General features: G+C 42.1%; 1 protein-coding gene across 7 annotated transcripts; it reads right to left on the bottom strand.

Annotated features, from left to right (window-relative positions):
- Positions 1 to 31,000: 31,000 nt before the first annotated feature.
- Positions 31,001 to 57,961, bottom strand: CSNK1B (casein kinase I beta). Of its 7 annotated transcripts, none has more exons than XM_010821916.4 (6): positions 57,904 to 57,961; positions 45,715 to 45,961; positions 35,776 to 35,901; positions 33,219 to 33,339; positions 32,481 to 33,049; positions 31,001 to 32,251 (listed from the first exon to the last, which is right to left on the bottom strand). In XM_010821916.4, exon 6 carries the CDS (start codon positions 32,248 to 32,250, stop codon positions 31,240 to 31,242), a length of 1,011 nt encoding a protein of 336 aa, XP_010820218.2. In that variant the 5' UTR covers position 32,251; positions 32,481 to 33,049; positions 33,219 to 33,339; positions 35,776 to 35,901; positions 45,715 to 45,961; positions 57,904 to 57,961; the 3' UTR covers positions 31,001 to 31,239. The 7 variants fall into 7 exon arrangements, with proteins under 7 accessions (XP_010820218.2, XP_010820216.1, XP_059739561.1 ...); XM_010821914.4 differs by having other exon boundaries at positions 33,219 to 34,538; XM_059883578.1 differs by having other exon boundaries at positions 33,219 to 35,307.
- Between the last annotated feature and the right edge of the window lie 11,747 nt (positions 57,962 to 69,708).

Consider the following 69,708-nt stretch of genomic DNA (forward strand, 5'->3'; position numbering starts at 1 on the left):
CAGTCAGAGTTCCAGAGCATTCCTGATCTGCTACCTCTGCAAGTGACAGCAGTGGCTGCCCTCATCGAATTTAGATGCCATTCCAGGTATGAGCTGGCTCCATCCCTCACAACTATGTACTCCTCTCTGCACTGGCAGCCCTCACCTTAGTGCAGAGCTACACCATGGAGCTGACATGCCAACAAAGGTCTGTCTAGTCAGAGCTATGGTTTTTCCAGTAGTCATGTATGGATGTGAGAGTTGGACTATAAAGAAAGCTGAGCGCCGAAGAACTGATGCTTTTGAACTGTGGTGTTGGAGAAGACTCTTGAGAGTCCCTTGGAGTTCAAGGAGATCCAACCAGTCCATCCTAAAAGGAATCAGTCCTGAATATTCACTGGAAGGACTGATGTTGAGGCTGAAACTCCAATACTTTGGCCACCTGATGGGAAGAACTGACTCATTGGAAAAGACCCTGATGCTGGAAAAGATTGAAGGCAGGAGGAGAGGGGGATGACAGAGGACGAGATGGTTGGATGGCATCACCAACTCGATGGACGTGAACTTGAGCAAGCTATGGGAGTTGGTGATGGACAGGGAAGCCTGGTGTGCTGCAGTCCATGGGGTCACAAAGAGTCAGACATGACTGAGTGACTGAACTGAACTGAACACCATGGAGCAAGTGGGGCCAGAGCAGATGCTCGGTTTAGGCTGGGTCATGTGCGGGGTTGGTCACAGGAGACAGGCAAGAGTCTTGGGTGGTTTCAATATGCTTCCTCCATCTTGTTCCTGAGAGTAAGCAAGCATGTGCACACTCTTCACAAATGGAGTGTAGGTTTCTTACAGTCCTTCTGTTTCCTCCCACTGGTTTTCAAACCAACTCCAGGGTTCTGTCTTCCCTGTGGTAGACCCCAAGGTTAAGGTGCCTAATATGTGATGTGGGTTGAACTTCTCACTCCCCTGGGAGGATCTCTGAGTCTGTGCATCCCACTTCCTCTTCTGTGCCCTCTCCCAGAGGTGCAGGTCCTAACCTGATTACTTCTGTTCCCTTTCTAGTTGATTCTGTGTGGCTCATTCTTACAGCCTTGGTTGTGAAAGAATCTTCTTGACAGTCTCCAGTTTGTTTTCAGTGAGAATTGCTCCATATGTAGATATATATATATATATATATATATATATATATATATTTTGTTTTGTTTTGTTTTTTAGATTTTTTTTTTAGATATATTTTTGATGTGCTTATGGGGGTATGTGAGCTCTGCATCCTCTTACTCTGCCATCTTGATCTCCTCTTTTCTCCTCACTTCCTCTTTCTGCAATCTCCTCTTCTCCTGAACTTTGAAAAACTTTTAGGATTAAAAAACAGCTCTCAAAAAACTTCTTAAAGCTGCAGGTTTTCTACTCCTCAGTCTTCTTAAAATCCTCCTCTAGTCAACTGATTTTTTAATAAAATGCAAAGTCATTTCAACAGAGAAAGGATTATCTTTTAAATAAATGATTCTGGAGCAACTGAATATACATATTTTAAAAACTCCAAAATAACCCCAAAACCAAGATGAACCTCAACCTACATTTCACATCTTATACAAAAATTAATTCAAACAGATGACAGACAGGAAAATAAAAAATTATAAAACTTTTAGAAGAAAATATGAGAAAATCTTTGTGGCCTTAGGTTAAGCAAAGAGTTTTAGATATGATTCATGAAAGAAAATTAGCATGATTCATAAAAGAAAACATTCCTATACAGGACTTATAAAACCAAAGTTTTAAGTACAGAAATAGTTTTCAGAGAAAGGTTGAAGTATCTGCTCCTTGGCTCACTCATGTTCCTCCTCCATCCCACCTGGAAGGCCATTCTAGTGTTTGTCTCTAAGGATGCTCAGAAAGCAGTTAACATCTAGTGTATCTGGGAGGTCAGAAGTGAACAAAGAAATCAAGAATCATCAACAACTGTTGTAGGAGCACTGGGCTGGGAGTCATTCGCACTTCAGTGCTGGCTGAACTGTCTAGTAGAGGAGAGAAACTTGTAACCCACACAGTGACACAAAGTGAATGACAGAGGTATTGTGGGAAAACTGTAAAAGAAGGAACAAGGGGTTTGAGGAAGGCTTCCTCATGGACCAGGCATCTATGATTAGCCTTGAAAGATAAGCAGAATGTTGACAAGTACAAACAGGCAAATGCAAAACAGACAAGAACAGGCAGCTCTCCTGTATCCTTTATAATTCCAAGGTTAAAATAAAAGGAATACCACTCACTATTTTAAGTATTCCCAAAAATGCATTCAAAAGAGAAGCAGGTCAGTCAGTTGGAAAGAAAGCAGAGGGAATGTCCCAGATGGTGATGCCAAAGCTAAGTCTTGAAGGGTGAGCAGGAATTAGTAAAAGAGAAGGACAAGCCTGAGGAAAGGATTGGATTGTGGAAGCCCATGCTGGATTATCAATCTAGGATGTTCTGAGTGTTTGACTCCTGGAGAGCCTTGAAGAGGATTCATCTGTCACAGGAAAGTGGGATACTGTCATAGAGAACTTTGATGGGCCCATCACAGAGTGAAGAACTGATTCTGAACACCCTGGGAATACATGGAAGATTCGCAAGGAGAATGGTGACGTATTTTTTCATCTGTGGCCCTTTGGGAAGACAATTCTGGTGACAAAATGGACTGGCCGGCCACATCTCAGAGGCAAGAGTTCATTATAATGTAAAATAAAGGAAACTTGAACTAGGGCTGTAGAATTGGCAATGAAAGAAAGCAGCAGTAGAGATAGGAGATATTGGAGAAGTAGGTCTGTAGTCAGAGGTGAAGAAGAGCAAAAAGCTGTCCAAGATTCTTTGAGTGGGTCACAGTAATGAAAAATAATTCAAAGAGAAGTTAAAACATTAGCTTGGACAACACAAGTAGTGCTTATAAACATTCAAGGCCATAAAGAGGTAACACTTTCTTTAGAGCTCTCAGACTGCTTCTGAGTTCAGCTTGAATTATTCACCTCTTGCCCCAGTCCCTCAATTGGATTTGATGTAAACTAGATTTAATTAGGGATGGTCATTAGCGGCTAGGCTTGAATCAGGAAAATAGCTTCTTAACAGCAAAATCTTAACATTTTCTGAACTTTGTTTTTTTTCGTTGATGATTTGTTAAATATAACTCTAGCGTGTGTGCGGCCAACCCCGTGGTGAGCCCAGGAAGGGGATGCCGGGTCCCAGCTCCCCAGTCCCGCAGCCATGAGGAGGCTGTCATGCCTGCCCTCGCCCAGAGCCGCAGCCGGTGGCGGTGTGCTGGCATGGGGTGGGCTGCCTCGCTCGAGAGTTTGTCCCCAGGACGTGAGCCTTGAGTTTGGACTAGATGAAAATGGATCTTTCGAGGACGGGCGGATGAGATGGGTGGCGGGGCCGGGTCGCGGGAGGCTCTGGGGTGGCTGGGGCCAACTGGCATCTTAGGCAAAGCGGGACCGCCCTCGTGTGTGTGGCGGTGGGACAACGCGCTTGTTGTCCTGGTGGCCAGGCCGTGTCTCAGTTTTTCTGTTTCCTGGACGGCGCCCGCGCCCCTGTCCCAAGGCCCTCGTTGTGCGTGCATGCCGCCCCTCCAGGTCGCTGCTGGCCCTCCGCCATCCTCCCTCGAAGGAGGGCCGCCCGTGACTCCTTCCCCTGTCTGGGACCAAACTGGCCTCGCCTCAGGTGGGTGTCATCCCCCGGCCTCCGTGGCCAGTGGCGTCCCCGGCCAGAGTAGTGCCCTCGGTCCCCGAGGTGGGTAAGCTGGGCATGGCGGGTTGCGCGCGACGGGCGTGGGGGCACCAGTACATGGCGGGACAGCGTTCTCCCGGGCCGGTCTTGGCTCTGGGTGTTGGCGCCGGTGGTCGCGAGCCTCACGGGGGTTTCCCCGGGGGCCCAGGAGGCCAGTCAGCGTCCTGGGTGCTGCGGGACTGCCCCTGTACGGGAGGCCTCTGGCGGCTGCCCCGGCGGCCGACTCGCATCCGGGTGGTTTCCAATGGTCCTGGGGCCCCTTGCGGTGGCGCTCGGCCGCCCCACCTCCACCACGGCTTCTGCACCGCCTCTGCGTCGTTGCGACGCCTGCCTACCTGGCCGCACCCCATCGGTCCTTCTCTTCGTCCGTCTGTTCGTCTCTTCCATCCCGTCTCGCTTCCCCGGGCCTGCCGCGGCCCAGCTCCTTTGCCCATCGCCGCAGTCTGTCCGCCGACGTCGTTGCGTGCTAGGCGAGGGGGAGAGCTGTGCCCCGCCGCGCCCTGCTCTGGCTCGCTCGCCCGAACGCGGGTCGGGTCCCCGCCCAGCCGTCGTGGACTCGAGGCCTTGCCCGCGCCGCACGCCCCCGTGCGGGCGGACGCGAGAGCGCGTTGGCCGGCCCCAAGGCGACCGGCCAGTATTCCCGGCCCCGCTCCCCGGCCGTCTGGATGGGTGCCTGCGACGGGGGACTACCCCTCGTTCCTCCACGCCGCCGTGGTGGCGCGCTGTGCCCCTCGTGGACCGAGCGTGCGCAGTTGGCCGTCCTCAACGCGGGCGGGATGGGTCAGTCAGGCCCCGGGTGATCGCTTCCCTTCTTCCTCGCTTCGTGAGATTGCAGGTGCCGCGTGTCGCCCCACGCCCCACGCTCTGCACGCCTGGTTCCTTGAGCTCACTTGGGCTTCCCTGGTAGCTCAATTGGTAAAGAAACCACCTGCAGTGCAGGAGACCCCCGTTTGATTCCTTGGTTGGGAAGATCCCCTGGAAAAGGGCATGGCAACCTCCTCTAGTATTCTTGCTTGGAGAATCCACATGGACAGAGGAGCCTGGCTGGCTACAGTCCGTGGGGTTGCAAAGAGTCGGACACGACTGAGTGACTAAGCACACAACAACTCTAGTGTAAATTACAGCATTTATTTGCTTTTATCTTGAAGGGATAATATGGAGTCAGATTTGTTGTTCAGTCTCCCAGTCGATGTAAACTGGGCACTGGGCTACAAGTAGTGAACAAAACCAACATTGTCCTTGCCTTCATTTCTAGTTGAGGAAGACAGGCATGACAAAACAGTTGTGAGGGGTTTAAACAATGCCTCTATTTACTTCTTAATTTCAAGGTTAAAATAAAAGAAATAAACTTGCTATATAATTATGTCCATAAATTCATTCAGAAGAAAGGCTGGTCATTCAAATGGAAAGGAAGCAGAGAGAGCTTCCCAGACATTAATGCCAAAACTGAGTCCTGAAAGGTGAGCAGTGTGATTGCAATCTTACACAATGAGATTTTTTTTCTATTTTACTTTTGTTCTAATATTTTTTTTAATATTCATTTTGTTAGCAGAGAGTCTGAAGACCCTTCCTCCTGTGTGCCTCAGTTCTTGGTAAGGATGCAGAGAAGTATCTTGTAACTTACCCATTGCAAGAAAGTTTAAGAACAGGGAAAGAAAGTGCAGGTAGCAAAGAGTGGGACATGACTGAGTGAGAGCACACATCAAGAATGAACAGAGAGAACACCTCAACAGGGAGGTGAGCCATGCCAAGGGAGGCAAATGGCCCTGGAGGGCTGGGGTACAGAGTTTTTAAGGCAAGGTCGTTTGAATAATCCAGGGGGGTCTTTGATTGACAGCCTTGATTGACATCCACAGGTTGTATATTAATAACAAGGTGCTCCACTGTGCATGTCCTTGCAATATAATTCAGCCTGTTATAATTAGATGGAATTCATGGAATATTTATGAGCAGTTAATAAGTCCAATGGCTGCCAATGGTTACTGTAGTACAGGGTAGTGTGAGGTGTGCGCAAGTGCTAGAGTAGGGAAAGTCCCACCAGTGGGCAGGTTGAGGGTTTTATGGCCCCTGACTATTTTGGGAGTACCGGTGGGGGTGTATCAAAGGCCTGGGTGGTAAATTGCTTGATGGAATTAGGTAGTTATTGGACCTTTAGCTGAACCGGCTGCCTCTAGTTGCTCTCAGCTAAATTCTTGCCTATCAATTTTATGTCTTTTTAATCATGTATAAGATTGGAAGTTTTACACAATCATGGTAAATCAAATCATTATGGAATGACCCTTTCAACCCCAATTAATACTTTTTGTCTTAGTATTTTTAGTCTGATATTAATACAATTGACCTTGTTTTATTTTGATTAACATGTGCCTGGCAAATTTTCTTCCATCCCTTTATTTCAAATGTTTCTGTATCCTTATGATTTGCTAGGTTTGCCATATACAGTGTATGACTGAATTTGTTAGTCTTCATCCAAATGACAATCATTAACTAAAGAGTTTACCCTAGTAACAATTTGTATACTGTTTATGTAATGAAATATAAAATTTAAATATAACTTACTATCTTCTTACATTTTGCTTTCTATTTTTCTTGCCCTTTCTATCAATCTTTTTTTTTTCTTTTTTTTTTTTGTATGGAAAAATCTATCAATCTTTTTCTATTTTCTCGACTTCTAAAAGTTGACTTATGTGTTTTTTGTTTTTCTCATTGTCTACCTCATGATTAAAATAAGAGCAGATAGTAAAATAGTAATAATATGAAATTATTCCAAATAATTGGAAATGATAAGGGGTCTGTTTTCCCACCACATACAATAATGCAATTATCAATCACTGAAATATGTGAAACAGTGAGGTGCTGGCATCAGAAGACACAGGTACATCTGTTGAGGTCTGTGGCAGTGCTCTGCAGAATGGTGTACCTGTAGCTATATAGTTTCTCTGTAACCATGTGCTTTTAACTTTTGGCCGTACAGCATCTATGCAGGGCATCTGGAGCAAGTGCAAAGTCAGTATGTTCAAGAAGGGGCGGGGCTAAGGTCGGTTTCAGAGCCGGAAGTAGCTCTACTAGCCTTTCCCCATCACCTGCAACGTGGCGCTCCTCGGTATAACGCCTGTTCGGGTCTAAGGTACATGCGAGGGCTTTGTGATTGGAAGGGGTGATGTGGGATCATCGAAGGGGGTTTGGGGGTTAATAATGGCAATCTTTGGAGTAAGTATGAAGACATGTTCGAATTGGAGTTGAGAGCTCAGTTCATTAATTTCTGTCTTTTTTATATTGTCAACTTTGGATTTCATCTAAGACCACAGTTGGGTATGTATTGTTTTCATTTTTGTTAAGTTCTAAGTATTTTCTAATTTCAGTTATTTTTCTTTTAATCAAGAGTTGAGAAATGCCTTTTCAAATTTCAAAAGTTAAGGCTTTTGCTTCTAACACAACATGTCTGTGCCCCATGTGATGCTTATTCATTGGAAAGTGTTTAGACTTCCTTTAAAACTAAATTCAGGGTCATTTTTTAATTAATATTGCATCTCTAGATTGAAACTAGTATGTGTTCTCTTGTTGATAATTGTCTTAAAACGTGTATATTCTTTCTCTGTGCTTGCTCTTTTAATCTTTGAGAGTAATGATTTGCGTGTGTGTGCATATGCACACGAACATTTAAAAATATTTGTATATTTATATATTTTATTAGGTGTTACTGGGTTCAGGTAGATTTTCAGAATAAAGATTGTCAAATTATTTTAGGTGAGTGAATCAGGGCAGACAGGGCATAGCGTGGCATGTGCAAGTGTTGGGGGCAGGGCTTGGCATGGCTCTGCACATAGGAGGTAAGGCAGAACAGAGTATGGTGTAGAAAGCAGGATGGGCATGTGAGGCTGAGAGTCTGGGAAGGGGGAAAGGCCTAGCTCAGGGCAGGGTTGGGTATGCTCTGGTGCAGAGAATGGGACCCATAGGGCTGGGAGCCTTAATGTGAGACAGAGTATATCCAAGAGGGTGGAGTCTGCATGTGGAGCCTGGACAGACTAGGCAGACTGGGTGGGGCAGAAAGGTCGGCAGAGCTTGTCTGAGGGGCTAGGCCATGAGTGTTTGGGCGGGCTGGGCAGAAGTGGTTATCTGGGTCCATGGTGTAGGGCAAGCAGGGTAGCAGCTGTGTCCTCGAGGGTGGGCAAGGCAGGCTGAGCTCTGCAAGTGTAAGCAGGTGGTATCTAGCTTTTCTGGGCAGATATGCAGGACCTTAAGCATTCAAGTGGTCAAGGTGGAGCCAGATGGACCAGACAAATGTGTCTGGATAAGGTGGGCAAGAAGGGCCAGGTGGTGCCAGTCATTCCCAGGCAGCCAAGACCTAGTGGGTCCTAGCCATAGAGGCCAGAGGGTGAGTTAGGAGTGTTGGGGCAAGGTGAACCCATCCCCACCCACTTAATGCTGATCCATAACCCTCCTCCTATTATCACAGGAACTCTATTTGTAATTCCTGGTCTCTGGTGAATCCAGGATGCAGGATGGATGGGGGAGTGGAGTTGGTGTGAGGGTCTGCCCCTCAGCTCTTACCTGTGATACTCTTGGAGAATTTGCCATGGTCCCCCTGGCAACTGCCAACTCGGTCACATCTGCCTCAATTGCAGAAGTCTGAGCTGTCTCAGAAGTACTAGGCGGTGGTGATGCCACTGGCAGTAAAGGAGGTACTGCAGACAACAGCCATACACCAACCGTTGTCTGAAAACGACCTGCCTCAGTACTAAAACTTATACCAGGACTTTTACATGGGAGACTTCACAAGCAAAGCCTGATGAGTGTATGACAGGACCCCTTAGTGGAAGGAGGGAGACAATGAAAGCAGGGAGAGTCAGCAAGGAGGAAAAGGAGGAAGGGAGTGTCCAGAGACCATTTAAGGAACAAGCTGGGGAGACCTTTCAGCATTTTCCTGGCAATGAGTGACACTGAGGAGTTTCTGTTCCTAGATTCTGCACTGCTGAAGCAGGCAGTGGATATGAAGAAAATGAAGAATTTGAAGAAAAAAGTGGAGTGGACGGTGACAGAAATTATGGAAAGGGGGCCATGGAGACAGAGGTTGGGGGCTGAATGCAGGACAGGAGTACAGGGTTAGGGGGTTGACAGTGCTTTCCCTTCCCCTACCTTGACCACTCTGGTCCCACAGGAGGAGAACCAGAAGCAGAAGCTCATGGAAAAGTCAAAAGATCCAGATCAGCCAGATGTCAAGGACTGAGCCTTGCTGCAGCAGTGCCTGGGACCTGGCAGTGTGCATCCCACCCAGCCAGGCTCCAAGTACTGCTCAGACAGATGTGGCATGAAGCTGGCAGCTGAGTGAGTACATCTGGAGGTTAAGCAACAGGGTGTGGAATAGGGCATGATCTATGCCATCTGTAAGTCCATCCACCCTCCTACCTATGTATCCTAGCACAATTTGTCCACTTACTTGCCTATCCATCCACCCTTACATACACCCACCCATCCACACTCCACCCACCAACCCACACAGTTACCCTTACAGTCACCCACCCAACTAGCTACCCATCCACCCAACCATCCACCACCCAATCACCCATTCAACAACATTCACTCCTCTGCCATTCATTATCTTAAACATTCACTGTTAAGCCACTCATCTGTTTCTTCTTTTGATGTTCCAAAATACCCATTCAATTTCTTGCTGTCTCTCCTTCCAGCGACATCCATGAGATCCTGCCCCAGAGCATTCAGCAGTGGCAGAAGAGCCCCTGCATTGCTGAGGAGAATGGCAAGAAAATGCTTGAGTGCATCCACCATGAACAGCAGGACACTCATGCCCGCCTGAAGGACATGGAATGCTATTTCCATGAACTTGAGGCCATCATTCTGTGTGGCTGTGTACCAAGATAAAGAGGTGAGTGGGAATGGATGTTATTGTTCAGTCTCTAAGTCAGGTCCAACTCTTTGCAACCCATGAACTATAGCACACCAGGCTTCCCTGTCCTTCACTGTCTCCCCGAGTTTGCTCAAATTCATGTCCATTGAGTTGGTTATACCATCCAACCATCTCATCTTTTGTTGAGCCGTCAATCTTTCCCAGCATCAGGGACTTTTCCAATGAGGTGGCCCTTTGCATCAGATGGAGAAAGTATTGGAACTTCAGCTTCAGCATCAGCCCTTCCAATGAATATTCAGGGTTGATTTCCTTTAGGATTGACTGATTTCATCTCCTTGCTGTCCAAGGGACTCTCAAGAGTCTTCAGTACCACAGTTCGAAAGCATCAATTCTTCAGCGATCAGTCCTCTTTATGGTCCAACTTTCACATCCATACATGACTACTGGAAAAACCATAGCTTTGACTAGATGGACCTTTTTCAGGAAAGTGATTTCTCTGCTTTTTAATAACGTTGTCTAGATTTGTCATAGTTTTTCTTCCAAGGAGCAAGCGTTTTTTAATTTCATAGCTGCAGTCATCACCTGCAGTGATCTTGGAGCCCAAGAAAGTAAAGTCTCTCACTGTTTCCATTGTTTCCCCATCTATTTGCCATGAAGTGATGGGACTGGATGCCATAATCTCCATTTTTTGAATCTTGAGTTTTAAGCTAGCTTTTCCAGTCTTCCAATGTCCTCTTTCACCTTCATCAAGAGGCTCTATAGTTCCTCTTCACTTTCTGCCATTAGGCTGGTATCATCTGCATATCTGAGGTTATTGAAATTTCTCCTGGAAATCTTGATTCCAGCTTGTGCTTCATCCAGCCTGGCATTTCGTATGATGTACTCGTCATATAAGAATAAGCAGGGTGACAGAATGCAGCTTTGACATACTCCTTTCCCAATTTGGAACCAGTCTGTTGTTCCATCTCTAGTTCTAACTGTTGCTTCCTGACCTGCATACAGGTTTCTCAGGCAGCAAGTAAGGTGGTCTGGTATTCACATCTCTTGAAGAATTTTCCAGTTTGTTGTGATCCACACAGTCAAAGGCTTTAGCATAGCCAATGAAGCAGAAGTAGATGTTTTTCTGGAATTCCTTGCTTTTTCTATGATCCAACGGATGTTGGCAATTTGTTCTCTGGTTCCTCTGCCTTTTCTAAATCCAGCTTTTATATCTGAAAGTTCTCGGTTCACATACTATTTGAAGCCTAGCTTGAAGGATTTTGAGTGTGACCTTACTAGCATGTGAGATGAGTGCAATTGTGCAGTAGTTTGAACATTATTTGGTGTTTTCCTTTCTTTGGGATTGGAATGACAACTGACCTTTTCCAGTCCTGTGGCCACTGCTGAGTTTTCCAAATTTGCTGGCATATTGAGTGCAGCACTTTAACAGCATCATCTTTTAAAGTTTGAGATAGCTCAGCTGGAATTCCATCAGCTCCACTAGCTTTCTTCGTGGCAATGCTTCCCAAGGCCTACTTGACTTCATACTCTGGATTTCTGACTGTAGGTGAGCGATCACACCATCATGGTTATCCGGGTCATTAAGACCTTTTTTGTACAGTTTTGTGTATTCTTGCCACCTCTTCTTAATCTATTCTGCTTGTTAGGTCCATACTGTTTCTGTCCTTTATTGTGCCCATCTTTCCATGAAATGTTCCCTTGGTATCTCTAATTTTCTTGAAGAGATCTCTAGTCTTTCCCATTTGATTGTTTTCCTCTATTTCTTTGCATTGTTCACTTAAGAAGGTTTTTTTTTTTTTTAAATTTCTCCTTGCTATTCTTTGGAACTCTGCATTCAGGTGGGTATATCTTTCCCTTTCTCCTTTGCCCTTCCCTCCTCTTCTTTTCTCAGCTATTTGTAAAGCCTCCTCAGACAAGCAGTTTGCCTTTTTGCATTTATTTTTCTTGGGAATGGTTTTTGTTACCACCTCCTGTACAGTGTTACAAACCTCTGTCCATAGTTCTCTAGGCACTCTGTCTATCAGATCTAACCCCATGAATCTATTTGTCACTTCCACTGTGTAATTATAAGGGATTTGACCTGAACTGCCTAGTGGTTTTCCCTACTTTCTTCAATTTAAGCCTGAATTTGGCAATAAGGAGTTCACGATCTGAGCCACAGTCAGGTCCTGGTCTTGTTTTTGCTGACTGTATAGAGCTTCTCCATCTTTGGCTGCAAAAAATATAATCAACCTGATTTCGGTATTGACCATCTGGTGATGTCTGTGTATTGAGTCTTCTCTTGTGTTGTTGGAAGAGGGTGTTTGCTATGAACTGTGTGTTCTCTTGGCAAAACTCAGTTAGCCTTTGCCCTGCTTCATTTTTTACTCCAAGGCCAAACTTGCCCATTACTCCAGGTATCTCTTGACTTCCTACTTTTGCATTCCAATCCCCTATGATGAAAAGGATATCTCTTTGTGGTGTTAGTTCTAGAAGGTCTTGTAAGTGTTCATAGAACTGTTTGACTTCAGCTTCTTTGGTGTTAGTGATTGGAGTATAGACTTGGATTACTGTAAAGTTGTATGGTTTGCCTTGGAAATGAACAGAGATCATTCTGTCGTTTTTGAGACTGCACCCAAGTACTGCATTTCAGAGTCTTTTGTTGACTATGGGAGCTACTGCATTTCTTCTAAGGGATTCTTGCCCACGGTAGTAGATATAATGGTCATCTGAATTCAGTTTGCCCATTCCTGTCCATTTTAGTTCACTGATTCCTAAACTGTTGATGTTCACTCTTGTCATCTCGTGTTTGACCACATTCAATTTACTTTGATTCATGGACCTAACATTCCAGATTCCTATGCAATATTGTTCTTTACAGCATCAGAATTTACTTTTACCACCAGACACAGTCACAACTTGGTGTCATTTTCACTTTGGCTCAGCCTCTTCTTTCTTCCTGGAGCCATTTCTCCTCTCTTCCTCAGTAGCATATTGGACACCTACCAACCTGGAGGGCTCATCATCCAGTGTCATATCTTTTTGCCTTCTCATACTGTTCATGGGGTTCTCAAGGCAAGAATACTGAAGTGGTTTGCCATTCCTTTCTCCAGTTGACCATGCTTTGTCAGAACTCTCCACCATGACCTGTTTGTCTTAGGTGACCCTGCATGGCATGGCTCATAGTTTCACTGAGTTACACAAAGTTGTGATCCATGTGATCAGTTTGATTAGTTTCCTGTGATTGTGGTTTTCATTGCAGAGGCCCTAGGATTGTAGTTCTTGCTTCTTCTGTCTGCTCACTGATGGATGAGGATAAAGAGGCTTGTGGAAGCTTCCTGATGGAAGGGACTGTGGTCTTGCTGTGGTGGGCAGGGCCTGCTCAGTAAATCTTTAATCCAATTTTCTGCAGATGCTGGGGCTGTGCTCCCTCCCTGATTATTTGCTTGGCCTGATGTGGCCTAGTCCTGGAGCCTGCAGTCTCTATGGTAGGGCTACAGGCTCTATGGTAAGGGTAAAGGCAACCTCTTCCAAGAGAACTTATGCCAACACACTGTGCCTCCCAGGACTGCTGCTGCCAGCACCCCTAACCCCACAGCAGGCCACTGTAGACCCACTCCTCTGCAGTAGATCCCCAAACACTCACAGGCAAATCTGGCTCAATCTTTTGTGGGGTCACTGCTCCTTTCTCCTGGGTTCTAGTACACACAAGATTTTGTTTGTGCTCTCCAAGAGTCTCTGTTTCCCCCAGTCCTGTGGAAGTTCTATTAATCAAATCCTGATGACCTTCAAAATCAGATTCCCTGGGGATTCCCAGTCCCTTTGCTGGATTGCCAGGTTGGGAAGTCTGATGAAGGGCCTATAACCTTTGGAACAGCTCAAGAACTTCTTTGGTATAATTGTTCTCCAGTTTTGGGGTTGCCCATGCAGCAGCTCTATCGTAGGGCTACAGGCTCTGTGACCGGGCTAATAGTAGATTCCAACATCCTCCTGTCAATGGTTGTTCAGCAACTAGTTGTGATTTTGGTGTTCTCTCAGGAGAAGATGAGCCCATGTCCTTTTACTCTGCTGTCATGAGTCCAAGCTATGGGAATGGGTGGGGTGGAACAGAAAGGTGCCTGCTACTGTGGCCTGCCATCCCCACTCTGAACTGTTTCAGCGGACCCTCTACTGTCCTATGCAGAACAACAAACATGGTGGTAACAGCGTCGACCTGCAGATCTTCTGTGTCTCCTGTGGGAAACCCATCAATGTGCGTATTGCCCTGTGCCACATGGAGTGCTGCTTCGCCAGGGTTAGATCTTTGACTTGGGGCAGATGGGGCAAGAGTATGTTTGGTTGGGTGGGGTCCGTGGGGAAGGGGAGCAGGTTTGGTGCTGGGGTATTAGTTGTAGAAGAGAATACAACACTTATCCATGGCTATACCCATTTATGCTTATTTTCCATCACCAGTATAAGGGCCAAGATTTGGGCATCAACCACTGGTGGCGAGAGGGACATTGACCATGCTTATAGGCACATGGGGTCAACAAGGGACAAAAGTGTTTTTGGGGCTTTGTCATGTGAGTGTATGCAGTGTATGTCCATAGTTCCTTCCATTTGTACTCTTTTTTTCCCCCAGTATCAACACAAATCATCCATCAGGTCCATGTACCCGACTTGCATTGAGGGGTGAGTGTGGGTGCTACTCAGGGTCAAAGGCATCATGTGGACAGGATCAGGAGCAGGGTGGGCAAGATGAAGATCAGGATATGGGTGGGCTCGGAGGCAGAGTTGGGTGAATTAAGGGCAGAATTTCGGTGGGGAGCCACCAGGGAAGCCCACTTGGGTTAGCTGGGCATCGACAAAGAGTGGGCATCGATCAGGGTGGGACCACCCTGATCTTTAGCACCTCACTTTCAATTTCTCCCCAGAGCCACAAGGCTCTTCTGTGATGTTTACAACCCACAGAGTGAGAGGTACTGCAAGCAACTCCAGGTGTTAGGCCCCGAGCAGTGCTCGGGGTGAGACTTCTCTTTCTCGTGACCCTCCATTCCTCCCCTTCTCCCTACCTGACCACCTTCTTCTTCTGGTTCTCCGTGCTTGAAATGTCTGTTATTCCTTCTTCCTGACTGCCTTCATACCTCCTGACCAACCTCTGTGGGTCCCCTCCTCTCTTCCTGACCTTCCCTACACTCCCCCCCCACTTCTTACTGCTCAGTCATATACTTGTCTCACTTTTTTCTCTGCCTGGCTGCTGTTTCTTTATTGATAAGCTCCTTGCCTGACCACAACCCCACAACATTTCTCTCTCTTATTGCCTGTCTAACCTCCATTCCTCTGCTCCTCACTGTGTAACCATTCCCTGTTCCTCCTGTCTCCTTGATTGCCCATCTACTCTTTTACCCAGCCCCTGCCTGACATTGTGCCCCCAACCATCCCTGAAAGGCCACCCTCAATTCCTCTTTTGAATTTCTGACTTCCCTTCATTCTTATTCTCCCTGCCTGACTTCCCCAGTCACCTTTGCCCTGCTTCCAAAGTCTCTTCTTCCTTGTTTGATCAGCTCTTATCCCCGCCCCCACACTCTTGACCCCATTCCTCACCTCCTCCATGTATTATCAACCTCCATTCATCTACTTCTCCCTGTCAGACCTCCCCTCCATCCTTCCTTTCCTTCCTGTTTGATCTCTTTCTACTCTTCCATCCTTCCTACCTGATCACCCCCTTTGCTACCTCCCAGCTTAACTTCTTCCTCCATCCTCCATGCTTGATCATACCCCCTTTGACCCCTTCTTCTTTACCTGCTGCTGCTAAGTCACTTCAGTCGTGTCCGACTCTGTGCAACCCCATAGACGGCAGCCCACCAGGCTCCCCTGTCCCTGGGATTGTCCAGGCAAGAACACTGGAGTGGGTTGCCATTTCCTTCTCCAATGCATGGAAATGAAAAGTGAAAGGAAAGTCGCTCAGTCGTGTCCGACTCTTAGCGACCCCATGGACTGCAGCCCACCAGGCTCCTCCATCCATGGGATTTTCCAGGCAAGAGTACTGGAGTGGGGTGCCATTGCCTTCTCTGTCTTCTTTACCTAGTAATCACTGAATTCCTCTCTTCCTTTCTGCTAGGTCACTTCCCATCCCTCTCCTTCTGCCTGACTGCCCTCTAATCCCCCTCTTCCTCTCATTTTACCTGCCTGATCCCCCTCCATAGCCACCCCGCTCCGTACCTCATCATCATCATTTCTGCCCACAGGTTCCAGATGATAAGCTGTGCAGTTGTCCACTAGTGCACAATGTCTTTGAGGTCACTAATGATTTCTGTCATCTCCCCAAACGCTTCTGCAACCTCCACTATTGCTGGGAAAAGCTGAGGCGTGCTGAGGTGGACCTAGAGTGTGTTCATGCAGTAGGTTACAAGGCTGAGTGTGGCTGAGGGGCAGCATGGGATCCTAGAAGCCCCTTCTCACAATTAGCCCTCACAGTTGTACAAGTTGGAATAGCTGGTTGAGCAGGAACACAAGGTGCACACAGCCATGATGAATCAGACAGGGATAATGGCCCTGATGCTTCACCAGACAATCCAGCATGATCACTCACCACTGACCTACACTCCAGAGTAGACAGCTGAGTTCTGCTCAACTGAGGTCCTGTGCCTGACACGTGGTACAAGGGGCCATTCTATGAACTTCTCACACACCTGTTCCTCTTTCTCAGGGCATATCAAAGTTTTTCTGTGCTTCTCTGTTCCCCGTTTAGTATCCTGTCTCTACACCTCCTTAAGGTGGACTGGTCTTTAAAATTTCCCCATTTCTGTCCTTTCTTTTATCCCCCTGTCTCTCTCTTTCCTGAACCTGGGCAGGGCCAGAGCATCTGCCCTACCCTCATCTCCCACTATCCAGAGTTTTGTTTAGAAACTTTAGAATAACAAGAGATTTTAATATCTCCTGGTAGTTCATAAGCAGTCTCTGTGTCCACAAACCCAATTTCAAACGTCCGATGGTGGTGGGTGACAATGCAGCTTTACTTGGGGGTCAGCTACGGTAGCCATTTGGAGTTGGCTGTGAAATAATGCACACTGTGCTCCGTGGGTCCTCCTCTCTCAAGGGAGATATGACCTTATGAAAGGGGTGCCAGCGACCCTGAGTCCCCCATCCAAGGCCATCAGGTATATTGTTGTCACTTGCTTAGTACACTTTGAACAACTTCTGTATCATTACTGGTATTCTCCAGGCCAGAGGTGCTGCAAAAATGTTGCAATGGGGGAAATAGATGATGTTTCCACTTTGGGACACTGAGGAGAGTTCAAGCTGTCATGGCGATTATGCCCTTGCCCTTGCCCATCTTATTCCACCTCTTACCATACCATGAGGTCCCAGCCCTTTCTGTCAGCCTTGGCTCCTGTCAGTGCATTCCTGGTCTATGTCTCCCCACAACCCCCTCCCCAGACCTCCATCCTGTCTCGTTTCCCTCCTCCCACTACCCTGCTCTGGGTATACCCTTTCCACCTGGCTCTGCCCACTGAACACCTGTAGGGTTGCCAGAAGAGGATTGAGACCTCTGCCATATCTGCCTTTGCCAGCTCTGGCCAGGCTAGTGGAGGTGTGTCCAGTAAGGCTGCCTGTGGGGAATGGTATGCCTCAAATGAGAGAATTGAACTACTCTTCCTGTTCTTTTTATATTCACTAGTCCCTTAGAGTTTTGTTTTGTTTTAGTGTTTTTCACTATTTTTTCCCTGGGGACTCACACATTTCACCTAAATGTTTCAGGATGTGCTCTAGACTTACACCTCGTATTCCACCATAACTAGTATATTAGTTATCTAATGCACTACCTATCTGGTGCCATATCTCCTTTTTTATTCCTAGTATTGTTTTTTTTTTTTTAACTTGATCATATTTCCAGGAGCTAATCCCTATAAATAATTATAAGATTAGCTTTTAGTTTTATTTATACTCCCTAAGTTTATATTTATGTAAACTTTCATTTTATTAATTACCACCGTGATTTCTTTGTTTTCTGTTTCATTTTCTTTGTGTTTGCTTCATTTTGTTCTTTTTCTGACTTCTTGAATTCCTAACTTGATTATTTTTTGGTTTTCCAGTCTTTTGTAATAGTAATGGAATTGAAACTATACACTTTTTTCTAATGTAGCTGTATCTCATAAATCTAGTCTGAAAAGTGCAAGTTCAAATTGATTTCTCACTCTGATTCTAGCTATTAAGGAATGTTTCTTAGTTTCTAATTGGTTACAGTAGTTTTGGCTAGCTTTCCTTTCTACTTTTATAATTATGGTTTTACTGTGATCAGAGAATGTAGCTTGTTGAATCTGAACTCAAAATATTACTCAAGATTTTCTTTGTGGCCCAGATTACTCAAGTGAGTTTTGTAAAACTTTCATGGATGTGAGAAAATATATTTTCTGTTAGGTACAGATTACTCATTAGGACTTTTCAGTCTAGTTTGATGATTACTTCTTTGCTCTGACTTTTTGTCTTTTTGTCTGCTCCAGCTGTTATGTTATCAAAAGACAGAATAAATGTTATAATACTTTCAACAAATCTGTCTTTGTAGCTCTCTTTTTGCCTGGCAGAGGTGGGAAACCCTAAAGCACGTATCTTAAACCATTTGGCACAATGCCACTATGTGTTTCTGTTTGTTTTGCTTGTCGAGTCCTTTTGACTTTGAATTTACTTTGCCAAGTACATCATCACTGCTTCTTTTATTTTGTAGCCACTAACCTTATGTGTGGGCTTCCCAGGTGACTCAGTGGTAAAGAATCCACCAGCAATACAAGAGAGATGGGTTCGATCCCTGGGTAGGGAAGATCCCCTGGAGCAGGAAATGGCACTCCACTCCAGTATTCTTGCCTGAAAAATTCCATGGACAGAGGAGCCAGGTGGACTACCATCCATGGACTCTCAAAGAGTCAGACACGACTGAGCAACTGAGGATGCACAACCTTGTGTATCCTTGCCTAAACCTTATTTTGTATTTTTTTCTTTGTTTAAGATATACTTCTTTTAACTATGTATAAGTATATATTTTTTGCTTTAATCTCACACTGTGTCTTGAGATTCAGTCCATTTAAATTTGTATAAGTATGATAATCTTTTGTATTCTATTCTCCTTATCAAATTTACTGTTTCCTAAATGCAACATTTTTTCTTTTCTTCTTCCTAATAACTTAATGATGTTTCTGTTCATTTTTGTCCCTCCCCCTTACCTCACTAATACTTTTTATGTTTACTAATTGTGCAATTACATATTTTGTTATTTCTAATAGGTGTTATTTATGTTTTCTCTATTATTTGATCAGAATATAACTAACCTTACTTTGTAGAGAAGGATACTCTGTCTTCCATATTTGTATCAGGAAGATGAACAGTATTAATTTTGGGATTTCTCTAGAAACATTTAAACTGCTATTTCAAGATTGTATTTTTCTTAGGTTAAGTCAATTCTGCTTTAAGAAAACTTACTTAGTATTTGTATTCAAAGTTCCCAGTCACTTTATCATAATTTGACTCTAGCTATATGAATGTGCACTTGAGGGTGTGTGTTTTACCACAACAGTTATTGCTAACCATTGTTTCACTTTCTTGAGATTTATCTTCTGATTCAGTATTCATTTATTTAGAATACTTCTTTTAGTGTTTTCATCAAATAGAATAAATTGGTGGAATAGTCTTCAAATTATTTAATGTCTGAACTTGTTCTTTTGCTCTAAGGAATGTTGTCTTGGAAGGAGGTATAGGATCTCTGCATTAGAGTCCTTCTTTTTAATTACACTTTTTATTTTGTATTGGAGTATAGCAGATTAACAATCAGAGAAGGCAATGGCAACCCACTCCAGTACTCTTGCCTGGAAAATCCCATGAGCAGAGGAGCCTGGTAGGCTGCAGTCCATGGGGTCACTAAGAGTCAGACACGACTGAGTGACTTCACTTTCACTTTTCACTTTCATGCACTGGAGAAGGAAATGGCAACCCACTCCAGTGTTCTTGCCTGGAGAATCCCAGGGACGGGGGAGCCTGGTGGGCTGCCGTCTATGGTGTCGCACAGAGTCGGACACGACTGAAGCGACTTAGCAGCAGCAGCAGCAGATTAACAATGTTGTGATAGTTTCAGGTGGAAAACAAATGGACTCAGCCATACATATATATGTATCCAAGAGTCCTTTATTGATGGCCTATGAGAAGTGGCTTCTAAGATGGCTCCCAATGATCCCAGACTCCTGGTATTCAAGGCTTTGTGTAATTCCTTCCATTTGTGTAACTCACTTCTAAGTAGTAGCATACCTTTAACATTGAGGAGATGCCACCTTCATGATTAGCTGACAAGAGATTGTAGGTTCTGTCTTGCTAACAGGCTCTCTTCCTTGTGGACTTAGTGAACCAACTTGCCATGTTGGGGAGGCCTATATAGCAGGGAACTCAGGATTGCCTTTGACAAATAGTATGAAACTGAGGCTCTCAGTCTAACAGCCCAAATGAACTGGATCCTGCAAACAACCACATAAATGAGCTTGGAAGAACATCCTTCCCCAGGTGAGCCCTCAGATGAGGCCCCAAGCCTAGCTGAGACCTTGATTGCAGCCACATGAGAGACCCTGAAACAGAGGATCAAGCTATGCTGTGCCTAGGATTTTGACCCACATAAACTATGAGATAATCAGTGCGTGTTGTTTTAGACAACTAAGTTTATGGGAATTTGGAGACAGACAGATAGGGACTGGAGGGTCAGTGATTTTGTGAAAGATACTAGGTTGGTTTCTGAAATGAAAACCATAGCATCCATCAGGAAAGTTCAGTGTTTGGCTGATCCAGGAGTCAGTTTTATAAACTATGTGGGTCATTAATTGGCAGTCTGGGAAGATGGACAATTGGAAACCTGCATGGGATGTGGCACTGCTGTACTTGTGTTGGTTATTATTATTCAATGTTGTAATAGTCATCACTGTGGATTAATAATATGAGGAGCCTGGCCATTCAAGTGATTAGGGGACTTTGAAGTGTCCTCTGGCAGTCCCTGTAGTCCATCCATGGATGGATTCTGCTGGTCAGTGATTGATTGGCAGTGAGAGGAATCAGGAGCATAGTTGCCAGGGATGTGAGGTGTGCAGAGACCAATTTTTTTTGAGTTGGTCAGTCACTGGGGGACTTGGTGCACACCCGGATTCCAGTGTCTAAGAAAGGAGAGAGGATGAGTTTGAGTTTTCGCCTCTGTCAGAAGAGGGAAATTTAGGCAGATTGCTGTGGATGTGCACTGAAATATGCAGAAGCTCAGTTTATGCCCACAAGATGTCCTCCTTCAGCCTGAGCATTTTGAGGACAATGGATAATAAGAATATTGTTTATTGGGAGCTGACCCAGTAAGGGGTTCAGAATCACAGACTGACTTTGAAGTCAGCTGATCTTGGCTTTAGTATTTCCTGGCCTTTCTACTTGCTAGTAGTGTGACCTTAGGATAACTGACTTAGCCTCACTGTGCTTCAGCAGCTTCTGCTGTCAAATGGTGCTAATGATAATCATTGTCACATAGCTGGCAAGGTTACAGTGAAAATTAAATGAGGTACCTGATATTGATCAGTAGGGCCTCAGGGCAGAGAAAGTGTGTCACAGGAGGGGCAGATTCCAGCCTTGTTGCCCCTGAAATAAATCACCATTCCGCTGTTGAGCGTGAGTACCACCTGGCTGGTGTCCCACATCCAGAGCCCTGCCTATTTCAGTGAAAAATGTGATGTAGTTGATGGAGGAACAGTGAGATGAAGGGTGAGCCCCATAGCCTGGGAGAGGGCGAGGTCCAGGGTGTCTGCAGGCAGCAATGTCCAGGTAGGGGTGACCACCAGCCCTAGCCTGGGAGACATTGCCCTCCCTGATGTCCAGCACTCCCCACTGGCTCTTTGCAAATGCTCAGCTCATCACCACCAGATCTTCCATTTTCCTGATCCTTGGGGATTTGCTAATTTCCCCTCTACGCTGATCTAGGGCAGAAAATCCACCCCCCCCCCTTTTTTTGGAACTTAGAGGATGGCTAGGTAGTAGGGTGAGCACAGTCTCTAGGGCCCTTCTAGTTCTTCATCCTCTTCTCAAAAATGAATAAAGTGGCCTGAGAAGGTACATGAGTTGGCCACGTTCCTGGGGTTGTGACAGTAATGGACTGGAGCCAGGTCTCCTGACTGTGTCCTCCACCCTCCCCACACTCCAGCCAAGACCAGCTTTCCCACTAAAAGTTCCCCTTGAAATTGTGCAAACAGAGGAGGATGAGGGAGTCAGACCCTGCCCCACAGCTCCCTTCTTCTGACAGTCCTGAGTCTGCTGTCAACCCGGAGACAGGCTGGTTGTCACAGAGTCTCAGTCAGACAGTATATATTATAAAACTGCACTACTTAATTTTGTTTATTATATGGATATGAAATAGTTAAATGTATTTTATCATATAAATTCATATATGTATATAAAAATGTAAAAATGTATATTTATATATATGGTTATATAAAAATAGTTTTATTTTTGTAACAGGAAGTCATACGCTCTAAGTAGAAAGAAGAAAATTAAAGTGACCTCTAAGTCTATTATCACCTAACTATCAATTCTATTAACATTTTGATGTTTATGGTTTCAAACTATTTTTCCTGGTATGTGCACGTGTGTCTGTTAATGAGTATTTAATATATTATTAATATATGCACACTTGGTTTATACGAAAACTAGAATTGTTTGTTTACCTTCAATTTTTGCTCTTTAGACTAACTTAAACATTTCTCCATGTTGGCAAATATTTTTGTATACAATTTTAACAGTTGTATAATATTGAGTTTTCGCATGTATCATCATTTTTATAACCAATATACTGTTAATATAGGCATCATTTTAGGAATCAGTGAACTAAAATAGACTGGAATGGGTGAATTTAACTCAGATGATCATTATATCTAACATAGTGGGCAAGAATCCCTTAGAAGAAATGGAGTAGCCCTCACAGTCAATAAAAAGAGTCTAATGTGCAGTACGTGGATGCAATCTCAAAAATGACAGAATAATCTGTTTGTTTCAAGGCATACAGTCAGTATCACAGTAATCTAAGTCTATGCCCCAACCAGCAATGCTGAAGAAGCTGAAGTTGAACAGTTCTATGAAGACCTACAAGACCTTCTAGAACTAACACCCAAGAAAGATGTCCTTTTCATTATAGGGGACTGGAATGCAAAAGCAGGAAGTCAAGAGATACCTGGAATAACAGGCTAATTTGGCCTTGAAGGGCAAAACAAAGCAGGGCAAAGGCTGACAGAGTTTTGCCAAGAAAATACACTGCTCAGAGAAAACACCCTCTTCCAACAACACAAGAGAAGACTCTACACATGGACATCACCAGCTGGTCAATACCAAAATCAGATTGATTATATTCTTTGCAGCCAAAGATGGAGAAGCTCTATACAGTCAGCAAAAACAAGACCGGGAGGTGACTGTGGCTCAGATCATGAACTCCTTATTGCCAAATTCAGACTTATATGGAAGAAAGTAGGGAAAACCACTAGACCATTCAGGTATGACCTAAATCAAATCCCTTAGGATTATAGAGTAGAAGTGACATATAGAGTCAAGGGATTAGACCTGATAGACAGAGTGCCTGAAGAACTATGGACAGAGGTTCGTGACATTGTACAGGAGGCACTGATCAAGACCATCCCCAAGTAAAAGAAATGCAAAAAGGCAAAATGGTAGTCTGAGGAGGCCTTACAAATAGCTGAGAAAAGAAAAGCTAAAGGCAAAGGAGAAAAGGAAAGATATACCCACTTGAATGCAGAGTTCCAAAGAATAGCAAGGAGAGATAAGAAAGCCTTCCTCAGTGATCAATGCAAAGAAATAGAGGAAAACAATAGAATGGGAAAGACTTGAGATCTCGTCAAGAAAATTAGAGATACCAAGAGAACATTTCATGCAAAGATGGGCACAATAAAGGACAGAAATGGTATGGACCTAACAGAAGCAGAAGATATTAAAAAGAGGTGGCAAGAATACAAAGAACTATACAAAAAAGATCTTCATGAACCAGATAACCATGGTGGTATGATCACTCACCTAGAGCCAGACATCCTGGAGTGTGAAGTCAAGTGGACCTTAGGAAGCATCACTACGAACAAAGCTAGTGGAGGTGATGGAGTTCCAGTTGAGCTATTTCAAATCCTAAAAGATGATGCTGTGAAAGTGCTGCACTCAAACCCCAGCAAATTTGGAAAACTCAGTAGTGGCCACAGGACTGGAAAAGGTCAGTTTTCATTCAAATCCAAAAGAAAAGCAATGCCAAAGAATGTTCAAACCACTGCACAATTGCACTCATCTCCCACGTTAGCAAAGTTACACTCGAAAATTCTCCAAGTCAGGCTTCAACTGTACATGAACCGTGAACTTCCAGATGTTCCAGCTGGATTTAGAAAAGGCAAGACAAACCAGAGATCAAATTGCAACATCCGTCAGATCATAGAAAAGGCAAGAGAGTTCCAGAAAAACATCTACTTCTGCTTTATTGACTGTGCTAAAGCCTTTGACTGTGCGGATCACAGCTAACTGGAAAATTCTTCAAGAGATGGGAATAGCAGACCACCTGACCTGCTTTCTGAGAAATCTGTACGCAGGTCGAGAAGCAACAGTTAGAACTGGACATGGAACAACAGACTGGTTCCAAATAGGAAAAGGAGTACGTCAAGGCTGTATATTGTCACACTGCTTATTTAACTTCTATGCAGAGTACATCATGGGAAATGCCTGGCTGAATGAAGCACAAACTAGAATCAAGATTGCCAGGAGAAATATCAATAACTTCAGATGCGCAAATCACACCACCCTTAAGGCAGAAACCAAAGAGAAACTAAAGAGCCTCTTGATGAAAGTGGAAAAGGAGAGTGAAAAAGCTGGCTTAAAACTCAACATCCAAAAAATGAAGTTCATGGCATCCTGTCCCATCACTTCATGGCAAATAGATGGGCAAACAGTGGAAACAGCAAGAGACTTTCTTTTCTTGGGCTCCAAAATCACAGCAGATGGTGACTGAAGCCATAAAATTAAAAAACGTTTGCTCCTTGGAAGAAAAGCTATGGCAATCCAAGAGAGCATATTAAAAATCAGAGACATTATTTTGCCTACAAAGGTCTGGTCTAGTCAAAGCTATGGTTTTTCCAGTAGTCAGTCATGTATGGATATGAGTTGGACCAGAAAGAGAGCTGAGGGGCAGAGAATTGATGCTTTTGAACTGTGGTGTTGGAGAAGACTCTTGAGAGTCCCTTGGACTGCCAGGAGATCCAACCAGTCAATCCTAAAGGAAATGAGTCCTGAATATTCATTGGAAGGACTGATGCTGCAGCTGAAACTCCAATACTTTGACCGCCTGATGTGAATAACTGACTCATTAGAAAAGACCCTGTTGCTGGGAAAGATTGAAGGCTGTAGGAGAAGGGGACAACAGAGGATGAGATGGTTGGATGGCATGACCAACTCGATGGACATGAGTTGGAGCAAGCCCCAGGAGTGGGTGATGGACAGGGAAGCCTGGTGTGCTGTAGTCCATGGGCTCGCAAAAGTCGGACATGACTAGCAAATGAACTGTACTGATACTGTTAGTAAACATGTATGAAGGATAGTCTTGGTTTTGACAATTAGTAACACTGTAGTTACATTTCTGCATTTAAATCTTTGTGCATATACATGACTGATTTCTAGAAACTGAAGTCGTGGGTCAGGGTGTAAGGAAAGATATTTAATGACTTAGGAGGGGATAGTTGGTACACTTGGTCCCAGTGAGAAACCTGCCTTTTCTAAGTGTCACACAATCATATCAGTTACAGATACACAGCTTGTGGCCATAGAAAGGTGGTGCTCCTTGGGTCTCCCACAGGGTGTGACCCCCCAGCTGAAGTGTGGGTGTTTTCAGGCTGGTGAATCTGATCTCTACAATGCTTCTGACTTCAGAGACCAAGCTCCTTCCCAATAAAAGCAGGAAATAACCAAGTTTTTAATGAGTTATCATTAATTCATGTATTTGTTTTTTTGCACCCATTGCTTTCCCAGTGTCTTTAGGGGGCCTTTAAGAATCCCTGAAGCAAAATGTCCAGGTATGACTATAAATTTAGGTCAGAGCAGATATAGAGAGAATGAACAAAGTCAGCACCAGGAACTATTTTGACTGTAGACATTTGTGCCTGATAGTCCTGCAGAGTAAATAAAATTGAGCTATAAGCTTCTTTCTTACCTTCCTATTAGATGCAGCTGGAAAAGAAATACAGTCATTTGCAAGATTTACATTGGTCACAGGTAGAAAATATGCCAATTCTTCCAGGGTAAATGTTTCCTGATAACTGAATTTCAAAAACATGTTTGATCTCCTTATGGAGTGTAGCTGAGTTAACCTTATACTTTATCATCTAAATCAGGACACTTTAGAATGGGAAAGGGGCATCATTAATAATTCTGGTGGGGGACTTCCTTCCTGGCGGTCCAGTAGTTAGGACTCTGTGGTCTCACTGCTGAGGATCTGGGTTCAATCCCTGGTCAGGGAACTAAGACCTCACAAGCTGTGCATTGCAGCCATTAATAATAGTAATAATGGTTATACCAAACAACAGGTGTAAACTGGACAAGGGGTCGCCCTAATGAAAAAGACAGAGTGTTATCGATAGTAATCTTGTTGTAAGTGTATTATAGTAATATCTGCCTCAGCCGTCTAGAAAATGGTTCTCACATATATATGTATCTCACATATTCTCTATCCATTCATTTGTCTATGTAGTCCTCATTTTTAGTAAAGAACAACTATTACTGCATGAACACTGAATTTCAGAAATTTCAATTATATTTTCTCCTACAAAATGTTATTTTATACTAGGTATTTAGTAACAGGTATACTGTTTTATACTAGGATTAAAACTCATTAAGGACTTCGCAGGTGGCACAGTGGATAAGAATCCACTTGCTGACACAGGGGACATAGGTTTGATTCCTGGTCCAGAAAGATTCCTGGAGTAGGAGTAGGGGGGGGTGTTTGGATCTGAGTATAGAGATCTGTGATATTTTATAGTGCCACAGTGGTACCCTCAGTTTATTGCATGGGAGCAAGACAGAGAAATTAACCAGTTGTTATGGTTCTTTATTTATGCTATGTACTTATAGTTTTTAGGACATGCCAGGCACTGTTCTATGTGACCCTGAAGTATGTACATACATATAAACTCATTTAATTCTCTCAGAAACCATATGAGCCAGATACTATTATACATTATTTAAAAAAGAAAACTAAAGCCCAGAACAAGTAAAAAATTTTATTAAGATGACATGGGTCATATGCAGGAGAGATTAAAACAAGGCAGCATATCTCCATTTACATAGACTCTCTGGTACCCATTTGGGGGCTTCCCTGGTGGCTCAGACGGTAAAGAATCCACCTGCTAATGCAGGAGACACAAGAGACACGGGTCCACTCCCTGGGTCGGGAAGATCCCCTGGAGAAGGGAACGGCAACCCACTCCAGTATTGTTGTCTGGGAAACCCCATGGACAGAGCAGCCAGGTGGGCTACAGTCCACGGGGTCACAAAGAGTCAGACACAACTGAGTGACTAAACATGCACCTACATAGTATCCATTTAGTTCTTCCAGCAGCTCAGCTTTACCCTAAGCAACGTACCAACTCACCTGGAAGGGAAAATCACTGATGCTTTGTACAGAAGATGAAATACATAAGTTTTAATATTAAATAGAATGAATAAGTTATGCTATTATCCCATTATACCAAATTTTAAAATACTGAGCCTGATTGGATCATGAAATCCAGTTTGCTTTCCTTTTTTAGTTAGGCTAAAATAGTGAAATCTAGAACTCTGTCTTATCCCTGCCAAACTTCATTATTCTTTCACGCCTATGCTGTATGTACTCTTTATAGCCACAAGCCTCATTTCATTTATTCTATAGATCTTAAGCATCGCAATTCATAGGAATAGATTGAGACTTTTCCCAACTTTCTACTTCTTTTAGTATATATGTACAAAATTCACTACAGCCAATAATATTTAGTTACAGCCAACACTATTCAATGTAAACAGTTAATGCCTGTGTTGAAAATAATTATCTTTAACAGCCTGAGCCCATAGACTTCCTTATTAGCACATAAATAGAGTCATCAGTCTGGAAACATAGCTATGAATATGAGTTTGTATTCTGCCAGTCGTGAAAGTGAAAGTCGCTCAGTCATGTCCAACTCTTTGCAACTCCATGGACTGAACAGTCCATGGAATTTTCCAGGCCTGAATACTGGAGTGGGTTGTCTTTCCATTCTCCAGGGAATCTTCCAAACCAAGGGATCGAACCCAGGTCTCCTGCATTGCAGGCAGATTCTTTACCAACTGAGCCACAAGGGAAGCCCAAGAATACTGGAGTGGGTAGCCTATCTGTTCTTCAGAGGATCTTCCTGACCCAGGAATCAAGCGGTGTCCTCTGCATTGTAGTCAGATTCTTTAACAACCGAGCTATGAGGGAAGCTGCTCGTCATGAACATGTCCTCAAAATATCCAGATTATTCCCCAATCCAATAATTATTCACATACACTTCTCCCATTAATTTGGCTCTCTCTGCTCTTTGTGCCAGTTCAAAATATATATATGTGATTCATAGATCAGTTAAAAGCACTATGCTCTGAAAATCAGTCCACAGTCTCACCACAACTTTAGGGAGACATAACTTTCTCTGAATTCTAGGTCCAATAGGAAATTTATCAAGGTCAAAAGAGTCAAGGTCAATATACAACACAGATTGTACCTGTGTATGCTATTAAGGAATTCTGGAAAGTAAGGAAAAATTACAATTCTATTTTATGATGGTATCAAAAACATAAGATAATTAGGGATAATTATAAGCATTTTCACATATAAATTATAGTATTAATATTTTGTTCTGGTGAATTGTTTATTTGTAAAAAAAAAAAAAAAAAATTAAAAGCAGACATTATCTATGCTGCCCACCTTGATGCTTTTTGAGTGAGAGTTGTCTGTTTCACTACAGTGATTAATGAACAAGGCTGGATTCTTTGTTTTTAAGCCATTTCCCCCTTCCTACTAACAATCTGTTTCTTCAAACTTTTTTTTGACAGACTTTTTTAAAAAACCCACTGAAACATCTCCAAAAAACTATCAATGTCAGTACTTGACCTGGTTTCTCCATTTTTCCACTAGAAAATTTAAGGATAAAATATTATTAATTTTTTATTCTTAAAGTTTTCTCATAAGTATAGGATGGAATATAATCATGTACCACACAATCTAAAAACATTATTTTTAAAGATATGTTTTTGGAAACAAAGTAAAAAATGATTAACATTGGTAGTCCCCAGGGAAGAGAACTGGGGAGTAGAGGTGAGAGTGAGATGTTTTAGTGTCTACTCTTTCACACATCTGAATTTCAAAGTTTGTGAATGTATCATCGCTCCAAAAATTTTAAATTAAAAATTAAAATAAATGGGGGAAATTTTTATTTGCTCTGAGTTCTATGGAATGGTGGGGGTGAGAAAAGGAAAAGAATATTAGATACTGGAGTGATTAAGGGCCCAATTTTATGGAACAGGTGAAGCCTGTATCTAAATAGAGCCCTAAATAATCAATAGCATAAACACAGAGAGAAATTTCCTATATAGGAAGCTTTAAGAAAACTGGAGTTATACATGAGTTGTGGAAGATATACAGATATAAGTTTGAGTTGGAAATAAGGGGCCTGCTGTCATTAAGAGGAAAATATAATTATCATGTGCTACATAATAGGGAGTAACTGCAATTTTATTTCATAAGGCTAGTACAGGATAAATGTCATGGTTTAGGTAATGAAATCTGTCAGTAGCACCTAAAATGAACTTGTCAAAAAATGGAATTAGTTATCCCATTAAGAACAGAAAAATCCAACCAGGATACAATATGGACTTGTTCTGTGGTGAGATAGATGGGACTTAAAAAAGGGGGGGGCATTTAAATAACACTTTCAAAAAAAGAGGAATTGCAGAGTGAAGAATATTGGAGAACAATATCTGATTTGGGCAATGATGATTCCAGGTAATAATATATTTGGAATGAAGGAACTGCACAACTGTGAGAAATGTCACTATACATAGGTAAATTCTGGTACTAAGGTACAGTCATAATGCAAGGACTAAAGGTATCACTATATGAGTCGGTAGAATAGGAAAATAAAACGTGTTCAGAGTGGATGGAAGATTCCCTTAAGGAAGGAAGAGCAGAGGACAGTAGACAGGGCCCTTCAGTTAGAGGGAATGGAAGGAAAAAAGTTTGTAAAAAGAAAACAAGGTACTCATCAACAAGGAAAACACAAAACAGCTACACTAACAAATGGATGGAACAGTAAGAACAAGCACCTCACAGAATGGAATCCTGCATGATAACAAATACAATTAACATTCAAAGTAGCTGACTATAAGAGAAATTGAAACACCACAAAGTTAGCAGCTGAGGATGAGGTATATAGGGTGATGAGCAAGAGTATACGATCTGATGTCATAGTTGACATATGTAAAACAAAATGAGGTTGGTTTTAGATGACACTGAGAAGCTGGAGGGGAAATGGAAAGAGATTGGAAGGAGCAAGGGCAGAATTGGTACTTTTGAAAGGAAGCAGATCCATGAAATCTGAATACATATGGACAAAAACTATGGTGGGGGGAGGGGCAGGACAAAAGAAGCACAAAATAGTAGGGAAGGAAAAAAATAACTAAGAAAGCAAGCTGCCTGCGATGGTAGTGTAACATATGATCTAGAGTACAGGGACAGGGGGAGAAGGGCAGATAGCTCTCCTGCCGAAAAGCCAAGCAAAGAAGACAGTGGATACTGGCAAAGGTCATACTAGGAGATGGCATTTAAGTATTAAAGGGGCTTCTGTCAACTCTGCCTAAGCAACTCTACAAGTTTAGAGACTCTTTTTTTTTTTTTTTACAGAAACAGTTTATAGTTTTTAATGAATCTGTAAATCAAAAAGCTCTCATTTCCACATAAAATCAAATTCCAGATCATGTAGATATTTATAGGACTAGTTTATCTAAAAATATATACAGGTTCAGTTGTAAGATGTTAACTAAAATTCTGTGACAAATATGCTTTTTCTTAAATACCAAGAACATTAGAGAATTAATGCAGAGTCCTAAGGATAATCTAGTAGTCACTAAGTTTTTCTCAAGTCTTCACTTAAGATGCTGTTATTTCTAGCACAGGTAAGCAGGCACAGTCTTCCATGCGATCAAACACTGGAATCTTGGATTGCTACCATAACAGCTGGCTTGCAAACAAGTAGCCAACCATTTTAAGAATGTTCTAAGTAAACAACTTGCAAACCCTAGGGATGGATAAACCCTCAGAATGCATTAACAATCATAGCAACTGCACAGGCTATTCTTCTGAAATGAGATCTCTCAAAGCAGTATAGTTCAAAATAAAAGATTTTAATTAAAATTGGCACAGGCACAATTTTCACACCAATTTGTGTATGTCAAGCATTTAGTGACCATTTCCAATTGAAAAAGTGAAATAGAAAACCACATGCCATGTTTCATTAACTACAGAGCCATCAACTCAGAAGACTTTCTGCTGACCACAGCCAGTTGACAGGGAAATGACTTCGCTGCTCATCTTTGGCTTATCTTCTGTTCCTCACTGAAGTTTAAGAATGTTTCATTTCACTTTTGGTGTTGTCACTTTTGCCTGTGGGGGTTTGGGCCTGCTGACCCTCCCCACTTGAAGAGGAAGCCTGCTGTTCTGCTTTCTGTTTTAACACTATCCAATCAAATGCATAATCATGTTGGTAACTCAGTTTTCGGAAAAGCAACCGAAAAAGCTGTCTTAGGTACCTGTAATCTGGGGCTTCCTCAAAGGACAGCCTGAGACAATACTTTAGGTACATGGCAAATTCTATAGGAAATCCCTTACATAAAACATCAACTGGTGTGGTCATCTTCATTTCACTGATCTTTTCACATTTTTGCTTCAATGTTGCAGCTTTTAGGCCTTGCCATGGCAGGCTGCCTCTATTAAAATACATCAAAACATATCCTATTGATTCCATGTCATCTCGGCGACTCTGTTCAATACCAAGATGGGCACTGATGCTAGCACAAAAAGGAGTGCCAATGAAACTTTTACCAGATCTGTGGGGTATGTGTTGCCCTGTTCTGTTGTCTCTGTACTTCTTGGCCAAACCAAAATCAACAAGGAATAATTTCTTCCACTGTGGGCCAGTACCCATTAGGAAGTTATCTGGTTTAATGTCCCTGTGTATAAGATTGCGGGAATGCACATATTCGATTCTACTTATCATCTGATCAGCTAACATAAGTACAGTTTTCATTGAGAACCTTCTTGAACAGAAATTGAAGAGATCTTCAAGGCTGGGTCCCAAAAGATCCATCACTAGCACATTATAGTCAGTTTCCTGACCATACCACCGTATCTGGGGGATGCCAACCCCACCTTGAAGAAAATTATAGAGTTCCTTCTCATGTAGCAATCGCGGCTGCCTGGTATTCTCCGATTCTAATTTTACTGCCACCTGCTCGTGGTTGGTGAGGTCTATCGCCAAATACACGTGCCCAAAGGAGCCAAAACCAATTTCCCGTACCAGTTTATATCTTCCTCCGACAAGGACATCAGTTTTGGGTCTGCTGCTGCTCGCCATCCTGAGAGACAAAGATGGGGTTGGGGTTAAGCTCCGCCACCTCTAAGCGGACGATGGACGCCCCTAGGGCTCGTCCACAGAGAAAGGCTGTGAAGGCAGGTAGGTTTTGAAACAGAAAACTCTGACTGTTTCTCAGCATTACAGGGCCCAGAATCGGCCAAGGGGAACCCGACCACCGCTACTGTTAGGTTTCTTTTCACCAGCCCACAGACTGTTGAGGGGGTTCTTACCGTTAACAGGCTGAGCCTCTGGCTTCTGGCTTCCCGTTAACGGCCTCGCCTTCACGGCGACTTCGGGGGCTGGTACAGGTGAACCGTGAAGTTATGGCGGCGATACCGCTACCACCACTGCCGCCGGCTCCCGCCAGGAAGGACAGGGGCCTGATCACTCCGCCAACGCTGCCATCTTGTTACAACGGCTGCAGCCAACAGAAAATGCCCCGAGTTCCGGGAAGGCGCTTCGTGACGCAGAGAACTCTGGGAAGGGAATCACGGGCGCTCTTAGAACGTTCAAGACAGATTATCTGCAGAGCCTTTCAAAGGCATCAGCCTGTCCTAGAAAAACAGATCTACTCCACGTCCCCCATCTACTCAGGTCACACATCTGAGCAGCTCTGATGTGGGGTTTCCTCCTCCAACGTCCAGGGGCCCTCTTCTTGCTCCAGCTTGAAGATGACCTCTGGTTTGGGAACTTGGTTCCCTGTGAACAGGACACGATACAGGATTGGGTCCAGTTAATTGGGTTTCAGGGCCTTTCAACCACGCTTCTATTTGCTCTTCAGGAAAGTAATTCCATTTCCCTGGGAATAGAGTAATAATCACAGAAGTGTAAAAGGACTGAAGTATCTCGGGCAAATCAAAGATGACACCATTACACACTTCAGATGCCCCAGAGCACTCAGCAGCTGAGAATGGAAGCAGCGTCTCTGAGGCCCCTGGCAGGGGCACAGGGCAGCTGTGCTTACTCACCCACTGCGCACAGTTGGCTGTAGGTCTCCAGTGTCACATCCTGGTACAGGCACCTCTGTACAGGGTCCACGTGCGGCCACTCCTCTCTGCTCAAGTCCACAGGGACGTCCTTGAATGACCTCTGTTACAATACAGTCCCATTCGAGGTGACATGGTGAGCACCGGGGGTTGGATGGAAGAGAACTAGGAAGTTAGTTGTCTTTAATGATTTTCATCATGATATGCTATGCTTATTAAATACCTAGTTATACCTAACATTGTGCAGGGTAAAAATATCTAAAGCTGTTAATTTCTCTTATTCATGATGTGTTAAATTCAATCAGTAAATTATTATTCAGAAATTAAGATGAAATTAGCTTTTCTAAATCTTCTAGTTCTTTTAGGAAATACCTAGAATTCATTTCTTAAACAGGTAGGTACCAGACATGCTAGGTTCTTTGGCCAGTGCTGTGTGCTAATTCGCTTCAGTCCTGTCCGACTCTTTGTAACCCCATGAACTGGAGCCCGCCAGGCTCCTCTGTCCGTGAGATTCTCCAGGCAAGAAAACTGGAGTGGGTTGCCCTTTCCTTCTCTGGGGGATCTTCTTGACCCGGGGATGGAACTCGAGTCTCCAGCATCGGCCGGAGGAATCTTTACCACTAGCGTCACCTGGGAAGGGTATCTGAGACCTCAGCAAAAACACAGTTATGCCTATTTCTCCCACCTGTTTCTCTGAGGCAAGCTAGACTTTTTCTGTCAAGCACCTACAAATTTCTCCAGCCTCTACCCGCTGCCCAATTCCAAAGTCACTTCATGTCTTTTTAGGTGTTTCTTATAATAGCACTCCACTCCCAAGTACAGAAAGCCGTTTCCTAGGACTGTTGTAACAAAGTATCACAAACCGTGTGGCTCAGAACAATAAGAATTTCTTGCCTTGCAGTTCTGAGGGCCAGAAGTCTAAAACCAAGGTGTCAACCAGGTCATGCTCTTGTTGAAGGTGCTAGGGAGGGATGTGTTCCATGCCCCTCTCCTGGTTTCTGGTGGCCTCAGGCATCTCTTGTCCTATAGACGCATCACTCCAATCACACGGTCATCTACTCCTTGTGTGCCTCCACACGGTCTCTCTTGTGTGTTTGTGTGTCTCTGTGTCTGCACTTCCCTTTTTTGTAAGAAAGCCAGGCATATTGGATTAGGGCCCACCTAACGACCTCGTTCTAGATTGATTACTTCTGGAAAGACCCGACAGGTTCCTGCTGTGAGCTGTGTGCTATGCCGGGATTCGTGGTCTCTGGAGGAGAGGAATTCGATCCAGGGCAAGAGACGAGGCTTCCCCACTGGAACCTTTTGGGTAACAGAATTTTATTAAAGTATGAGAGAGAGAGAGAGAGAGAGAGAGAGAGAAAGCTGCTGACATGGACATCAGAAAGGGGCAGAAAGAATGCCCCCTTGCTAGTTTCTGGCAAGGTGTTTTATGTCTGTTAGCAAGCTTATTAATCAGATAAGAGAGACACCTCAAGGCTGAGGGAGTTTCACCAGGCCCCTCTCCCACAATATGCATTTTTGAGATAGGATGGACCAAGGTGTGTCATCCGCCGGCCATAAAACAATTGACATGAATACTGGTTTCTTGAGCCATTATCAGCCCAAGGGTTGAGAAAAGAAAAAAAAAAAAAAAGTAGTTAGTCTTAGGCAGAACCATTTTGAAGAAAGGCAGGTTCCAAAGCAAATACATGGTTTCATTAACATAGCTTAAGAAAAACTTTTCTGTAAGAAAAACATATTGGTTAGCTCAAGGGAGAACTAGGTGTCGTCAACACATATAGAGAACAACAACAACAACAAAAAAACAAGTCTGCCATTTACAGTTTATTTTCTCCTGCTGCTCTGGGACTTCTGGCCTTCCTCCCTGTTACCGTCTCAGGCCCTATTTTTAATTAAGGTCACATTCAGAAATAGTAGGGGTTAGGACATCAACATATTTTCTTGGATGGACACAATTTTACTCATAACAGAGTCCTCAGGAAGGAGGAAACAGAGAGAACAGGCTCCATCTTGAAAGCAGGACTCCATCTTGGGCCGGACTGTGGACTTTGAGCTATAAGCCCAGTATCTGTGGAAATGACATACCAACTGGAAAACCAGGCCCTCTGGATGAAAGAGCCCCAGGGCTCGTACCTAGACTCTCTGTTCCTGAAAGAATACCCTAATTATCTGTGTAACCGAATAGAATCATAAATTCTATTGTGCTTACTGGGGTATGACCACAGGCCTATTGGTAATTGTCCACTGTTAACTACCTAGGCTTAAGGCATATGAATCATGGGTTAACTTAGAGTGTATCTTTCCTTTGTTCAGACTAGTTTCAGGGAATTTGGGGAGGTGGGTTTCGGCGTGTACACTTAGGGTATATAAGGTTTTCAGAAAAACTGGTCAGTGTCCTTGGCTAAGAGGAGACTCTGCCTTGGGCCTGCCGGTGTAATAAACTGCACTCCACTATCTGCGTTGTCCTTCTGAGTGAGTTTGTTTCCCAGAACGCGTGGCTACAACACTCATAGAGTCACAGGGTAGCTGTGCATACCCAGTGAGAGGAGGTGGCTGTAGTTTTCAGCGTCATGTCCTGGTACAGGAACCTCTGAGCAGAGTCCAGGTGCTGCCACTCCTCTCTTCTGAAGTCCACGGTCATGTCCTCAAAGGACACTGACACCTGTAAACACAGCCCCATTTGGGGTGACCAGGTCAGCACAGGGGGATAAGGGAAAGATAGGAAATTGTTTTTAGTGATTTTTACCATAATACCCATAGGCTATGCCTTTCAGAGGCCTACTTACACGTAATGCATAGAATGAAAATATCTAGTCATAAATTTCTGCCACCCATTGTACATAACAGTCGTTCGTTTTTAAAAATTATACTTTTTATTTGCTATCTATTTTATACATAGTAGTGTGTATACCTGACTCAGTTTGCTGTAGAGCAGAAACTAACACAGCAGTGCAAACCAACTATACTCCAATAATAAATAAATAAACAGTGTGATTGAAAGGGGGGAAAATAATCATTTTGTCCAGGATTTGAAGTTTGTTCTACTTTGTTGCTCATGTTCATGGGAAATTTGTGTTTTATTCGTTTTTGAAGGAGGCATGTATACTTTATTAAAATGTATTTATTTATATATCCTTGGCTGTGCTGGGTCTTTGTTCCTGTGCATGGGCTTTCTCTAGTTGTGGCAAGCGGGGGCTACCATCTAGGTGTGGTGCGAGGGCGTCTCATTGCAGTGGCTTCTCTCATTGCAGAACACAGGCTCTGGAGCACACAGGCTTCAGTGGTTGGGGTGCACAGGCTCAGCAGTTTGGCTCCCGGGCTCTAGAGCGCAGCCTCAGTAGTTTTATCGCACAGGGTCACTTGAACGAGCGGCCCCTGCCTTGACAAGCGGACTCTTAACCATCGGATCAGCAAGAAAACTCAGCATCTACACTTTTTTTCCCTCAATTTACATAGCTCCCTCTACTGCTGCTTTCATTTAGTCTTCAAAAATACAGGCATTTTCTCTTGACGCCTTCCTTCTGGGTCAATTTTAACTTAATTCCATACTTGTCGGAAAACGTACTCTGTCTGATTTCAACATATGGTCTATCTAGAAGAATGTTTCATGTGTCCCCAGAAAAGAATGTGTGTTCAGCCAAGGATGGGTGCGGTGTTCTCTAATATAGAAGTCAACTTGGTCACTTTACTCATTTGTCCTCCACTTGTTCAACCAGTTCTTTGTCGACTTTTTGGTGAAAATGGAAACAGAGATGTTAGAAATTTATATTGCTATGCAAAGGAACTAGAATACACAAAGCAGAGATTAGCATGGAGGATTTCTATTATGTAATGTTAAGACTTACTGTAACGCTACAGTAATTCAGACAGTGTGGTATGGATGTAAGTACAGACACACATATTAATGAAACAGAATAGAGGGTCTAAAAAACGGATTTGCACACATATGGACAACTGTTTTATGAAAAAAGTGACAAAGTACTTCAATGGGGAAAAGGAAAGCCTGTTTTAAAAACTGTGCTGGAACAAATAGATAAACATTTTGGAGGAGAAAGCAAACCGTGATCCACACCACACACCATATACAAAAATTAACTTAAGTGTTCTCACCGCACACACAAACACACACACCCACACACAAAGTAACTCTGTGAGGTGAAGAATGTGCTGACGAACTTGACTGTGGTATGAAAACAGACATACAGATCAATGGGACGGAGGAGAAAATCCAGAAATAAACCCACACATTGATGGTCAATTGATTTTTACCAAAGGAGCCAAGAATATGAAAAGGGAAAGGACAGTCTCTTCAATTAATGGTTTGGCAAAACTGGACAGCCACATGCAATAGAATGAAACTGGAGCGCTCTCTTACACCACACATCAAAGTTAACTGAAAATGGATTAAAGACTTGACCATAAGACCCCAAACCATACAACTTCTGATGAAACCAAAGGTGGTAAGCTCCTAGACGTAACTGGTGGAGATAAATTATTGGATTTGACACCAATATCAAAGGCAACGAAAGCAAAAATAAACGAGTGGGAATATACCAAACTAAAAAGTTTATGCACAGCAATTGAGACCTTCCACAAAATGACAAGGCAGCTTACTGAATGGGAAAAATATTTGCAAATTGTATGTCTGATATGTGGTTAAAATCCAAAATATGTGGGGCTTCCCTGATGATTCAGATGACAAAGAGTCTGCCCGCAATGCAGGACACCCTGCTTAGATCCCTGGGTCGGGAAGATCCCCTGGAGAAGGAAATGGATTTAAGGAAATAGAATTCAAATCCACAGATTTAAAATCTGTGCCTTGGGTTGACAACACTTCAACACACCAAGAGAGATAACCAGGCATTCTGTGCCATCTGGGGGGATGAATTAACAAGCATTCAATACCACTTCTGAAGTACATTTGACTAAAATTCGAATCTGTTTTGATCAAGCCTCTAAAATTCTCAGTTCATATTAACGTATGGACATGGGAACTATGAAATAACACCACAAGAATACAATTAGGAAATTCCAAAAGGTGGAACATAGTTCACGGCAAATGGCCAGGTTGCTTCAACAAAAACATAGCCAGGGGTAGAGCCCATTATATCAGTTCCGGATTAAAAGGGACTTGAGAGATTATTGGGAGACTATCCTCCACAAATCTCATATTTCTGTATATCTTTCAAGCAGACCAAAGATTGCCTTTTTTCCAAACTATCTTTTTGAATATTTATATAGTGAACAGCCTCAAAAGATAGAGCCTCCCTCTCCAGAGCAAAGGGCAAGTTACACTGGAAATTATGCTCAAGACACTTCTTCCTCAAGGCAAGGATCAGGCAGGCTTACTAGCCTTTATGAAAGAGTCGACACCCATAAGCTAGGGGTGCTTCACCTATAACGGAACCTACTGCACACGCAGGATTTGTCTGGCCTTCTGCAACACCCTGTGGGGACTGAGGCTTAGGGAACTCGTGGAAATGTTGATACTCTGGCTGCCACTAACGCTGTGAGTATTCCAGTCCTTTGTCTCTCACCCAGGAGACTCATGTTTTCTACCAGCAGGCATAACACCATGGCCAGCTAACTCGTTAGCTTTCACGGAGGATAAAATAGTAGACCCTATGCCTCAACTACGGAAGCCCACACACCTAGAGCCTGTTTTGGCAACAAAAGAAGCCTCCACGGTAAGTCCGCACACAACAACGAAGAGATGCCCCTGCTCGCTAGAGCTAGAGCGATGCCTACACGCCAACGAACACCCAGCACAGACAAAATTAATAAAATAAAAAAAAATAAACGAACCCATACCTGCCAACATCTTGACTTTAGCCCAATGGGAGCCATTTAGGACTTCACAACTACAAGACTAACATTTTGTGTTGTTTTAAGCCAATGAGTTTATGGCAGTTTGTTACAGGAATGATAGAAAACGGACAGAGGCAAATTCAGGAGATTTGAGAGAAGTCTCTGGAATCAGTAGTGGAAATGTTGATCAAATTGTACGGTCAATAAACGGTCGTCCACTTTACTGCCAGTCAGTGAGGAGGAACTGAAGAAGTTATTGCATACGAAGTACCCTGCAGTAGGTTTAAAGACAGCTGCCTCAACAGTGTTACAGTTAGTCTTAACTCTTCCAGGTAGGGGGCTTCCTCAGCAAACTGTGGTCAGTCTCAAGTGTAACTTATTGTACACACTCTCAAGCCTCTTATTGCAACAACTAGTACAGGCATACCTCAGGGATATTGTGGGTATTCCAGACCACCACAATAAAGTGAATATTGCAATAAAGCGAGACACAAATTTTTGGTTTCTGAATGCATGTAAAAGTAGCCTTCATATCGTACTGTAGTCTACTAAGTGTTCAACAGCATTGTATCTTAAAAACAATGTAAATTAATTAATTAAAAACTTTATTCTTTAAGGGCTTCACAGGTGGCTGAATGATAAAGAATCCACCTGCCAGCAGAGGAGACGCAAGAGACGGTGTGTCGATCCCTGGGTCGGGAAGATCCTCTGGAGGAGGAAATGGTAACCCTCTCCAGTATTCTTGCATGGATAATCACATGCACAGAGGAGCCTGGCAGGTTCATAGTGTTGCAAAGAGTCAAACATAACTGAGCGCAGCAGAGCACTTATGCCTAAATGAAGCTAACCATCATCTGAGTCTTAGGTGAGTCAGAATCATTTTGCTGACGGAAGGTCCTGCCTTGATGATGATGGCTACTGGTTGATCAGGATGGTTTTTGCTGAAGGTTGAGGTGGCTGTGGCAATTTCTTAAAATAAGACAGAAATGAAGTTTGCCTCACTGACTCTTCTTTTCACGAACGACTTCTCTGCAGCATCTGATACTCTTTTGTAAAATTTATTTTTGTATTGAAGGATAATTGCTTTACAGAATTTTGCTGTTTTCTGTGCTGACCTGCACTACCAAAAGAGTTCCTTAAGGCAGAAGGCAAATGATGCCAGATGGAAATCTACATCTACACAAAGGAATGAAGAGCATCAAAAATGGTAACTACATGGGTAAATATAAATATTGATTTCATTGTTTGGATCTTTTTAAAAGGTCATCAACTGTTTAAAATTAGAATATCAATGAGTCATGCCATTTATAACATACTCAAATTTAAATATATGACAACCATAGCACAAAATGTGGGAAAGGACATGGAAGTATGTTGTTGTAAGGTTCTTGAATTATACATAAAATGGCATAACGTCAAGACGTTAAATTGTAATAAGCTAATGATATCAACACTATAAACCCTAAAGCAACCACTAAAATAAAACAAGGAAGTATTAAAGCTCTTAAACATAACAAAGAATACAAAATGGAATCATAAAAAATAATTAATTTAAAATAAGACAGAAATAAAGGGGGTAGGACCAAGGAATTGATAGAACAAATAGAAAACAAATAGCCATATGGTAGATTTAAACACAACCGCATCTATAATCTTATTATATGTAAGTGGAAAATAGATTTTCAAGTGGGTAAAAAAAAGCAAGAAATCCACTTTAAATATAAAAGACAAGATTAGGTTAAAAGTAGAAGGATGGCAAAACATGTACTAGGCTTTGCCAGAGGGAAGGGATATTTAGGGAGTTTGGTATGGACCTGTACACACGGTTTGATTTAAAATCAATAATCAGTAAGAGCCTACTGTAGAGCACATGGAACTCTGCTCATTACGTGGCAGCTTGGATGGGAGGGGAGCTTTGGGGAGAATGGATACATGTATATGTATGGCTGAGTCCCTCCGCTGTTCACTTGAAACTATCACAAGATGGCTAATCAGCTATACCTCAATACAAAATAAAAAGGATTTTTTAAAAAACTTTGAACTTCAAATTTTAGAATCATCTTAGTCAATTTCTACAGAAAAGCATAGTGTACCATGCTGGAGAAGGCAATGGCAACCCACTCCAGTACTCTTGCCTGGACAATCCATGGGTGGAGGAGCCTGGTAGGCTGCAGTCCATGGGGTCACTAAGCGTCGGACACGACTGAAGCGACTCAGCAGCAGCAGAAGCAGCAGCCAAATACAGAGGAGTTACATCCAATGGATCCAGGTTGGACACAGGCAAACCAGATGATGACGATGACGATGACAGAAAACACTCATATGGTTCTTACTACATGCTATGTACTTAAATAGCTTTTAGGACATGCCAGGCACTGTTCTAAGTGACACAGAAGTATGTACACACATACAACAACAACAACCTGGTACATTAGTCAAGGATTTCTCTTGGGTATTTTCTAGAAGAGTTTCCTCATATGGTCTACACATGCTTTGATGAAGAAAGCTAAAATGTTTCCAAAGATATTGTACCAGTTTACACTGCCACCAGCAGTTTATGGACTCCTGATATGAGCAACTATATGTACTGAGTTGAGTATATGAGCTACTGATATATGAGTATATATGAGTATATGAGCTACTGATACAGACCCTTATCCTTGCTAACAGTTGTCATTGTCAGGCTTCTTAAGTTTAGCCATTCTGGTGGAGATATGGTAGGATTACATTGTGGTTTCACTTTTGCATTTCCCTGATTTCCCTGAGTACCATCTCACGTGTTACTAGCCATTTGGATTTCCTCCTTTGTTACACACCTATTCAAATAACCTCTCTGACTACAGGGTCATCTGCTTTTTCTTATTGTTCTGCTGTTCTTTATACATCCTGGGTACAAGTCCTCTGTTGTCTGTCTCTTCTTCCACTCTGAAGCTTGTGATTTTCTTTTCAATGGAAATAAGTTATCATAAAAGTCAGGAGAGTACCTGACTTTGGAAGTAGGGGAATTCTGGAATGCTAACTATGGACATTTTCTAGACCGTCATAGTGAAAAATTACTGAGCTGTACATGTTGGTTTTGCACGCTTTTCTGGACATACGTTATATTTCACAACAAAAATATTTTTTAAAAGATAGGCTGAATCTAGGACCCACTAACTCCATCCCTATGTATACAGTCAAGAGAGGGTGGACACACATACATGACATGAACAAAAATGTTCATGGCAGCATGGTTTATAACTCATTTTCTATTTTACCAAACGATTTAAAATTACCAAAAACTGATAAGAATTTGTCTTGTGGGCTACCTTTCCTGAACTAAAAAAAGAAAAAATAACAGTGTGCTCTCAACTGCTTTTACTTACATAAAGAAATTCACGCCGAGAAAACTAACTTGGTTATATGTATTAAAGAGAGGTGAACAGCGAGTTCCCTGGTGGTCCAGTGGTTAAGACTCTATGCTTCCACTCACCGCAGGGGGTGTGGGTTCAGTCCCTGGTCAGGGGACTAAGATCCCACATGCCCCACCATGGTGCAGCCAAAAACTAAATAAAAATTAAAAATAAAGAGAAGTGAATAGACAGGAAAAAGATAAGAGAATTTAGACTGTATATAGCTTTTCATATTTTAAAATTTTATATATATTTAAAATTTTTATTTTTGAGCCATCTGACTGTATTATCATTTAAAAATTAAATTTAAAAACTATTACTAATATAAGAGTGATAAGATACTAAACAAAAATCCTGAAAAGAAAAAGAGTTATCTAAAACAAAAACATGGGCTTCCCTGGTGGCTCAGTGGTAAATTCACCTGCCACTGCAGAAGACATGGGTTCAAACCCTGGTCCAGGAAGATTTCACATGCCACAAAGCAACTAAGCCCATATGCCACAACTGTTGAGCCTGTGCTCTAGAGCCCAGGAACTGCGGCTACTGAAGCCCATGTGCCCTAGAGCCCCTCCTCCACAGCCAAGAGAAGCCACTGCAATGACAAGCCCGAGCACTGCAAGTAGAGAGTAGCCCCTACTCACTGCAACTAGAGAAAGCCCTCATGAAGCAACGAAGACCCAACACAGCCTAAACAAATAAATAAATGAAATTATATATAAAAAACATATGTACAGTTGTTATCATAACAGATGCCATCTTGGGCCTCCTCACTGACCCTGCCTAGGGCTGTACCATGTAGTAAGTCTCTTCTCTGTCACCAAGGGCTTTGTATTAATAGTTAATAGATATTGCTTAATGATCATTAGATCTTGTGGCCTCTAGGCTCTATTAGTCTTTAAATAATAATGAAGACCTTCACTGAGGTATTCCCAGTGCCCATAAGACTAGTTGCCCATTCATAAAGCTTGACTTAGGAATGCACTTGCTGTTTCCAAGCACGTACCCACCCCCCAGACCCTAGGTTAACTGTGAAACTGTCCCAATCGTCCCTCAGCTGTGTAGGAGGCAGCTGTGAATGCTTCTGGTTCATCGCCCCCCTGATCTCACCCTGTGAGTAAGTTACCTATAACCATAAACTGATCCATTGATTATATGGAGTTGCCTGCCTCATTTTTCAGTCTCAAGATACCATTCCAGTATCTTGAGTATCCCTCCGTCTTCCAAAAATATAGAACAGCATTAATGAGAGACACAGAAGATGATTTGGGAGATAAAGTTTTTTTAAAAAAACTTCTAGGAAGGAGAGCAAAAGAGAAAGAAATGGAAATCGGTAGAGCAAAGAATTTAAAATATGGAGGCTCAACAACTGAAATAAGAGATTTTTTGAAAAGCAGAAAAAAATGTGTGTGTGAGCGGGAAAAGGACTAGACTGGAAACAGATTTGTAAAATTCTACACAAAAATGATTTCCAGCCTAGAATTCTACACTCAGCCAAAAAGATAAATTTATTATCAGGGTCAAATAAACATACTTCCATGGTATTTATTACTTTTGTATTTCTGTAAATGTATTTATACAATTATATATATTACATAAATACATTTTACGTGACATTTTCAGATATGCAAAGCTTCATAAAGTTCTCTTGTCATGCATCCATTTTCAAGGATATACTGAAGGAAGTACCCCACCCTCCAAATTAGGGGGTAAACCAAGAAAGAGGAAGACACAGGATCTAGGAAACAAGAAGGAAAAAAAAACAGGATTCTCAGGGAAAGGAATCTGATACAAGACAGAAGTAAAAAGGATTTCCTGATAGATGGTGGACAGAAGACACCAAAGTCATAGCTGTGTGTGAAGGCGAGAGAGCAACCAGACCAGCCTTCAGCAAGTCAACAAGGTCCAGGAGAGATTTTTTCAAAGAGAAGACACTGATACCCAGAGTTGAGATAGCACTCCCCGCTCTTACTTGCTGTGTTAACTTGGGTCAGATAGTTTTTCTCTATGCCCCAGTTTCCCCTTGGAGAAGGAAATGGCAATCCACTTCAGCATTCTTGCCTGGAAAATTTCATGGACAGGGGAGCCTGGGGGGGCTACAGTCCATGGGGCTGCAAAGAGTTGGATACGACTCAGCAACTAAACAACAAACAACAACAGTTTCCCCTTCTATAAAATGAGAAAAACAATGGTACCTACTTCTCCAGATGGTAACGAAGATGAGTTAGTAGATAGAGTGTATGTGTAACAGTGCTGGGCTCATAGTAAACACGGTATGAGTATTTATAAGTAATGTCACTATGTGTGTGTCCGACTCTTTGCAACCCCATGGACTGTAGCCCACCCAGCTCCTCTGTCCGTGGGATTCTCAAGGCAAGAATACTGGAGTGGGTTGCCAGTCCCTTCTCCAGGGGATCTTCCCGACTGGGGAATTGAACCTGAGTCTCACATTGCAGGTAGATTCTTTAACTGAATATACAGAGAGGAGATTTAACTAACTAGAAAGAATTTGGCGTTGAATTATTGATATGTATATAGTAAAGCAAAGAAATGATCAATCCATTAATTCCAGGGAACAGTAAAAGTTGTGAAGAAATAGTAAGCAGGGATACTACACAACTCAACTATAAACAGTCACAATAATAAACACGATAGATCTAATCAGAACAGTGATAGGTAGAGGCAAATGTGCATATGAGTGGAGGTGCGTGGAAAAGCTAAATCTCTACCTTACATAGTGGAAAGTCAGTAGATAATGTTCAAAACTAAAAAGAAATCCATTAAAAAGTTTAAGAGAGCTTGCTTCTAGAGAGCTGGAATCTGGGAGAAACAAAGCAGAGAAGAGCCATTGTTTTAAGAAGACTTTGACAACTATTTGGCACCTTTTGTCACTTATGGATAAACTAGAAACTAATTTCAAATTACAAAGTGGCAAAAAATATTCACAGAAATACTGGGTTAACCAAAAAGTTCGTTTGAGTTTTTTCCATAACATCGTACAGAAAACCCCAAACAAACTTTTTGGCCAACCCAATATATAAGAATGATAAAAGGTTATTAACCTTACTCTTAAAAAAAAACTCTGTAAAAATCCATAAGCTAATATAAATAAATCAACAATGGACAGAAGGAAATTCACATAAATAAATAAGCAATAAAAATCCCCTGATTATGTTGCCTGATTTAAAAAAAAAAAAAGTCATACAAATTAAAATAGTGAGATATTATCTTTCATTCTGGAGAATTTCTGTCCCTGGGTGCCTCTTCCTACTCCTTACCTCACAGGAATTGTCACATCCCCCTGTACTCAGGGTCGGAGACGGCCCAGCAGCACTCCGATTGCCTGGCATCTTTCTGCTGGGCTTTACCCACAGGTTCTCTTGCTGACAACTCTGCTCTTCCCAGGAACCCGAGGTCAGGTGGGCACCTGTGGACTTAACCACAGCTGCTGATGCTTGATATGGAAGATCCTGCAGCCTTCACCACAGGGTCTGTCCCAAGGGCTAAGCAGAGATTCCAAAAAACCTGGAAAGACAGTGTTCATGTGGTCAGTTATTCTGCATTCACCCCACAAGTGCTTCCTGAGAACACCAAAGTATTGTTTATGGCACTGAATACTGTGGAGTAGACAGTCACATCAACCTGTTCAACCTATTCAAACTACTGAACCTATTCACATCAACCTATTCAAGTCATTCATCAAAACGGAATATGAGTGTGACCATGACACTCAGACTAAAATTAACAAAAGCTTCATTTCTAGCTCTGTCATCCTTTAGCTATATGAATATGAAAATGTTTCTTCAGGTTTTCTTTTCCCCAAAACAAATCAAAAATATTTATTTCAAGGGACTGTGAGAATTAAATGAGTTGATGTTTTTAAGCAACTCAGCAACAGACTGGCCCAGATAAATACTTAATTCATATTAGCAAGTATGGTTATTACAAGGAATCATGTAATATGCAGAAGGAGGTATCTCATTTAATGTGCACATCAATCCCATTATTTGTGTACTGCTGTAATTATTATTATCTCACAGTATGCATATAGAGGAGAAGGAAATGGCAACCCACTCCAGTATTCTTGCCTAGAGAATCCCGTGGACAGAGGAGCCTGGTGGGCTACAGTCCATGGGGTCACAAAGAGTCAGACACGACTGAAGTGCCATAGCATGCATGCATGCATTGGACAAGGAAATGGCAACCCACTGCAGTATTCTTGCCTGGAGAATCCCAGGGACACAGGAGCCTGGTGGGCTGCCGTCTATGGGGTCGCACAGAGTTGGACATGACTGAAGTGGCTTAGCAGCAGCAGCAGCAGCATGCATACAGAAACAGAGGTTTAGTGATGTTAAATTGAAGTCAGTCTACCTGGCTTCAAAGTTCACATTCTCAATGGTGTACCACATGGTACCTTATATGTGGGAGGCTCAAAATAAACATGGTTCTATTATTAAATAGATGTTGAAAACATGATTATAATTTGGAAAAAAAATGTTAAGTAAAGTTTCTTAAGACAGAAGATATATGCCATAAGGAAATTATTAACAGTCTGGGACTAAAATTTTTAATTGCCACAAAAACGTCCAGAGGTAAAAACTGTTTCTCCTGTTGAGGGAACTAGGGAGGGGAAGTTGTCTCCGTGTCCAAGCTGAGATACAATTTCATTATGATCAACTAATCCAGGCACTATAGATTTAGTCATTCTTGTTGGAGAAGGGTAAATATCACATAAACTGAGGAGGAACTTAAGACAAGAGAAGTTAAGAAATGAGATGAAAAAGAAACAGGAAAGCATACAAAATAAAAAGCAAAATAAAAAGTATGAATAGGTTAAATTTTAAACATGTAAAGATGACGTTGTTTCAGAGAAAGAGAGAATATGCTTTCTTTTCTTCTGCCTGTAGAACTTTTTACAAAATTCTATCAAATAACTTGGCCACAAAAAAACCTGGTAGATGTCTGAATGTTGGGAATGGACAGGCTGCATCCTTGATTATAGTATAAGATGTTCAATATCATAATGCCTTAGGAAATGCAATCAAAACCAAAAATGTTCTATTCATTAGCAAACCATTTCATATACACTAGGATGGCTAAAAAAAAAGACAGTAACTAATGTTGGTGAGATGTGAATAAATTTGAGCTCTCAGACAGTACTGGTAAAATTTTAAAAAGGTACAGCCACTCTGAAAAATACGTTGGCAGTTCCTCAAAATGCTACCCATATAGAGTCATCGTATGACCCAGCAGTTCTACTCCTAGTAGCTACCAAGAGAAATGAAAGCCCATGTCCACTCCAAAACTTGTGCACAAATATTCACAGCAGTATTATTCATAGTAGCCAAAAAGTGGAAACCATTTAAATGTCGACCAACTGATGAACAGATAAACAAAATTTGGTGTGTGCATACAATGGAGTATTATTTGGCAATAAAAAAAAAGTACCGAGGAGGAGCTAAGATGGCAGAGGAATAGGACGGGGAGAACACTTTCTCCCCAACAAATTCATCAAAAGAACATTTAAACGCCGAGTAAATGCCACAAAACAACTTCTGAATGCCGGCAGAGGACATCAGGCACCCAGAAAAGCAACCCATTGTCTTCGAAAGGAGTGGAGAAACTTTTCATCTTTAACCTAGATGTTTTATCAATGGTGCTGTATAGAAGGAGAAGTTTTGAGACTACTGTAAAAATAAGACCGCCAACTGGAAGCAGGAGGCTTAAGTCCAAACCCTGACTCCAAGGAACATTAATTGACAAGAGCTCATCAAACGCCTCCATACCTACACTGAAACCAAGCACCACACAAGGGCCACCAAGTTCCAGGGCAAGACATACCAAGCAAATTCTCCAGCAACACAGGAACACAGCCCTGAGCTCCAAGATACAGGCTGCCCAAAGTCACCCCAAAACCATAGACATCTCATAACTCATTACTGGACGCTTCATTGCACTCCAGAGAGAAGAAATCCAGCTCCACCCACCAGAACACCGACACCAGCTTCCCTAACCAAGAAACCTTGACAAGCCACCTGTACAAACCCACACACAGAGAGGAAACGCCACAATAAAGAGAACTCCACAAACTGCCAGAATACAGAAAGGACACCCCAAACTCAGCAATTTAAACAAGATGGAGAGACAGAGGAATACCCAGCAGGTAAAGGAACAGGATAAATGCCCACCAAACCAAACAAAAGAGGAAGAGATAGGGAATCTACCTGATAAAGAATTCCGAATAATGATAGTGAAATTGATCCAAAATCTTGAAATCAAAATGGAATCACAGATAAATAGCCTGGAGACAAGGATTGAGAAGATGCAAGAAAGGTTTAACAAGGACCGAGAAGAAATAAAAAAGAGTCAATATATAATGAATAATGCAATAAATGAGATCAAAAACACTCTGGAGGCAATACATAGTAGAATAACAGAGGCAGAAGATAGGATTAGTGAATTAGAAGATAGAATGGTAGAAATAAATGAATCAGAGAGGAAAAAAGAAAAATGAATTAAAAGAAATGAGGACAATCTCAGAGACCTCCAGGACAATATTAAACGCTACAACATTCGAATCATAGGGGTCCCAGAAGAAGAAGACAAAAAGAAAGACCATGAGAAAATACTTGAGGAGATAATAGTTGAAAACTTCCCTAAAATGGGCAAGGACATAATCACTCAAGTACAAGAAACCCAGAGAGTCCCAAACAGGATAAACCCAAGGCAAAACACCCCAAGACACATATTAATCAAATTAACAAAGATCAAACACAAAGAACAAATATTAAAAGCAGCAAGGGAAAAACAACAAATAACACACAAGGGAATTCCCATAAGGATAACAGCTGATCTTTCTATAGAAACTCTCCAAGCCAGGAGGGAATGGCAAGACATACTTAAAGTGATGAAAGAAAATAACCTACAGCCCAGATTATTGTACCCAGAAAGGATCTCATTCAAACATGAAGGAGAAATCAAAAGCTTTACAGACAAGCAAAAGCTGAGAGAATTCAGCACCACAAAACCAGCTCTCCAACAAATACTAAAGGATATTCTCTAGACAGGAAACACAAAAAGGGTGTATAAATTTGAACCCAAAACAATAAAGTAAATGGCAACAGGATCATACTTATCAATAATTACCTTAAACGTAAATGGGTTGAATGCCCCAACCAAAAGACAAAGACTGGCTGAATGGATACAAAAACAAGACCCCTGTATATGTTGTCTACAAGAGACCCACCTCAAAACAGGGGACACATACAGACTGAAAGTGAAGGGCTGGAAAAAGATTTTCCATGCAAATAGGGACCAAAAGAAAGCAGGAGTAGCAATACTCATATCAGATAAAATAGACTTTAAAACAAAGGCTGTGAAAAGAGACAAAGAAGGACACTACATAATGATCAAAGGATCAATCCAAGAAGAAGATATAACAATTATAAATATATATGCATCCAACATAGGAGCACCACAATATGTAAGTCAAATGCTAACAAGTATGAAAGGAGAAGTTAACAATAACACAATAATAGTGGGAGACTTTAATACCCCACTCACACCTATGGATAGATCAACTAAACAGAACATTAACAAGGAAACACAAACTTTAAATGATACAATAGACCAGTTAGACCTAATTGATATCTATAGGACATTTCATCCCAAAACAATGAATTTCACCTTGTTCTCAAGTGCACACGGAACCATCTCCAGGACAGATCACATCCTGGGCCATAAATCTAGCCTTGGTAAATTCAGAAAAACTGAAATCATTCCAAGCATCTTTTCTGACCACAATGCAGTAAGATTAGATCTCAATTACAGGAGAAAAACTATTAAAAATTCCAACATATGCAGGCTGAACAACACGCTGCTGAATAACCAACAAATCACAGAAAAAATCAAAAAAGAAATAAAAATTTTCATAGAAATGAATGAAAATGAAAATATAACAACCCAAAGCCTGTGGGACACTTTAAAGCAGTCCTAAGGGGAAAGTTCACAGCAGTACAGGCATACCTCAAGAAATAAGAAAAAAGTCAAATAAATAATCTAACTCTACACCTAAAGCAACTAGAAAAGGAAGAAATGAAGAACCCCAGGGTTAGTAGAAGGAAAGAAATCTTAAAAATTAGGGCAGAAATAAATGCAAAAGAAACAAAAGAGACCATAGCAAAAATCGACAAAGCCAAAAGCTGGTTCTTTGAAAGGATAAATAAAATTGACAAACCATTAGCCAGACTCATCAAGAAACAAAGGGAGAAAAGTCAAATCAATAAAATTAGAAATGAAAATGGAGAGATCACAACAGACAACACAGAAATACAAAAGATCATAAGAGACTACTATCAACAATTATATGGCAATAAAATGGACAACATGGAAGAAATGGACAAATTCTTAGAAAAGTACAACTTTCCAAAACTGGACCAGGAAGAAATAGAAAATCTTAACAGACCCATCACAAGCACAGAAATTGAAACTGTAATCAGAAATCTTCCAGCAAACAAAAGCCCACGTCCAGACGGCTTCACAGCTGAATTCTACCAGAAATTTAGAGAAGAGCTAACACCTATCCTACTCAAACTCTTCCAGAAAATCGCAGAGGAAGGTAAACCTCCAAACTCATTCTAGGAGGCCACCATCACCCTAATACCAAAACCTGACAAAGATGCCACAAAAAAAGAAAACTACAGGCCAATATGATTGATGAACATAGATGCAAAAATCCTTAACAAAATTCTAGCAATCAGAATCCAACAACACATTAAAAAGATCGTACACCACGACCAAGTCGGCTTTATCCCAGGGATGCAAGGATTCTTCAATATCCGCAAATCAATCAGTGTAATACACCACATTAACAAATTGAAAAATAAAAACCACATGATTATCTCAATAGATGCAGAGAAAGCCCTTGACAAAATTCAACATCCATTTATGATAAAAACTCTCCAGAAAGCAGGAATAGAAGGAACATGCCTCAACATAATAAAAGCTATATATGACAAACCCACAGCAAACATTATCCTCAATGGTGAAAAATTGAAAGCATTTCCTCTAAAGTCAGGAACAAGACAAGGGTGCCCACTTTCACCATTACTGTTCAACATAGTTTTGGAAGTTTTGGCCACAGCAATCAGAGCAGAAAAAGAAATAAAAGGAATCCAAATTGGAAAAGAAGAAGTAAAACTCTCACGGCTTACAGATGACATGATCCTCTACTTGGAAAACCCTAAAGACTCCACCAGAAAATTACTAGAACTAATCAGTGAATATAGTAAAGTTGCAGGATATAAAACCAACACACAGAAGTCCCTTACATTCCTATACACTAATAATGAGAAAATAGAAAGAGAAATTAAGGAAACAATTCCATTCACCATTGCAACGAAAAGAATAAAATACTTAGGAATATATCTACCTAAAGAAACTAAAGACCTATATATAGAAAACTATAAAACACTGGTGAAAGAAATCAAAGAGGACACTAATAGATGGAGAAATATACCATGTTCATGGATTGGAAGAATCAGTATAGTGAAAATGAATATACTACCCAAAGCAATTTATAGATTCAATGCAATCCCTATCAAGCTACCAACAGTATTCTTCACAGAGCTAGAACAAATAACTTCACAATTTGTATGGAAATACAGAAAACCTCAAATAGCCAAAGCTATCTTGAGAAAGAAGAATGGAACTGGAGGAATCAACCTGCCTGACTTCAGGCTCTACTACAAAGCCACAGTCATAAAGACAGTATGGTACTGGCACAAAGACAGAAATATAGATCAATGGAACAAAACAGAAAGCCCAGAGATAAATCCACGCACATATGGACACCTTATCTTTGACAAAGCAGGCAAGAATATACAATGGATTAAAGACAATCTCTTTAACAAGTGGTGCTGGGAAAACTGGTCAACCACTTGCAAAAGAATGAAACTAGAGCACTTTCTAACACCATACACAAAAATAAACTCAAAATGGATTGAAGATCTAAACGTAAGACCAGAAACTATAAAACTCCTAGAGGAGAACACAGGCAAAACACTCTCTGACATACATCACAGCAGGATCCTCTATGACCCACCTCCCAGAATACTGGAAATAAAAGCAAAAATAAACAAATGGGACCTAATTAAACTTAAAAGCTTCTGCACAACAAAGGAAACTATAAGCAAGGTGAAAAGACAGCCTTCAGAATGGAAGAAAATAATAGCAAATGAAGCAACAGACAACCAACTAATCTCAAAAATATACAAGCAACTCCTACAGCTCAATTCCAGAAAAATAAATGACCCAATCAAAAAATGGGCCAAAGTACTAAATAGACATTTCTCCAAAGAAGACATGCAGATGGCTAACAAACACATGACAAGATACTCAACATCACTCATTATCAGAGAAATGCAAATCAAAACCACTATGAGGTACCATTTCATGCCAGTCAGAATGGCTGTGATCCAAAAGTCTACAAGCAATAAATGCTGGAGAGGGTGTGGAGAAAAGGGAACCCTCTTACACTGTTGGTGGGAATGCAAACTAGTACAGCCACTATGGAGAACAGTGTGGACATTCCTTAAAAAACTGGAACTAGAACTGCCTTATGATCCAGCAATCCCACTGCTGGGCATACACACTGAGGAAACCAGAATTGAAAGAGACACGTGTACCCCAATGTTCATCGCAGCACTGTTTATAACAGCCAGGACATGGAAGCAACCTAGATGTCCATCAGCAGATGAATGGATAAGAAAGCTGTGGTACATATACACAATGGAGTATTACTCAGCCATTAAAAAGAATACATTTGAATCAGTTCTAATGAGGTGGATGAAACTGGAGCCTATTATACAGAGTGAAGTAAGCCAGAAAGAAAAACACCAATACAGTATACTAACGCATATATATGGAATTTAGAAAGATGGTAACAATAACCCTGTATGCGAGACAGCAAAAGAGACACAGATGTATAGAACAGTCTTTTGGACTCTGTGGGAGAGGGAGAGGGTGGGATGATTTGGGAGAATGGCATTGAAATACGTATAATATCATATATGAAACGAAAAAAAAAAAAAAAGAAGTACCAATATATGCTATAACATAAATGAACCTTGAAATCATTATCTTAAGGGAAAGAAGTCAGTCACAAAAGACCACATATTTTATGATTCCATATATATGAAATGTCCATAATAGGCAAACACATGAGGCAGAAAACTGATTAGAAGTTTCCTAGGGCTGGGGACACAGGGTGGCATGAATGATGAATGTCTGCTAATGCATGAAAAGTTTCTTTCTGGGGTACTGAAAACGTTCTAAAATTATACTGTGGTGTTGACTAAACAATTCCGTGAATGTACTAAAAGTCACTGAACCGTACACTTCAAATTGATGAATTTTAAGGTGTTGAATATATATACATGTCTCTTTTATATAACTAAATAAATCAATCTGCTTTAAAAGAAAAAGAAAGTGAAAGTCGCTCAGTCGTGTCCAACTCTTTGCGACCACGTGGACTATACAGTCCTTGGAATTCTCCAGGCCAGAATACTGAAGCGGGTAGCCTTTCCCTTCTCCAAGGGATCTCCCCAACCCAGGGATCGAACCCAGGTCTCCCACATTGCAGGCAGATTCTCTACCCGCCGAGCCACAAGGGAAAAAAAGAAAAAGAACACTTTCCTAAATAACCCAGGATCAAAGTCAGAAATCAATACAAAAGCTACAAAATTTTTACCAGAAGTCATGGAACATGCTAAAGTTGTATACGGAGTGAAATGTATATATTTAAATGGCTTTATTTTTAATTAAAAATAAATATAACAGGTGCAGATGGAGTCACCTGGAGCTTGAGCAGCTGCACGAGGGTATCAAAGACCATGCCCATGGACAAACTAAGGACAGAAGTCCAGGAGTGTATTCCATAGAGCCAGCCAAAAAACTTTAAGGTAAAGAATACAGCAAAACCAGTTACCACTAATTCAAAGAAAATAAATATTGTGAAAGATGAAAAATCTAATAGAGTGGAAAAATCTGTAGGTATACAAAAGGAACTTGCACATTTCTCAAAAGGTTTTTATCTTTAATCTCTATAGAAACAACTGATTTTTCAGCAGTGTCATAAAAATGAACCAGTTAACAGTGGTGAAGCTACAAGATTAATGGCTCAGCTGTACTACACTGGTGATGTATGAAATTGCCCCCAGAGACCAACAAAGTAAATATACAAATAAATAGAACAAAAAAGAGATACATGTGTCTTTTTCAACCCTGGTTTCCTCAGGGTATATGAGGTGGATGAACCTAGAACCTATTATAGAGAGTGAAGTGAGGTCAGCAAGAGAAAGATAAATACCATATTCTAATGCACAGAATCTAGAAAAATGGTTCTGAAGAATTTATTTACAGGGCAACAATGGAGAAACAGACATAGACAGTAGACTTATGGACATGGGGAGAGGGGAGGAGAGGGTGAGATGTATGGAAAGAGTAACATGGAAACTTAACATTACCATATGTAAAATCGATAGCCAACAGGAATTTGCTGTATGGCTCAGGAAACTCAAACAGGGGCTCTGTATCAACCTAGAGGGGTGGGATGGGGACGGAGATGGGAGGGAGGTTCAAAAGGGAGGGGATATATGCATACCTATGGCTGATTCATGTTGAGGTTTGACAGAAAACAAAATTCTGTAAAGCAATTACCTTTCAATAAAATAATAAATAAAAAAATGAACAAGAACAAAAGAGAGCTAAGTATTCACTCTAAAACATCAGAAGTAGGAAAAAAAAAAAAACAAAACAAAATTAAGCACCCCCCCCCAAAGGAAAACAGTAATTAAGAAAAACCTTAAATAAATCAAATGAATATAACAGGAGTTTAAAGAAAACAAAGAGCTGGTCCTTTAAAACGACCAATGTCACAAATAACTCCCTAGCAAATGAGATAAAGAAGAGTTTAAAAACATATATATTCTCACACACACACACACACGCACACATATACAGAGAGAGAAGACAGAATGAGAATCATTCCCAGATAAGGCAGTGTTTCAAAGTAGTTATTGTAGGATATTATGCCTAACTGTATAGCAACATATTTTATATTGATGTGAAACAGGTGCTTACCTAGCAAAATTTACATTAACAAAGTTAATACAGGAAAATACAGATAGAAGAGAATAATGAATGTGGAAGAGACCAGGGGGAAAAAATGACATAACAACAAATACAAATAGAAAGACTCAAAGTTAAAAAGAAAAGGCACCGTCCACAGACCTCAGGGCCTAAGGAACAACTGCAGTGAGTTCCCTGGGTTTCCTTTCCTTCGAGTGTATCACAAACAGGCCACTAGAGAAGCTTATAACTCAGAACCATCAGTAGGCACAGACAACAAAGCTCTAAGAAAAGCCTGCATCAAAAGACCAAGAAAAGAGTCTCAAGAGTCCTAACTGAACATATCCATCCTACTCCAGCCAAACACGAATAGAATACACATTCTCTTCAAGCACCTGTGTGACACTCTCCAGGGTCATAAAACAAAACTTAACAAACTGGAATCATACAGCTTATGTTCTCTGATTATAATAGCATCAAACTAGAAATCAGTAACAGGTAACAGGAAAGTCGCCAAACTTTGGAAATTAAACAATACAATTAAATAATCCATGGATCAAAGAGGAAGTCTCAAGGGAAATTAAAAAGTAATGAATAAAAATGAAAATACAACATATCACAATTTGGGATGCAGATAAAGCAGTGTTGAAAGGTAAATTTATAATCCTAAATGTTTATATTAGAAAAGAATTAAGGTATTAATCAATAAGGTAAGCTTCCAACGTAAGATACTAGAAAAAGAAGAGCAAAGAAAACCCAAAGCAATCAGAAGGAAGCAAGTAATAAATGTAAGAGTGGAAATCAATAAAATTGAAAACAGAGAAAGATCAATGAAACTAAAAGCTGGTTTGTTGAAAAGACAATGAAATTCGTAATCCTCTAGCAAGACTGACAAAGATAAAAAGAGAGAAGACACAAATTACCAATATCAGAAATGAAACAGTAGATATAACTATAGATTCTGTAGTCATTGAAAGTAAGGGAATATTACACACCGCTTTATGCACATAAATTCAATAACTTGGATGAAATAGTCCAATTTTCTCACAAAACATAGACTCCTACAATTTACCCACTATTAAATATGTAGGTACTCTGAACAGACACTAAATAGATAACCTGAATAGTTATTTAACTACTGCAGAAATTGAAGCCATAATCAAAAGCTTCCAAAAGGAAATTTCCAGGCCCAGATGGTTTCACTGGAGAATTCTACTGAACATTAAAAGAAAAAATATCATCTACATAATCTCTTCCAGAAAATAGAAGAGGAGAGAACACTTCCTAACTCATTTATTGAGATCTGTATTATCCTAATACTAAAACCAAAGACAGGACCAAAAAAGAAAACTACAGACCAATGTCTGTCACAAACTTGGACACAAAAATCCTCAAAAAAAGCATTAATTAATAATTCTTGCAATATAAAAAAAAAGAATTACACACCACAAGCAAGTGAAGTTTATTCCAGGAATGTAAGGCTGGTTCAATATTCAAAAATCAATAAGGGGATTCCCCCATAGTAACAAGCTAAAGAAGAAAAATCATATAAATTCATACAGTATTGACAAAATTCAACATACTTTCACGATAAAAGCAGACACATAGACAAATAGAACATAACTAAGAATCTAGAAATAGCTGCACAAAAGTATGGCAAATTTATTTTTGACAAAGGTACAAAAGGAGTCAGTGGAGGAACTGCAGTCTTTTTAACAAACGGTGCTTAAGTAATCGAATGAACATTCAAATATATGCACCTCGATCTAAGACTAACCGCTCCATACAAAACAACTCAAATTGGATCATGGACAGCGGAAGAAGAAATGAATAAAATCATTATCACAGTGAAGACTTAATCTCTCCTTTCTCTGTAAGAGAATAAGCAAACAAAAAAGTACAAATTTTGTACAACACAATTGACAGCTAAACAATTAAATATCATTTTCGAGTTATACAAGGAACATTTATTAAAAAGTCACCAAAGACTAGGCCATGAGTCCCCTCAGATTTCAAGAAATGAGCTTCATGCAGACATTTTTCTAACCAAAGAAAACTTAGAAGTCTAGTAAAACGATAAACTTTTGTAAAATGAAAGCGCACTTCTAAATAATTCATGGACCAAAAAAAAAAAAAAAATCAACTCTTGGAAAACACTTAGAATATAATGCACCAAACCCTGTGGGTCTCAGAGTGAACTTTAAGACCTTAACATTGATATGAGAAAAGAGGAAAGCCTGAAAAATAAAAGGCGAATCATCCAACTATATCCAGACAACCGATTCCATCACTGACCAGACAGAATTCCCCAACACTCACCCTCCCTCGGTCCCCTTTACCTTCACACCGCTCCGGCAAAGAGCAACGGGATCCTCTTCACAACAACTATTAAACCTCGGCAGAAAACTGCAGCCGCTTCCGGTCACCACCCCTAGCACCGCCCCTTCTCGGGGTTTGGGTGGGAGGTTCACACGAAGGGGCGTGGCTCTGCACAGGCGCAAAACCACGTTCGAAGCCACAGTCAACCAACAGTCAACATGGCGATGTTACGGAGTCAATGTTTTGGGGCATTCAATGCCCCTCGGCAGCGTTGTCAGGCGGGGAATGTGGCCGCGCCCAAGTTGCGCTTCCCCGTGGGGTACGCCATGTCGGAGGAGTGTCCATTCCGTACAGAGGATGAGGAAGCCTCTACTCACGTTGCGGAGCGGTGGCGAGCAAGAATGGGGGCGTTTCTCTGGGCGGGCTTCTTGGAGAAAGAATCTTTGGCTCTGAACTCTATGGATCTGTGTAATGATGTTCAGAGAAGGTGAGAGGCCTCTGGGAAGACACAGAGATGCCAGTGGCTATTATCTCCTGGCAGATAACAGGGGATGAGAAGTCGGACTGCTTGTAGGCTTCTCCTGGAACATATCACGAGGGGCGAAAGGGAAGAAACCAGGGACCTACAGGCCCTCCTAGGATAAAGCGCTGGAGGAAAGGGGGAAGGAGTCAGCGTAAGCTTCCCCTCTGCTGGGCTTGTGGGGTTGGCTGTGGGATTTGGATGCTCCCCAAATCGACATTATCGACATACCCACTCCAGCCACCCCAGCTAAAATAAGTTTTAAAATTTTCCCTTAATCTAATAACAATATGTCAATAAAAATATTTTAGGAAAATTTGCTTTTTTCATAAAATAAAATCTATATAGTAATAGTGCCCTTACTTTGCAAATGTAGCTTTAAGACAAGACCGCTTCTGCCCTTTAACCAGTTTGTTGCCCCTTGTCACCTCTAGTAAGGAAATCCTGGAGATGCCCTTGCCCTCTGGGAGATGTCACTGGGCCACATGAAGAAGTCATGCTGCCCTTCTCCTGGGAATGCCTACGTATCTTTCTACGTATTGGAACCCAAGTTCCAATATCTCCTTCATGGAATCCTCCTGACCGAGGTAGAGGGCTCTGTATCCCACTGCAGGCCCTTCTGAATCCTCAAGTAAGGAAGGTGTTTGGAGGAGCTCAGGTGTGAACTTGCTGGATGCTCTCAGTCCAGTGACATTCCATCTGGGCCTCAGTTTAACAATCTGGAATATAAGCGTGTCCTATTCCAATTAGCCTAAGAACATCTGGGATTAATCTGTAGTCTGACAAATTTATCAGTCAGTGAGGGAGACCACACACCAGAGGAACCATGGAGTGGTTCACTAAACAAAAGAAAAAATGGAGTTCTGAAATTCTGAGAAATGGTGAAGTTCAGATGAAATGTGAATGAAGCAGTGTTTTGGTAAACTCAAACCAAAGCCGGGCTATATGTGGACTATAAAGTGAACTCAGAATCCTGTTTCCTTGGAAACCATAAAGTTAAGATAGATATGGAACTTTCTATCTAGATACCCCCCTCTCTCTGCACTGGGGTTGGAAACCTTAGCTGCTCTTCAGCAAGAGTGGGATGTTTTATCTATACTGATATCAAACAGTTTGATACTTTATGATTGTAGAGAACAAAGTTTCTCAGTGAGTAAAAAAGCAGCAGTCACTCAAAGCAGGAGTTCTTTATGGCATTACAGATACAGGACATCCTTGAGAGAAATAATATTTCCTATTATTTTTCATCTGACTTTATCTGTGTCGGTTCTCCCAGCCTTATGAATGGCAGAGCATACTTTTACATTCTTAGCTAATTTTTACTTTCTTAGATGGTTAGAGTCTCTGATTATCCCAGATTCTCTTTCTGCCCCTATAGTCCTGGTCTGGGTGTTTGCTGAATGAATACATGAAAGAAGAAATGGAATCAGTGGAAGCATGTTTGGTATGCATACTAGTCTAATACAGCGCCAGGAATCATTGTTAATGTCATGTCATAATAGTACTATGGTTATGTTTTTAAAAAGCTAAGTCTACTAGACTATTTCAGAGAAGAAAGAAGGAGCCAATAATCATACGAAGAGATGTTCAAAGTCATTAGTGATCAGGGAAATACAAATAATGAGAAAACATTTTACACCCATTCAACTTGCAAAAATTATGTCTGACAAAACAGACTGTTGGAGAGGATATATAAATACAGGATCTTCTTGCCCTGTTGAAGGAATATAAATCAGTGTGACCACTTCAGAAAATAGTTGGCATTTCCTCCTGCAGTGAATATTTACAGACCTCACAATCTATCCTGTCCATGCTTAGGAATATATCTATGAGAACCACTTGCACAGGAAACCTAGAATATGCATGGTATCTTGTTCACGATAGCAAAACCTGGAAACAAAAGTGAATGGAGTCAAAATGAATGAACCAGAACAGTACCCAACAATAGGGATGAATTTAAGGCGGGGGGCGGGGGGGGGGGAACTGTGATTCCCGAAATAGTATAAAAAGCGTAACACACTTTCATAAAACTAAAAAGAATTATTTAGGATTTTGTATAGTTGTGATAAAATTGTATTAAAAGGAAATAAAAAATTGATGAACTTGGTATTTAGGATGATGTTTACCTCAGTTGAGGACAGGCAGGGCCAGGAATTGAGGAGACACGTGGTTAGATGGAATTATTGTTAAGGCCATACCTTTTATTTTGGGTGGTAGGTGAATAAGTGCTAATCATATTATTAAAACTAACTTAATGTTTAAGTTAATCTGGAAAATTAAACTGTTAGATGGTGAGATGGACAGGGAAGTTGGGCGTGCTGCAGTCCATGGGGTCGTGAAGACTCAGACACGACTTGGTGATTGAACAACAACAACAAACTTAGATAAATATCTAAATATAAAAAGAGAAAGTCTGCATGGAGAAAAGTACAGTCCTGTCCTTGAATGGACTAAGAAAATCTTTGGCCCCAGCCCAGAGACGCCACCCAGTGGTGGGATGATCAAGAAGGCAGGCGCTCCATGGCCTTGACACTTAACTGTGGCCCCTGCCAAAGGTGCTCTGCCTCTAAGGCTCACCCCGGCACACCACTCATGTACCTGCTCAAATGTCTTTTTTTCTTTAAAAAAAAATTACTGAAATGCAGTTGATTAGCAATGTTGTATTAGTTTCAAGTGCACAGTAAAGTGATTCAGCTATACAGTCATCATTTTTACATTCTCTTCTATTATAGGTCATTACAAGATACTGAATATAGTTCCCTGTGCTATATAGTAGGTGCCTGTTGTTTATCTACTTTATGTATGGTAATGTGCATCTGTTAATCCCATACTCGCAATTAACCCCTCCCACTTTGAAAGTGAAAGTCACTCAGTCGTGTCCTACTCTTTGTGATCCCACAGACTATACAGTCCATGGAATTCTCCAGGCCAGAATACCGGAGTGGGTAGCCTTTCCCTTCTCCAGGGGATCTCCCCAACCCAGGGATCCAACCCATGTCTCCTGCATTGCAGGCGGATTCTTTACCAGCTGAGCCACAAGGGAAGCCCTCCCACTTTGGTAGCCATTAATTTTGAATCACCTGGTAAATAGGCCAGAGTAGCTCGTCCAGATGAGGACTGTGTTGCCTCTGATGTCCAAAGAGGCCCTAGGTGTTGTCCCTCCTTTTTGCTTACGGAAGAGCCAGATGCAAAACTTCCTCTTCAAGAGGTTAGAAGGAGTATCTCAACAAGCCCCCCACCACTGGACCCCTAGTAATCTCACTGAGATAGAAGGCCTCTGAATTTTTTCTCAGATTCATTTCCCGTCCTCTGACACACAAATATCTTATCCACAAGTCTACAGTAGTTGGTCACTCTTGTCCATTAGGTCCAATCAGCATAATATCCATGTAATGGACCAATGTGGGGTTCCCAGGTGGCACCGGTGGTAAAGAATCTGCCTGCCAGTGCAAGAGATGTAAGGGACATGGGTTCGACCCCTGGGTTGGGAAGATCCCCTGAAGTAGGTCACAGCAACCCACTCCAATATTCTTACCTGGAGAATCCTGTGGACAGCGGAGCCTGGCAGGCTACAGTCCATAGTGTCGCAAAGAGCCAGACATGATTAAAGTGACTGAGCATGAAGACATGTGATGTGATGTCTTGTGGAAGGGAAAGTTGACCAAAATCCCTACAAACTAAATTATGACACAGGACTGGAGAGTTGATCTACCTCTGAGGTAGGACAGTGAAGGTATATAGCTGGCCTTGCCAATGGAAAGAAAACTGCTTTTGCTGGTCTTTACTAGCAGCACTGATTTTAAAAAAGGCATTTACCAGATAAGTATCTACATGCCAAGTATCAAAGGATGTGTTCGTTTGCTCAGGCAACAAAACTGTATCTGGTATAGCAGCTGCTGTTGGAGACACTACCTGGTTAAGTTTAGATAATCCACTGTCCTTCTCCAAGATCCATTTGTCTTCTGCACAGCACGACAAATAGGCACGTTGAATGAGGATGTAGTGGAACCACCATCCCTGCATCTTGTAATAACTTACAATGGAAGAGAATGTAAAAATAATGACTGTATAACTGAATCACTTTACTGTGCACTTGAAGCTAATACAACATTGCTAATCAACTGCATTTCAGTAATTTTTTAAAAAAGAAAAAAAAAAAGACATTTGAGCAGGTGCATGAGTGGTGTGCCGGGGTGAGCCTTAGGGGCAGAGCACCTTTGGCAGGGGCCACAGTTAAGTGTCAAGGCCATGGAGCGCCTGCCTTCTTGATCATCCCACCACTGGGTGGCGTCTCTGGGCTGGGGCCAAAGATTTTCTTAGTCCATTCAAGGACAGGACTGTACTTTTCTCCATGCAGACTTTCTCTTTTTATATTTAGATATTTATCTAAGTTTGTTGTTGTTGTTCAATCACCAAGTCGTGTCTGAGTCTTCACAACCCCATTGGACTACAGCACGCCCGACTTCCCTGTCCATCTCACCATCTAACAGTTTAATTTTCCTGATTAATATAGTAGAGCTTTGTTCTTTATTTTACTTATAGTATTGTGTATAATTTAATCTCAAACTTCCGATTTAACCCTCTTCCCCACCTGCCTTTGGTAACCATAAATTTGTTTTCTACATCTGTGAGTTTATTTCTGTTGTATAAATAAGTTCATTTGTACCATGTTTTTAAAATCCACATATAAGATATTATCATTCAGATGTGTTTTCCTCAGATGTTTTCCTTCCCTGACCTATCCCACAACTCTCTAACTCCTCACTATGCATTTGTTTTCTTCATAGCCTTCCTTTTTATTGGAATTTATCTTATTCATTTCCTGTTTGCTCATTTCTGTTCATGCTGATATTGCAGTGATTTCTGCTTCTCACATATGTATTCAGCTGCTTTATTTTTAGTATCTTTTTTTTTTTTTAAACAACTTAGTCTTTTATTTGCCCAAGGCCAGCTGTTGCAGGCACTGAGGCCCCAAGACTTCCAGAAGGGGTGGGGGTGGGGGGAGTCACCCTGCCTCCCAGGTGCTGCCTGCCCCATCCTGCTTCCTGCAGGAGATGGGAGAGTAGAGAAAGTGTGCCCTTGCACCATCAAGTATCTCAATTGTGGGTGTGTGTCAGTCGCTCAGTCGTATCCGACTCTTGCGACCCCATGGACTGTAGCCCACCAGCCTCCTCTGTCCAAGGGATTCTCCAGGCAAGAGTACTGGAGAGGGTTGCCATTTCCTTCTCCATATTTTTAGTATCTTTACCACACATGTAGAGAGCAGCAAAACATATATGGCTGTATTCATTTTGTTAAAAGATTAATTATTCCCTTTAAAAGACGCTGCAAGCATCTCTGGATGACACGACTAGTTATAATATTGATTTTGTAGAGTAATGCAGAAAATACTAGAGATGGCAAACTTCGAGTATATAAGATGCTATTTATTCATTCAACAATAATCTATTGATCACCAGTCACTGCTCTTGATACTTAATGTTTGGTTGAACAAAGCAACCCCCAAACCCCTAACTTCCTGGACCTGACATTCTGGTGAAGAAGAAAGGCAATAAACGTTGTTAAAAGGTGATAACTTCTAAAGAGGGTTGGAAGGACAGAGTGATGTGAATTGAAAGTGCTGGAGAACTGCCACTTTAAATAGGAAAAGCAGTCTCCTCTTAAACTCTACCACTGGCTGCCCTGCATTCTGGAGCAGGCCAGTCTCAAATCTTCACAAGTATGTGGGCATCTAGTTGAAAACAAGGAAGAATGCAAGGTCATAATCTTTTCACATCTGCAGCTAAGAATGTAACAATGAGTACCTTTTGTCCTACAGTAGATGCAAGGAGTGGGCTTATCCAGTGACTCAGTGGTAAAGAATCCACCTGCAGTGCAGGAGACGAAGGAGTCTCGGGTTCGATCCCTGGGTCAGGAAGATCCCCTGGAGGAGGAAATGGCAACCCACTCCAGTATTCTTGCCTGGAGAATCCCACGGACAGAGGAACGTGGTGGGCTACAGTCCATGGGGTCACAAAGAGTCAGACACAACTGAGTGACTGAGTACACACACACACACACACACACACACACACACACATGCAAGGAGTAATATCCAGTTTTCTGATCAGTCTTGTCTTGCATGCCTTCCTTTAGTAGGTGAAAAATATTTTACAGTATTTACTGAGCAGGGTTTCCTGGTGGCTCAGCTGGTCAAAAATCCGCCTGCGTTGCAGGAGACCACCTGCAGTGTGGGAGACCTGGGTTTGATCCTTGTATTCTTGCTGGGGAACCTACTCCAGTATTCTTGCTGGGGAACCCCATGGACAGAGGAGCCTGGCAGGCTACATTTCATGGGGTAGCAAAGAGTCAGATACCATGTAACAAGTAAACCACCACCACTGAGCAGGGACCTCTGAACCAACAGCTACAATTATTTACATGTGTCAGTAGATAAAAACCAATGATAGTTTATTTAATTTACACCCAGATTTTTAATGGAAAAATTTCACACTATTATTGGGTAGTCACAAAGTCCAGCCCTCTAATGCCCAGAATGTAGAACTGGGGCCCAGAACAGATGTGACTGGTCTGAGGGCACAAAGATACAGAGAACACCAGAGCACAGGGCCAGATCCTTTCAAATAGGATAATTATTAGATTTTATTTTATGAGGAATTATGAATAATAAAATGTCCTAGAAGATGTTTTTATTGACACATTACATTAGACAGAGAAAACACCCATTGGTCATATCAATTTATAACTAATTTTGGGGGAGTTCCCTGGTGGTCTTGTGGTCAGAATTCCAGGCTTTAGCTGCCATAGCCCAGGTTCAATCACTGCTTGGGGAACTGAGATCTCACAAGCCACACAGCAGGGCCAAAACATAAATAAATAAACTAATTTTTGCTGATAGCACTTACTATTTCATCTGGAGGGACTGGTGTTGATCTTGGCGAGGCAGAAGAGAACGGTGGCATGAAGCGAGATCTTAATTCCCTGCCCACGAATTGAACCTGGGTAGCCTGGATGAAAACCAGGAATCCTAGCCACCAAACTAGCAAGGGATAGAGGCTAGAAGCCAATTTTCCCTGGATCTTTGTCCCCAGTGGAAAATGCATTTATCACGGAGGCAGAAACTGTAAATGCAGGTGCAAAGCTTATTATTGGAGACATAGCACAACAACAAGTGGGAGAGCACATAGAGAAACAGTTTGTTTATTTGGGATAGGAGCAAGGCAGAGATGCACACCCAGAGAGAAAGGGTGTGGGCATACCCGCTAGTGAGGAGAAGCACAGTAAAGAGGCGGTTAAGTCATTTATATAGGTCAGTTCTTCTGGGTCCTTGGTCTTCCTTCAGGCCAATTATTTGGTTTCTTTTTTTCACACCTGAGCTACCCTGGGACCCTCTTCTGGGGTGCGCACGTACCCCTCAGCCAAGATGGATCTCAAAGTGAAGGCTTCTGGAAGGAGCAAGACTCATTATGGACTTATCGGGCTTTTATCCGACCTGCCAATGCAAAGAGACACCCAACATCCCTGCGAGGGGAGCAGGCAGAAATGGGCGAAGCATGTGGACCGAACTTTCCTTGCTCGGTCAGCTTTTCCTGGTCTCTTTGACCACTTCATAATTGCGTGGGGAATTAGAACTACTAACCTGATCTGTTGGACCATAGACTTTCAAGGGACTTGTGGTCCATGCCGTTACTGTGTACTTTTACTTAGACCCCCATGTATGGAAGCGCTTAGCCTTGCTAGACTAGGCAAGCCTTGCTAGAAAGTTACTAGGAGCATGTATGGAGCGAGGTGGAACTCTAGCTCCAGGAACGTCTCTCAGGCTGGAGGTTACTAGTTTGGCTGCCTGCCTCAGGGGCCAGCGACCTGAAAGTGAGTCTTTGTCATGGCTGTGCCTCCTATCTATATGGATAGAAGCACTGCTGGTGGCCATGAGGTTTTTGAGGACACAGATTGGGAACTGCAGGATCTGTTCAGATTGGAAGTACAGTGGGCTTCTTTCTCTGGTAGCTCTAGCTCTTAGTAGACCAGAGGAGGCTTTTGTCTCAACTCCTTAGATATTCTTTTTTGGAATCTGTGGAAATGAACTGGAAGGATTGTTCCTAGTAGCTCAAGTAGCTCACTTTTTCCTCGCTAGCCAACCCTCTACCACCTCTTTTGGTATACCGATGTGGCAATGACTCACCACTTCTACTGAGATCAGGACAGTACTCAGGAATGGGCACAGGCACACACAAGATGGATGCTTCCCCTAGTAGTACTAGCTTGGGAAACATTCCGGGAAAGCTACTCTGTTACACTCTGGGTGGCAACAGAGAAAAGGGTAAATCAAACAAAGGTCTTGGTGGTATGGAAGTAATCAATCTGCGATGCCATCAGGTCTACCCCTGATGCATCTCCACCCCACCTCAGTGGTAGTACCGGGAGGGACAAGTTAAGATGCCTCCATCGGTAAGGGACAGACTAAATCTGACCAGGGAAGGAAAGCTTCCGGTGGAGAGTCTTCTACACCCCCATCTAGAGCAGGGAAGGACGCTTCCAGCGGAAAAAAGCCATGGCTGTGGATGCCGCTTTTTTCTCTCTTACAGATGGGAGCCAGCAGTTCCAGAACCACTCCTTTAAAATGTATTTTCTAAAAAAAGCTGGGACAGGTTTGATCCCCAGAATTTAGAAAGACACCCTATCTTCTTTTGTGATACTGAATGGCCACAGTATCCTTTGGAAGACAGGGAACGCTGACCTGTTGAAGAATCTCAATTATTACTGTTTTACAACTAGACCAGTTCTGTAGGAAACAAGAGAAATGGGTAGAAGTTCCATATGTGTTGTTCTTTATCTCTCTATGAGACATGCCAGACTTGTGTCCTAAGGGTGCAGATTTGGGTGTGAAACCCTCAGCTGCCTCCTGTTCTCTTACTTTGCCCCTGTATCTGGGGCTCCCAGCTGGACAGGCTGAGAGTCAGGGCACCCTTCCAGGAGGGGTTGCTTCTGTCTTGGTAGAAATTCAAACAGTACTAATTGCAGTCGAGACCATTGAGAGGATCCAAAAAGTACACAGAAGACTTTACGGGACTAACTTTACTTTATGAGCTTACTTGGAGAGATGTAATGTATGTCTTGGGACAGACGCTGACTCCTGACTTGAGAACTCGAGTTTTGGGGGAAGCTGAGACTTCCCTGTAGCTCAAATGGTAATGAATCTGCCTTCGAGGCAGGAGACCAGGGTTCGATCCCTGGGTTGGGAAATTCCTCTGGAGAAGGGAATGGCAATCCACTCCAGTATTCCTGCCTGGAGAATTCCTTGGATAGAAAAGCCTGGCGGGCTACAGTTCGTGGGGTTGCAAAGAGTTGGACACGACTGAACAACTAACACAGTCCACTACTTTTGGAGATGAATGGCTTGAACGTGAGACAAGGGGAAAGAGGGAACATGAAATAGCCCTCCTTCCTACTAGGAGCCAAGCAGTTCTTATGACAGAGTCACTTTGCCAGATGTATTCTTGAAGGACTCAAGTGAGCACATGCTAAGCCTTTATGCTAAGTTAGCTGACATAGACCAGGGAGAGAAGGAAACTCCTGATAAACTCCTAGTTTAGACTATGGGAGGCTCTCCACAAGTTTACTGACGTCAATCTTCAAAGTGCAGAAGGAGGAATGATCTTAAAAGATGGATTTCTCACTCAGTCAGCTCCAGATATCTGCCGTAAGTTGCAAAAACAGGCGTTTGGACCGAATCAGTCTTTAGAAAAACTGTTACAGCTGGCTCAGACGGTATATTATGGTAGAGAATATAAGGGGGAAAATAAGAGGCAAAAAAGGAACCAGGCAAAAGACTGAAGCCCCAACAATGGCTGTTGGATCTGCTCTGAAACAGCATGAGGAAAAATGCCCAGAGGAACCCACGTGAAAAGGGAAACACTTGTTATTACTGTGGAAAGGAGGGGCATCTCAAGCGGGATTGCCCTCGGGCATCTAAGCCGCCCCTGGCTCCAGGTCTGGTCTGCAAAGGACCAATACTAGAGAAGAGACTGCCCTCCAAAGTGTAGGCCCCAGGGGTCGGACTCTCAAGACAATCTGGACTGAAGGTGCCCGGGGGTCCCCACACAAGCTACCATCCTAATTACACCTGAGGAACCCTGGGTATTAATAACTGTGTGTGTGTGGGGGGGGGGGGGGTCAATCAGTTGATTTCTTTTAGACACTGGGGCAACTTTCTCTGTGCTCACTGAAGCCCCTGGCCCGCCTTCCGCCCGATCCACTACCATAATGGGACTGTCTGGATGAGCCAAACATTATTATGTCAGTCATCCTTTAAGTGGCAACTGGGACTCTGTGCTGTTTTCTCACGAGTTTCTAATCTTGCCAGAGTCTCCCTCGCCCCTTCTGGAGAGGGATATACCGAACAAGGTCCAGGCCTCTGTTTTCATGGAGATCGAACCAGCTCTTTTTAATGGATCCAACTGTAAATACTGGAGTGTGAACTGATGGAAAAACGGTGGGTCGTGCACAAAATGCTGTTCCTGTCTTTATCAAGCTCAATGACCCTCACCTACTTTCACATCAAAAGCAGTATCCACTAAAGCCGGAGGTTAATGAATGGACAAAATCTTACTGTACTGACTCCTCATGATGTAACTGGGATCTTAAACTCTAAAGTTCAGAGCAACAATGCTCCACCTTTAAAGCTGCTGTAACTCAAGGGGTGTTGAAAGCTCTAGGAATAGAATATCACTTACACTGTACCTGGAGACCCTAATCTTCGGGAAAGGTAGAAAAAAGCTAATGGCATTATTAAGAGACATCTGCATAAGCTAACTCAGGAAACACAAGACAATTGGTTTAAAGTTTTACCCATAGCTTTAATGAGGGCTCAAACTGCCCCTAAGAAAAAGGGACTGTCTCTGTGACAGACTGTTTTTGTGCACAGATATCATGATAGATCCTGAAGCCTCAAAATAAACTATGTGACTCAGCTTTTAGCTTTTCAACAGACATTACCAGGAGGTTGACTCCTGACCCAGCCTTGGAGTCAAACAAGCCACTGTTTGGGCCAGGAACCGAGATGGGCCTGAGAATCCAGGTGGGCTTGCTTCTGCCGACTCCAAAAGTCCTGCCTGAGTCTGCCGTTTGACTTTCAAGACAGTGCCTTCCTGTCCTGGACTCATCCCTACATTGCATTCCACAATCAGTCTAACTGGTGGGTCTGCCGAGGACTCCCCTCCTCATCAATTGAAGACTTCCCATGGTGGATTTCTCCACTTCAAGGAAAGGACTTTCTTCAACTCTGAGAATACTTTGACCAACAAAA

The sequence above is a fragment of the Bos taurus genome, chromosome X (genome assembly GCF_002263795.3).
Source record: "Bos taurus isolate L1 Dominette 01449 registration number 42190680 breed Hereford chromosome X, ARS-UCD2.0, whole genome shotgun sequence".
Classification (NCBI taxonomy): domain Eukaryota; kingdom Metazoa; phylum Chordata; class Mammalia; order Artiodactyla; family Bovidae; genus Bos; species Bos taurus.

Excerpts from the sequence above, each read along its gene's own strand:
- CSNK1B (XM_010821916.4), bottom strand. The coding sequence starts at position 32,250 with ATGGCGAGCAGCAGCAGACCCAAAACTGATGTCCTTGTCGGAGGAAGA.